Below are 72089 nucleotides of genomic sequence, written 5' to 3' on the forward strand. Positions count from 1 at the left end.
GACTCGAGATCATGAGAATACACGAAAGGACTCGGCGAGTCGGGCTAGATACCAGACTTAAATCGCGTAGCAACTCGGCGAGTCACATGGGTGGACTCGGCGAGTTGGATGAAGATAGGCAGGAACTCGACGAGTTGGAAGAACAACTCGGCGAGTCTGTTGAAGATTGCCTTGGACTCGACGAGCCTGTTCTTGGACTCGACGAGTCAAGTCGCAAAACCCCAAACCCTTCTAGTTAAGACTCGGATCAGTGAGTTGAGTGAAGACTCACTGAGTTGGACAAGTCCGAACTCGGAAATTAGTAGACTCGGCGAGTCATGGTCTGACTCGGCGAGTCGAGTCGTGAATGAAAGGGCTTTCTGAGCTTATAAACTCGGCGAGTCAGTAGGCTGACTCGGTGAGTAGGGTCAACCTGGAATGTTGACTGTGACCAGGACTTTGACTTTGACCAGAGTTGACTTAGTTGACTTTTGGAGGACTGTCAGACTAAGTGTCATATTGATATTGGTAGCTCGGAGAGCTAGAGGAGCAGCGACTCAGAGGGTTGTCGGTTAGCAGCCAGAGGGTTATCAGCAGAGCTTAGCAGTTCAGGTGAGTTTCCTTCCAGTAGGAACGAGTCTAAGGCCACAATGCCGGCCCGTCTAGCTAGCAGTAGTTTCCGGACTTCGGTCCGATGCAGTAGTTAGTACGTTTGATGCCTTCGTGGCTCAGACAGGATTTATGTGTTATGTGTTCCGGGCTACGGCCCGATGCAGTATGCAGTTTATGTGTTCATGATAGTGGATATGTTTATGCTATGCTATGTTCAGTCAGTTTCCAGATTTCGGTCCGATGCAGGGGGCAAGGTCCCAGTTAGTCCGAAATTCGGTTCGATGCAGGGGACAAGGTCCCAGTTAGTTTCCGGACTTCGGTCCGATGCAGGGGGCAAGGCCCCAGATAGTTCGGACTTCGGTTCGATGCATGGGACAAGGTCGCAGTCAGTTTCCGAACTTCAGTCCGATGCAGGGCGCAAGGCCCCAGTTAGTCCGGACCTCGGTCCGATGCAGTGGGAAAGACCCAGTATGTGCTTTATATGTTTGTATGGTATGTGGTAGTTTGGGGGAGCTCACTAAGCTTCGTGGTTACGGTTTTCGATTTTTGGTTTCAGGTACTCAGTTTTCAAAAGAGGAGCTCGGAGAGGTTGCAGTGCACACACCATAGTCAGTTAGCCTGGGAATGTTTTACTATATAATAAGATTATGTTTTGAATTGATACTCGGAAACTATGTTCTGACTTATGATACGGTTTTTATAAATATGGTTTTAGTAATGTTTTAAAAGAAATTTTTAGTCGTGATTTTGGGTCGTTACAAGTTGGTATCAGAGCCTTGGTTTGAGGGATTCGGACACACTTGAGAGTGTGTCTGGACTCAAACTAAGGGAGCGGTAAAATGGTTTTCAAAAGAAGAACATTTTTGAAAAGAATTTTGGTAAAAGGAGTTGAGAAAAGAAAAGAGTTTTAGAAACAGCGAAAGGAATATTTAGAAATAAAATAACTTGAAAAGAGAAAAAGGGTGTGGTGCATGCAATCTGCCGAGCTCAAGTAAGTACTCCCAAATTACCCATACAAGTTTATGATCATCAGTTTCAGTTTCAGTTTTAGTTCCAGTTTCAGTTTCAGTTTCAGTAGAACAACATGCTAGTATAGGACTAAGGATCTAGGAAGATGCCTTATGTGCTTTCTTTATGTGTTTCATCTTGATAAGAATTGCATACTAGTATTGAGTAGACAGTAGTAGGATAGCTTGTGTAGGTTATGCCTGATAGTATGAGCTTAACATTGTATGCTAGTACAGTTTCTTGTTATGAGAATAGTTTTGCATGAGTATGTTTCCTTTATCTGAATGCTGCTTGCTTTGTGCTTTGTGGGACTCTGAGTGATGGGAGTTAGCCATTAGGTGAATACGTCACATCACATGTGATCAGGGTTGAATAATCTCAGAGTGCTGGATTTGGCCCTACCGCACAGCTCTCGTTTGAGTCTAACCATTGTAGGGATGAGTCTTTTACTCGAAGGATTATCCGAGCCTCATTGCATGTGATGGTATTCAGGTGGTGGCTAATTGGCATTACAGGGAGGCCTTCAGCAGCTGAGGACTGGATTGGTGGAGTTAGAAGTTCCCTAGGGCAAGCCTAGGAAGATAGTAGCAGAGATCAGTAGTAGTAGAGTGACTTGGTGGAGTTGAGGTAACTCTTGAGGAAAGTACGGATAGATGTGGAAGGTAGTATGGGCCCGTACTACTGAAAGCAGATGATCCGTACTCGAATCAAGAGGGGCCGAGACAAGACCGGGGAACTTTTAGAGTGTGTGAGAGATCCCTCAGCAGCGGTGTGTATATTGATAAGGAAGTGTTATATTTTCAGCATGGTGACATTGCACGAGTTACCAGTTAGCAGTTCAGGTACCGGGGAGGGATCTGGTTTGGGCTCTGGAGCCGGGCAGCTTGATGATCAAATGAGGGATTTCATTTCCACAGAGATTATGTGCAACATTATTGATCATACTTCAGTAATTTTTGGCTCGTTTAGAGAGGCCATCGTGGAGCTTATGGACAGTCATCTTGAGGCCTTTAGGGCCGGGATAGTTTCAGGACAGATTGGGGCTCGTCTAGATCCCGATTCTTATGGAGTTCAGGGATCCATCAGGGAGGGAGATCCCATTTCTAGTTTTTGCCATCAGGGGACAAAAGTAAGTGGGGCACCCTGTCTCCAAGAGAGACCTCTGCATGATTGGATAGTTGAGGAGGTTTCGCGAGCCATTCGCGAGGATCTGCCCGACATGGTTGTGAGGATCACTGATAGGTTGACCGCGAAGCTCCAGGATCAGACAACTATTGTTCAGACGACGGATGGGTCGACGAGTTAACGCAAGAGCGAGAGACGGGCAGGGAGTCGGAAAGGAAGAGGAAAACAGATGAGACTCAGGTAGCCACAGGTTTGGGAAAGAGGCCCAAGGGGTTGGATTTGAGATCGAGGGACTATCAGAGCCGTAGTCGATGCGGGAAGTGTGGTAGGGCGCACAAGGGTGCGTGCAGGCGTAGAAGTGGTGGCGATGCTGGATGTTTCATGTGCGGCCGGATTGACCATTTTAGCAGAGATTGTACTGTTACCATCGCCCAGGAACTTGACCCGATATGTTTCCATTGCAGTTGGAGGGGCCACAAGAAGGCCCACTGTCTGAGTTTTTATACAGCAGAACAGGTGATAGCTCCTGCCCCTGTGACTTTGAGTACCACCAGCGGTTGCCGGGGCCGGGCAAGGGCGCCCACGGCTCGAAGCAGAGTATTCCAGATGATTTCAACAAGGATTCGTGCAACACTGGATGTTGGGGGTACGTATCTTTTACCTTCTTGTCAATTATTATTCATGATATTATTGTTATGTTGCTGCATTGATATCAATAAGCATATGTGTTGGGGTGTTATATTACCTACTTGTGACGGAGTTTTATGCCATCTGCATACCTTGGAATTAGAATGGCAAATTGGAGGTCGTCCCTTCTAGATCAGGTTACTTCAGATGTGGTGACTGTAACATGTATGTGCAAGAATCAGTAATGCCTCACTACTTTCGAAAGGTGTCATTCGGGATTGATCAGTTAAATCCTTAGTAGTAACAATTTAGAGCTTCTAGTGAGGTAGCCAGCGGACAGTAGGGAAGTGGGTTGGGGATGTGCACCCCAAACGCAGGTTCTCAGGATGTAGTCCCTAAAACAAATACAATTAAGGATTGAAGGGTGCTCAGTTAGATAGCAAGAATGGTTCGGATCTGGTAAAAGTTAGTTGGAGCGCCGACAGAGGTAAACATTGGCGGACAGCAGATCGCCCTTTTAATGGAAGGAAGGTTGGGGAAACCTTTTGACCAGTGAGCAGTAAGGAGTTAGCCGAATCCAAGTGGGGGAGAACCCTCCGAGTATACAAGGGTAAGAGCACGCAGACCCAGAATGAGTACACGACCTCAGAGAAGAAAAGATAGTAGTGCAGCGATTGATGGATTGAGGAGTTCAGGATTGGGAGTTTGAGGAACTTCCCAACAGTTAGTTCATGTAATTGAGATGGTTAGTAGCTGGTTGGGAATCCAGGATTGGAGGAACGCCTGTAGGACTCTAGTGAGTCGGAATGAGGATCTTGAGAACGGTTAGGAAGAGATGCTTTTGTGTTAGTAGTCAGTGGCAGAGACGGCATGTAGGGCTGTGTGGATTTAGGAGTTGGGGGTTTGGAAACTTCCCAATGATAGTTTCGTGTATCCGAATTAGTAGACGGTTGGTTTGGGAACCAAGCCGAAGAATTCCTCGACGAAACGCTAAGTGTATCAAGGATCTAAGATGTCGAGGTTGATGCAACATTCGATGACTGAGGGCTGGTTTTGAGAAATCAGGATGAGGAATCACTAGCAGGACTAGGGATAGTCAGGATGTCCTCGGAATAGTAGTTAGTAAAGCAGTCAGATAGTAGTAGAGTGTTGTAAGTCTGCGGGGGTAGCCGTAGCATTCACTAGTAGTCAGATAGTAGTAGTGTTGTAAGTATGTGGGGGTTGCCGTAGCATTCACTAGCAGTCAGATAGTAGTAGTGTTGTAAGTCTGTGGGGGTAGCCATAACATTCACTAGCAGTCAGATAGTAGTAGAGTGTTGTAAGTCTGAGGATGTAGCCGTAGCATTCGTCAGGTTAGTAGATAGCATGAGCGCGTTGTTTGGACGCGTGGGAAATAGTAGTACCCACCAGTTCGGGTGTAGCAGTGAAGATATGGGAACCCACGGGTTACATTTCGGATTTCCCAAATGGTTCAGTTATGGTTAAGCCGACGATTCGACAGTCGGATCGTCACCACAACTATGAGATTAGGGTAGCAGTGGACCGTTTGGGTTTGTGTATGTTAAGGGCTACCGTTAGTCTGGGAGCCATCATGTTTTAGTCGTGGAATTGATGATGTCAGGATGTGACGTTTGGAGCTGATCGGTGGATCGGGAGGTTGTTAGAGCCACAGTGACAGGATAACTAGTGGAAACTAGTTCCAGAGAAAGATTTCGTTCAGAAGTCGTGGGAGCGACTAAGTGAGGAGTCCTTGGACTCCACAGTTGAGTTGGAACTCGGTGTTGTAGATAACCGACGAATGATTGGAGACCAGGAAGGTCTTGAGATATTTTGGGAAACAGTCATATAGGCAGTTCAGTGCTTCAGTCAGTTCAGTGTTTCAGGCGGTTCAGTGTTTCAGGCAGTTCAGTGTTTCATGCAGTTCAGTGTTTCAGGCAGTTCAGTGTTTCATGCAATTCAGTGTTTCAGGCAGTTCAGTGTTGTAGGCAGTTTAGTGTTTTGGATAGTTCTAGAGTTATGGATAGTATTAGTACTTGTGTTGGAATGCAAGTGCTGACGGTATAGTTGGTTGATTTGGAAATGGCAAGTCCCTCTCAGCAGGATCAGTTGAGTCTTCTGTCAAGTATAAGTGATCTGCAAGGGTAATTAGGTAGGTAGCCTTTCTTTCAGGATGGAAGACTCAAGTTATTGGAAGTTGAGTAGTCAGATGAGAGATAAGCAGGCTGGTTCCAACAACATCGATTCAGTATGAGTGGCAGGATGGATAGAACAGTTATAGATAGTCGAAGTTGATGGGTTTTAGCCATAAGAACTTTCCTATGTGCGCATGCAAAACCCTAATGCTTGGATCTAGGCTTTCTAATTAAACATGCTTTGAATCCAAGACTTCTAATGACTAATTAGGTATAAGAACAATACTAAATCAGATCTAGAATCATACCTTTGAATCTCTTGTTTGATCTTGTTGTCTTGGAGCTCTAGAGTCACAATTGTCACTCCTCTAATGGCTTACAAACACCAAATAGCAAGGAGGATGATTTGAGAGAGAGGAGAGGGGAGGGAATTCGGCCAGGGTTTCTCTACTTTAGATCAAGTGTCGATTTCCCTTTGCCATAGGGTCTATTTATACTTGTAGACTCCTTAAGGGTTACAACTTAAACCCTAATTGGATAATCTTCTCTTAAAGCAATCCAAATCCATTCCTTAGATAACCTTGGACGATTTGAAGCTATCCATAGCTTCTAGAATCCGTCCACTATCTATCTAATATGGATTTACAGTCTAAAGTTTAACTATCAAACAATTGACAGTTTATACCCTCTTTAATTAATCTCTTTAAGCAACCCAAAAGGACCATGCACAACCGGGTCAAATACTTGCCTAATATAGTTGCAGCCTTAGACACTATTCCAACAGTCTCCCACTTGGATAAGTCTAGTAACTATATGCACAAGTAAAATTCGATTTGCAATCGTAGCTCTCAAAGACGCTGTCAAACTTTGATCTAATCAATCTTGTCCTTTAGATAAGAGATCGTAAAGTCCTCTGTTAGATATCATGCTGACAATCCTATGGAATGGTTAGTCAAGCATTTAGATTTCTCAATCTCTGATTTATTCGACATAGAACTTAATCGAACACATCAATTCAGTTCTGACCGGGCCCGACACATAAGTCAAATCAAATCATCGAGCGGCCGAGATATTGCTTTTACCTTCTTAGATAAAAGTTACAGATAAACTTCGACTTATATGCATTTACTTATTCATTAACCAATTATACACAACAATGCGTTTTATAACACCGAGTTACTGATGCGTTTTCACATTATCAATGTACAATCAATTAACAAATAACAAACCATATATCTAGGTTTTAAGACTATATGATATTATCGTCTTGCGATCACCCTTTTATATCATATTCCATAAGGTGATTCCAGCAAGTGCGGGTTTGTTCCAATCCTCAAAACTAGTTCATAAGCACTCATGAACGTTGCAACGACCTTTTGCTATGTCTAATATCAGTTAGACAATCTACACACCAATTCATGACAATCTTCTTTCATATCTACTCCCAACATATGAACGATTGTGGACAATTTGAATAATTCGATTATTCCTAATAAACTCAATTATTCTGGAAGTCAAAACATGCAAAGTGAAACAATAGTTAAATAATTAACATAAGACAGTAACATTACTCATAAATAAAACTCATTTATTTAATCATCAAATGTTAATTACATTTATCTATTACACGTTTCTAATACTACCTAATCTATGCTAATATCATCCTTCAGCCCAATACTCCTAGCATGCTGCAAGTGCTTAACGCTACTCAGTCCCTTCGTAAGCGGATCTGCTGGGTTATCCTCCGATGATATCCTCTTCACTACGAGTTGTCCTTCTTCTACACGATGTCTAATAAAGTGATATTTTTTGTCGATATGTCGTGATCTACCATGATCCCTCGGTTCCTTGGTCAAGGAAACCGCTCCTTCGTTATCACATAAAATCTCCATGGGCTCCTTTATGGCAGGTACAACTCCAAGATCACCGATGAAGTTTTTCATCCATATTGCCTCCTTCGACGCTTCGCTCGCTGCAATGTACTCTGATTCGCACGTTGAATCAGCTACGGTTTCTTGCTTGTAACTCTTCCATGTCACTGCTCCTCCATTCAGGGTAAAGACCCAGCCCGACTGCGAACGGTAGTTGTCCCTGTCGGTCTGAAAGCTGGCGTCACTATACCCTCGCACCTTTAAGTCATCACTCCTTCCGAGGACTAAGAACCATTCCTTCGTCCTCCGAAGGTACTTAAGGATATTCTCCACTGCAATCCAATGGGCTCTGCCAGGGTTCCCTTGATATCTACTAAGCATGCTCAAAGCGAAGGCTACATCAGGGCGAGTACAAGTCATAGCGTACATGATTGAGCCAACTGCGGAAGCGTATGGTACTCGGCTCATTTATGCTATTTCAGCTTCGGTACTCGTACTTTGAGTCTTACTCAATTTGGCATTACTTTGTATCGGTAATTATCCCTTCTTTGAGTTTTCCATACTAAAACATTTTAGTACCTTCTCTAAGTAAGTGTTCTGACTAAGTCCAATTAGTCTCTTACTTCTTTCTCTTACTATCCTTATTCCCAAAATGTAAGAAGCCTCTCCGAGGTCCTTCATAGCGAAGCACTTCCCGAGCCAGGACTTAACTTCCTGCAGAGTCGGGATGTCGTTTCCTATGAGTAATATGTCATCGACATATAGAATGAGGAAGCCTACTATACTCCCACTGGCTTTGACATATACACAAGATTCATCTTCGCTTCGTACAAATCCAAACTCTTTGACTTTCTCATCGAAGCAAAGATTCCATCTGCGAGACGCTTGCTTAAGTCCATAAATGGACTTCTCAAGCTTACACACTCTATTTGGATGCTTCGGATCCATAAACCCCTCTGGCTGAGCCATGTAAACATCCTCAGCCAACTTTCCGTTAAGAAAAGCGGTTTTGACATCCATTTTCCAAATCTCATAATCATGAAATGCGGCAATTGCTAGCATCACTCTAGTAGATTTTATCTTCGCAACTGGTGAGAAGGTCTCATCATAGTCAACTCCGGGAGTTTGAGTAAAGCCTTTCGCGACCAATCGCACTTTATATGTGTGTACGTTTCCATCCATGTCGGTCTTCTTCTTAAAGATCCATTTGCACCCAACGGTCTTACGTCCGGGCATATTATCAACCAAATTCCAAACTTGGTTATCATACATGGATTGGATCTCGCTATCCATTGCCTCTTTCCATTTCGCAGACTCCGGGCCTGCCATGGCTTCCTTATAGCTATTAGGTTCATCAAGATTTATTAGTGTACCATCACTAATATACGTGTCCCCTTTGGTAGTAATATGAAAACCATAAAACTGGGGATGAACTCTAACTCTATCGGAACGTCTAAGAGGTAAGGATTCGTCAGTCAGTTCAACCGGAGTTTCCTCCTCGGGTTGAGTGCCAGCGGTAGAGGTTCCTTCATCTATCGACTCTTGAATCTCTTCAAGTTCGATTTGCCTCCCACTGTCTCCTTGGCTTATGAGTTCTCGCTCTCGGAAAACTCCTCTCCTTGCAACGAAGACAACATTGTCCTTCGATCTTTAGAAGAGATATCCAAAGGATTTCTGCGGGTAGCCGATGAAAATACATCGCTCACTACGAGGTTCAAGCTTGTCGTGAGTATCTCGTCTTACGAAAGCCTCGCAACCCCAAACCTTGATATGTGCCAACGAGGGAGCTTTCCCTGTCCACATCTCGTGAGGTGTTTTGGCAACCTTCTTTGTAGGGACTCGGTTAAGGATTTGGGCGGCAGTCTCTAAGGCATACCCCCAAAAAGAGATTGATAGTGAAGCACGACTCATCATAGAGCGAACCATATCCAATAAGGTTCGATTACGCCTTTCTGCCACACCATTCAACTGTGGTGTCCTAGGAGGCATCAATTGTGAAACTATTCCACACTCCTTTAGATAATCGTGGAATTCAAGACTTAGGTACTCTCCTCCTCGATCAGATCGAAGCATCTTGATTTTCCTGACCAATTGATTCTCCACTTCATTCTTGAACTCTTTGAACTTTTCAAAGGTTTATGACTTTTGCTTGATTAAATAGATATACCCATATCTACTATAGTCATCGGTAAAAGTCACGTAGAAGCGGTTCCCATCCTTCGTGGTTGATCTAAATGGTCCACATACATCGGTATGTATTAGGTCCAATAGACCCTCACCCCTTTCACACGTACTCGTGAATGGTGATTTAGTCATCTTTCCAAGTAAACAAGACTCTCACGTGTCATCTTCCCTAAGGTCGAATGACTCCAACACTCCATCCTTTTGGAGTTGGGCTATGCGTTTCTTGTTGACATGTCCAAGACGACAATGCCACAAGGATGCTTTATCCATACTATTGGAAGAATCTATGTTCAAAACATCATTTCCTAAGTTATCAACAATCATAACAGTTTCATAAATTCCATTACATGGTATAACTTCAAAGTAAAAGACACCATTTAGATAAGCCAAAATAGAACCATTCTCATTATTAAAAGAAAATCTAAAACCTTGTCTATATAAACCATGAAATGAAATGATGTTTCTAGCCATTTCTGGCGAATAGCAACAATTGTTCAAATCTAAACATAAATTATTCCTAAGCACTAAAGAATACACTCCAATCTTGGTCACAGGCGACGATCTTCTGTTCCCCATGATTAGATTGATCCTTCCTTGCTCCACATCCCTACTTCTTCTTAGTCCCTGCACATTCGAACAAATGTGATAACCACAATCGGTATCAACAACCCAAGAAATAGCATGATTAGAATCGTTAGATTTAATAGTGTATATACCTGCGAAAGATGGCTTGATCTTTCCTTCCTTGATGGCTTGCATGTACTCTGGGCAGCTTCTCTTCCAATGTCCTATCTTGTGGCAGTGGTGACACTCTGCCTCCTTAGGGTTAGGGCATGGCTTAGCGGGATCAACTTTGGTCCCACTAGAAGAGGCACCATCTCGGGCTTTAACCTTGCGATAGTTCTTAGACGAAGCCTTCCTCTTCTTTCCCTTTCCTTGACCAATAGCCAAGACAGGAGCAGCGGGTGGATTGGGAGTTGGTGCAACAGACTTGTCTTTGAAGTTGCTCTCAGCGACTCTCAAGAGACCTTGGAGTTTGCTTAGGGTGACGTCTTCTTTGTTCATGTGGTAGGTCATCCTAAATTGATTGTACATCGGAGGCAAAGAGTGAAGCAACATGTCGATCGCCAAATCTTCCCCAAATTCAACATTTAACTTGCGAAGGCGGTTGACATACCTTTGCATCTTTTGCAGGTGCACGGTAAGAGACTCTACATGACCCATCTTAGCGGAAATAATGTTAGTGAAAATCTCATAACGCTCTTGTCTCGCGTTTTGGTGGTATCTCTCCAATAAGTCTTGATGCATCTCGTACGGGTACATGTCCTCGTAGGACTTTTGGAATTCGGAGTTCATGGTGGCTATCATGATGCAATGTACTTTCGTTGCATCGCGCTCATGATTTCAAAAGCGGTAATTTCGGCTGGAGTAGTGATTTCAGGGTTGATCTTCTCGAGCTTCTCATCAAGGACATACTCTTTATCCTCATAGCGAGCAATGGTGCGAATGTATCTTATCCATTCTCTAAAGTTCGTTCCATCGAAGGTGACCTTTTGGCAAAGGCTCATCAACGTGAAAGAACTAGCAGCAACGTTGTTTGCGTTCGACATCTACAATTAGGAAAAGGAAAAAGATATATTAGAATATGAATCCCTAATTATCACCCAATAAGAAAAATTAGGGCTAGGATCCAACAACAACATTTACATATTAGAAAAGGGATGTCGTAATCTAACATGCAAATAAATTGAAGGTAAGTGAATGACGATTCACTAATTCTCCACCATAAAACCTAACTATTAGTCCTAAATGTATTGAGAATTCCTAGGTTCGGATGAGATTCATTAAAACTATTCAATGACATGTTTAAATCTCGATATGCCCCTCTAGTTTGTGACTGGGATACCGAGGATCACAAAGCGAGTGTGAATTACCATGCAAATTCACATGGTGCCTTCATTGTAACAATCACCTATTCGATGTGCCGGTAAACCACACACGCTCCATCGAACTATGATAAACAATGAATCACCCTTTGCCACCTTTGCTTATAACCAATTAGTGTGCCGGTAAACCACACACGCTCCACTAACTTCTTAGCAAGGGTGCAAAGTGTAATTTCATGGGATTGCATCAATTCACTTTTCCTAAAGTAACTATGATTGGGAAATTTTAAAATATGTGTAGTTACTTTGTATTACTTATTATAATTTTAATGAGAGGATGAGGTTGCCCTATCCTACCCGTTCGGCTAACGACCCTCCACCGATCAAGCAAGCGGTGGGTGTGAGTGCACACCCATTAAGCGCCATTTTATAGGCCGCAACCTTATACCCACCTTATAGATCGGTTTCGTGAATGAGGCCTAGTAATGGTAAGACTATCATTTTAGTTATACATATATATACATATTATTCTTGTAATATTATATTAGTATAGGGTTGTATTTTAAACCTTTAAAAACTTAGGGTTTGAAATTTAAATTGTCTAAATTAAAACTTTTAATCACAAAATATAAATTTCAAAACTTGAGGACAAGTTTTAAACATTTAAAACATGGAGGATCAAATAACAAATAATTTCAATTAACAATTAATTTCCTAATTATCTATATTTGATTTATTCAAGATTTCTTTCAAGATAATTACCAAAATAATCAAAATAATTAATTAATTATCATATAAGGAAATTAAATATTTTATTAGTTGATAAATATCTTTAATTAGATCAAGATAATAGTCATATATATATAAAAAAATCGGATTAGGGTTGATCTAATATGATTAAGGTAAGTTTTCATAAGATAATCATGAAGAAATCCCGAATCTGGCCATTTCTGACGCTTGGACTCGCCGAGTCAGGCCAACTCGCCAAGTCCACTATGGAACTCGCCGAGTCCATGACTCAGAAACACAAAAAACGAATTTTGCAGTTAAGTTTCAAACAAATAAGCAGGAATTTAATGAAAACCAAGCTAGGCTCTGATACCTCTGATGGGTTTTAGCCATAAGAACTTTCCTATGTGCGCATGCAAAACCCTAATGCTTGGATCTAGGCTTTCTAATTAAACATGCTTTGAATCCAAGACTTCTAATGACTAATTAGGTATAAGAACAATACTAAATCAGATCTAGAATCATACCTTTGAATCTCTTGTTTGATCTTGTTGTCTTGGAGCTCTAGAGTCACAATTGTCACTCCTCTAATGGCTTACAAACACCAAATAGCAAGGAGGATGATTTGAGAGAGAGGAGAGGGGAGGGAATTCGGCCATGGTTTCTCTACTTTAGATCAAGTGCCGATTTCCCTTTGCCATAGGGTCTATTTATACTTGTAGACTCCTTAAGGGTTACAGCTTAAACCCTAATTAGATAATCTTCTCTTAAAGCAATCCAAATCCATTCCTTAGATAACCTTGGACGATTTGAAGCTATCCATAACTTCTAGAATCTGTCCACTATCTATCCAATATGGATTTACAGTCTAAAGTTTAACTATCAAACAATTGACAGTTTATACCCTCTTTAATTAATCTCTTTAAGTCACCAAATTAATACCAATTAATTTATGACTTATATTAATCAAATAACAATATTATTATTCTTTATATTATTCCCATAATATATTAATAATATTTATTCTCTCTTAATAAATCATCCTATCAATTTGCTATGGTGAAGGCAACCCACAAGGACCATGCACAACCGGGTCAAATACTTGCCTAATATAGTTGCAGCCTTAGACACTATTCCAACAGAAGTATCTTTAGAAGTCGCTGGAAGCGACTAGGAGATTGTGATGGGGTGTAGTGACTGGTGGGAGTCCGGTAACCCAAATATCGGCAAATTAGTTGGATCAGGGTGGTCTCAGTGCATCCGGTAGGCGGATGAGGGGCAACATAAATTTCAGTCAGAGGCAGTAAGGACAAGGGAAGTATGGTAAGAGGCAGCAATTAGGGCGCGAAAAACTTGATGTGTGTGAAACAAACTAGTTTTAATCCTACTAACTTAAATACAAATACAATCACACGAAAGGCAGTGTACCTATCGATTAGCAGTATAGTTCAAGCAAGTAGGGTATCGAGCACAGGGAACGATAAACAATTAAAATAAATGCTAATATTATCTAAATAAAACAAGTAATAAAAGAGGGGGTTTCTCTAGTTTTGCAAGACTAGAAACTTAAATAATCAATTTAACACTCAAACAAAGACAATTAACAACTAATAAGAACAAGAAAGGACAACTAGATTCAATGATAAAAGAGACTTCTGTTTAGATTCGATTCACTTATTCCTATGGTTGATTTCGTGGCAAGTGCAATGAATTAATATGTAAATGGTTACTGATTCCTAATGTGATTGGGTTCATGTTCATTATTACCAATCGTTTAGTAGACAAGTTAATTCAAACAGTGATCAAGTGATTAAATAAACAAGTTTCCTAGTGTTCAGTTCGTATCAAGCAAGACTTATAACAATAGTTAATTAAATTTGTTCAATTCAATCAACTCATGTATGGTTGTTCATCACACATGCTCACACATTGATTTACACATTTTACAGTCAACCCTAGTTTCATATTCACTCTTTCTAGGCATACAATCTTATATTCATAAAACTATATGAATCAAGTAATATGTAAGGATCTTTAATAAGCTTAACAAGATAAATAACCAAATTAATATCAATTCAACCACTCAATCAAACTATGTTCATAAGATTATCTCATCCAAACAGAAGTAAAAAGCTTTTAGCTCATATCTAAAGCAAGTAATAACCTAAAATCAAAATCTAATGATTCAAACATGGTTCAAAACAAAGATTAAGAAAAGAAGAATGATTATTTGCCTTTGATTCTCTTCTAAATTGTTTCTTAGGTTGCAATCTCGAAAACTGAAGCTTCAAGAACCCTTCTGGTCTTCAATAATCGCACCTAGCCTCCAGCAAAAGTTAGGGTTCGAATGAGAAGTGTTTATATATATAAATTCTGAAAATAGAGTCAACTCAACGAGATTTTAAGAATAACTCGTCGAGTTTTTTCGATAATCCGCGTATACAGCTTGTACGACAAGGCATCTTCGAACCGGGAACATTCTAACCAACTCGTCGAGTTTAGGCCCAACTCGTCAAGTTTTTTTGGACTCAACATTTTCTCAAAACACAAAAGTCGTCCGAAATTGTGTCTAGTTTTCATAACATTTTGAATCTCATCAATCGGAGTTACGGTTCATGAGATATGGCCAAAACACTGACAAGGGGTCAAGCTGTCCAGTAACATCCTTCTTTCTTCAAAATCCAAGATCCGAGCTTCCAATCGCCAATTCCGCTTCCTTTTCCTTCCGAGTATGTCTTTATTGCTGAAAATGAAATATTTAAGCTAATTAAGCACCTTTTGTTCATTAAATGAGATAAAATCAACATAAAGTATTAAGATAATGCATGCAATTTATAACTAAATATGCCCATATCAACAAGGGAAGTATGGTAATAGGCAGCAAGTTGACAGAGGGTGCTACGCCTCTCACGGCAGGGTTGAATAATCTCATAGGGGAGGGTTTGACCTTGTTTCGCAACTCTCGTATGAGTCTTAACCATTGCAGGGATGAATCTTTCACTCGAAGGATTATCTGATCCATTCGCTGGGACGGGTGCTCAGCACCAAGTTATGGAAATAAGAAGCATTCAGTATGTACCAGCAGTAGTGACTAGCACTGAGAGTGGTTGGGGTGATGGACAAAAGGATTAAATTCACCAGGCAGGGTGTTTGAGGCGGATTGCAGGTCAGTTGACCATAGAGAACTTCGAGGACGAAGTTTAGTTTAAGTGGGGGAGAGTTGTAACACCCGAAATCAGAAAGGTAAAGAAAGGAAAGGAAACCATAAATTAAAGAGGGTCGACTCGTCGAGTCCAAGGAGGAACTCGGCGAGTCGGAGCGGGATCCGGGTGTAAAGTAAGTGATCGAATCTGCGAGTCGGCAAGTGGACTCGGCGAGTCTGGTCTGGGGTGGGAAACCCTAATTCCGGGACTTGGTACCCTATTTAAGCATCTTATTCTCTTCCCTATGGCTCATTTGCGGCCCCTATAGTCCACAACCCCAAACCCTAGCCACCATAACCGTTTTTGGAGCAAGATCTACCCTTGGTGAAGTAATTTGGAGCTTGGAAGAGAAGATATTCATAGTGGTATAAGAGGAGGCCTTGGATCCAGAGTTGGTGGAACTTTTTAGAGAATTTGGAGGTAATGAATCGTTATCCTTGGATTTCTCCTTTCTAGATCCATCTTTCATGGAGTTTTAGGGTTTCTTTGAGAGTATGTGATGAGAAGTGGGTGCATAAGTTAGATCTGGAGTTGAAACTCCATATCTGAGCTCTATTTGGACCAAAGATGCAGAAAGCCATGTTAGTTGCTATGCAAAAGCTATTCCCCATGAGTTAAGTTCCTTTCTGGCTTGGTTTTGGTATTATGAGACAAGAAGCACGTAAAGGTAGCAACTTTATGTTGCTAATGTACTATAGGAACCCAGATCTATTGTTTGGAGCAAAGGAGTAGCTTTGTGACTCGAGATCATGAGAATACACGAAAGGACTCAACGAGTCTGGGAGATGACTCGGCGAGTCGGGCTAGATACCAGACTTAAATTGTGTAGCAACTCGGCGAGTCACATGGGTGGACTCGGGGAGTTGGATGAAGATAGGCAGGATCTCAACGAGTTGGAAGAACAACTCAGCGAGTCTGTTGAAGATTGCCTTGGACTCAGCGAGCCTGTTCTTGGACTCGACGAGTCAAGTCGCGAAACCCCAAACCCTTCTAGTTAAGACTCGGATCAGTGATTTGAGTGAAGACTCACTGAGTTGGACAAGACCGAACTCGGAAATCAGTAGACTCGGCGAGTCGAGTTGCGAATGAAATGGGTTTCTGAGCTTATGAACTCGGCGAGTCAGTAGGCTGACTCGACGAGTAGGGTCAACCTGGAAGGTTGACTGTGACCAGGACTTTTACTTTGACCAAAGTTGACTTAGTTGATTTTTGGAGGAATGTCAGACTAAGTGTCATATTGATATTGGTAGCTCAAAGAGCTAGAGGAGTAGCGACTCAGAGGGTTGTTGGTTAGCAGCCAGAGGGTTATCAGCAAAGCTTAGCAGTTCAGGTGAGTTTCCTTCCAGTAGGAACGGGTCTAAGGCCATAATGCCGGCCCGTTTAGCTAGCAGTAGTGTCCGGACTTCGGTGCGATGCAGTAGTTAGTATGTTTGATGCCTTCGTGGCTCAGACAAGATTTATGTGTTATGTGTTCCGGGCTACGGCCCGATGCAGTATGCAGTTTATGTGTTCATGATAGTGGATATGTTTATGCTATGCTATATTCAGTCAGTTTCCGGATTTCGGTCCGATGCAGGGGGCAAGGTCCCAGTTATTCCGGACTTCGGTCCGATGCAGGGGACTAGGTCCCAGTTAGTTTCTGGACTTCGGTCCGATGCAGGGGCAAGGCCCCAGTTAGTCCGAACTTCGGTCCGATGCATGGGACAAGGTCCCAGTCAGTTTCCGGACTTCGGTCTGATGCAGGGGGCAAGGCCCCAGTTAGTCCGGACCTTGGTCCGATGCAGTGGGTAAGGCCTAGTATGTGCTTTATATGTTTGTATGATATGTGGTAGTTTGGGGGAGCTCACTAAGCTTCGTGCTTACGGTTTTCAGTTTTTGGTTTCAGGTACTCAGTTTTCAAAAGAGGAGCTTGGAGAGGTTGCAGTGCACACACCATAGTCAGTTAGCCTGGGAATGTTTTACTCTGATAATAAGATTATGTTTTGAATTGATACTCGGAAACTATGTTATGACTTATGATACGGTTTTAGTAATGTTTTAAAAGGAATTTTTAGTCGTGATTTTTGGTTGTTACATTAGGACATCATTTTGGGCTTGGATCCGAGTTTTGGATGTAAGAACTTAATGGAATAAGCTCTTAATGGAGTTTTGGGGCTGGGCTACGTACACTTGGCGTACCTGGTGGTACGCCACACGTACACGGTTAGCGCCCCGCTTTTGGTCAACATCAAAGTACGCTGGGTGTACTCTATTGGTAAGCAGGACGTACTCTGTTGGGAAGATATATTGACATTTGGACCTTGATTGTTGACTTTAACTTTGACCAGGGTTGACCAAGTTTGACCTAAGGGCATTTTGGGTAATTTGATTTATAGTTTGAGATTTGGGTTCCTGTTAATTATATAGGTGACCGGTAGAGATAGCTTTTAGAGAAGTGATTGGTGCATCTCTTCTTTCGAATTGTGAGGTGAGTTTTCTCACCATATGCATGGGTCGAAGGCACCAATGCCGACCCATATCTTGTTATGTGGAATGCTTGTTGTCTTGTGATAATTGTATGAAAGACCATGAGGGTAGCCCCTGACACTTTTGTGTAAGACTAGGATTTGGCCCTCGACATCGCAAGGAAAGACCATGGGGTAGTCCATGGAACTTGTGTGTAAGACTGGGATTTGGCCCTCAACATCGCAAGGAAAGACCATGGGTGTAACCCATGATATTAATGTGTAAGACCGGGATCTGGCCTCGGCATTGCGATTAATGACCATGGGGGTAGCCCATGACACTTGTTTGTTTTGGTATGTGGTATTTTGAGGAACTCACTAAGATTTGTGCTTACGGTTTCATATTTATGGTTTCATGTACTTTCGATTCGAAAGGGAAAGGCTTAGCGTGACTACACAACACCCCCTCTAGAGTTTTCTGCGTTGGCAATTAACAATATTCCTTTGATGTTTAAATGATGTATTCACTTTGATCGGTTTTGTAACAAATCGTTTGTATGACTTATTGTTTTAAAAATATTAAAAAAAATTACATTGGATTTTTGGGAGGTTACAAGTTGGTATCAGATCCTTGGTTTGAGGGATTCGGGCACACTCTTGGGTATGTATGAACTCAAAACGAGGAATTGGTAATCTTTTGAGAGAAATAAGTTTCTAAAAATATTTTTGTAAAGAAAATAGGTTTCTAAAAAGATTTTTATAAAGAAAAATGGTATGTGATGTGTGCCATAAGCCGATCTCAAGTAAGTGATTCCCGGAGTACCCATACATGTTGATATGATATATGATATGAATGTTCACATGTTAGGATAAGGCTAGGGATACTTTCAGGAATTACATGATAGATCGGCTTGATATTTGATGCCTTGTAGCCTTGAAAACATTGGATGCTATAATTGGGAATATGTATTGACAATAATAATTGCTAAGTGTATGCTTTAAATATTGTATACAGTTAGGATCGTATAGCCCTAGAATGACTGATTTGGCCTTATTTCATGTTCCTTGTTTGGTTGTGGTCCTAGGGTAGAATCTTTATTCAATAGTCTATTTGATATTGGATTGTGTATAATTTTCATGCATAAGGCAACTGGAAGTGAGAGTATAAGATCCTAGCATGGTAGTAGCAAGTGACTGTGCGATGCCCTTTGTTTGTTTTATGGCTTGGAGTGTTACTGCACGAATGTTGCTTGATTTGTGCTTTGTGGAACTCTTAGTAATGCAAGGTAACTATTAAGTGAATATGTTAAGCCATATATTGCAAAGGTTAAATAATCTCAGAGTGATGGATTTCACTTTATTATGCAGCTCTTGTCTGAGTCCAACCATTGTAGGGTTGAGTCTTGTAGCATCCTGATGTTCAGGTATTTCTAAATTTATCCTTTTAAGTTTATTATATGTCATTTGGGTCCCTAAGTCCAAGAGAATGTGCCTGGAAGCCCTAGTGGCATTCTTGTAATTTGGACAGGAGGAGTATGCTAAGTGTACATGTGTGTACGTGGGGCGTACTACATAAAGATGGAAACCCTAATTTTTAGAGTTTGGGTGGTATTTAAGCATCTTTATGGCCTCATTTCTCTTCACCTAACCAGCCTATACCCTCTCTTCATGATTTGAAACCCTAGAAGCACCTTGTGAGGACATTTCAAGCATTAAAGAGTGTGTTTATGTGATTTTAAGAGGATGGAAGAAGATCAAGCTCAAATTGGAGAAAGAAGCACCTTAGATTTGGGATTTATCTTTCATTTGCAAGCCTTTCAAGGTATAAAGTGTAAGTCCCTAATTTGCCTGTGTATCAATTAGATCTGTTTGATGGTGCGGAATCCCAATCAAATGGATGATGTCAGATCAAATAGAAGAGAAGGAGAAGAAGAATAATATGAATCTTTGTATGAATTGATTAGAATTAAAGTTCCAGATACAAAAGATTCACACACATAAAATGCTCTCTAGTTTCTCACTTCTCTCGTTCATCAATCAGTTCCCCACACCCTAACACCTATATTTATACAAGGGGAAGATGGGCTTGGTGGACATGGGCCGTAAATGGGTTTACGGCCGTAAACCTGTTTATGGCCGTAAACTTAACCGTAAACCCCACCTGACCGTAAACTAGACTGAAAGCTCATAAAATATTATATAAAAATATAATTGCCCAAAAAAGCAAAGTATAAACCATATTTTGACCCAACAATCTCCCCCTTGGTTTATAGCTTTCTTTTCTTAATTGACCCAACAAGCTCCCCCTAAAAAGTAGCTGACTCTTCTTGTTAATCTTCATTGGGGGATTGGCTTCAACATTTATCTTCAAATTCTTCACAACTTCAAGATGAACTTGATGAATCTTCAATGAATGACTTCATCTTGAGCGCTTGAACTTTTCTTCAAGATTTGACTCTGAACGCACATTGGGTGAGGAAGCTTGACGTACTGATTCTTGAAAGATAGTGCTTTCAGCTTGAGAATCTTCAGAGAGAACATCAGAGAGAACAAATCTTCTGGATCACTTCAGCAGGTTTAAGATAGCAGCAGACTGATTGAGGAGGCTTCAATGCAATCCGTCGCATTATCTTCAATTTCAACTTCACCTTGCTTATGGGGTTGAAAGATTGAATTTGAAAGAATAATCTTCATTTCTTGCTCCTTCGAATGAGAATTTTTCGATGCTCACGGAAGAAGCCTTTGGCTCAGAAATCTTCGACACAAACTCCATGAATTTCATCTTCACCTGAAATCACTTTTCAAGACAAAACAAAACTAAGCGAAAACTTAGAACAAATTAAAACAGAAACAAAAATATTTTTTGGATTTTTTTTGATTTTTCTGAACAAGAAATAAAACCTTTTTTTTTTAATTTTCTGATTTTTGTTTGGTTTTTAAAATTTTTAATTCTCCCCTAATATTTAAATTAGAAGAACACTATGAACAAACTTAACAAAAATAAAATGACATCTAACTTTAAGAGTGATTTGGGATCAAAGTTGTTGGAGAGCCTTATTCCACTTGTTGGTACCCTTATCTTCACATCTTCGTCTGATCGATCGCCAGTATTGTGGTCCACTTAAACACGAAAAATTTGTGACAATTTTGGCCAATTTACCAATGACATGATACATGCATATATCTAATTGTAACTTTATTATCATGATTGGCCCTAATTATTAAATAAAATTTTCTTATGACCATTTAACTGACTACAACCAGGGATATTGTTGTCCACCTAAATCGAGCAGTGAGATCTTCAGACAATCTGCATGTGTTCAATTTTAAGTGTACTAGAACGTGTTTCCCGCTTCCTGATATGCTTCAGCCATCAAGAACTTCCAGAGTACTCCTTACATCGGGTGACCAGACAATCATTCAGAGAGAGCATATTCAGATTGCTATTACTTAACATTTTAGAGGGATTGAGAAGTAGAAGGTTGCATATGCTGTGTACCAGGTCGGATTGGAAGTCACGCAAAGGAGACACCATATGGCTAACAAATAAGAGGAATTTCATATATATAACATGCAAAGAAATAGAGTTGCATATGTTGTGTAGCAGGTCGGATTGGAAGTAACGCAAAGGAGACAACATATGACTAACAGACAGAAAGAAAGAAAACGATTTTCTACAGACCTAATTTATCGGAATTTACCAGTCGCCCCATCCAACCAGAATTAAGGACAAAATCTGCACATCGAGGAAAAGTGAATCCACAGTTCTAGATACGAGTTATTTAATGTGACCGGTAGATTCCCATGTATATCTCCCTGCTCAACCTATCCGAGCGTCATGAAATCAGGTTAAACGGATCTAACTAGGTCAAAGTTTGTCAAGTCCTTAAATTCATTAGATTCAATTCTCCATAGTCAAGTCCATTTAAAATCTTTCGTGCCTACCAGCGCATCGAACACAGAGCGTAGACGATTCAACTTAGGTACGTTACGCCGATTCAGATTGCCCATTATCACTTGCTAATTTCATTTCCCAAAACATCTCCTGCAAGAACATTCCATTAACACCGTATTATGATTTTCTGATTTTCTAATGTTTTTGGATTTTTTTTTAAATTAAATTTTCTAAATTTTGTTTTGTTTTTATTTCTCCCCCTAAATTTATGCATAGGAGAGAAACGAATGTAAATGTGCAAATTTAAACTATCCTAAAACAAAAATTAGTTTTAAAATGAATCAGCTTAAGAAAAACTCAGGAGTATAGAGAAGAAAACGCAAACCGTAATTCACTGATTGAATCTGCATTCAGAAGGTCTGAGAACAGCAAGCATAATCTCAGAACAGATCCGAAAATTCTTCATATCATTAAGCACTAACCCCATTTGTGATCTCTTCCTTTCTTTCTTTCTCGCAAAAGGACACATACTCTCAACAAAGGTCTGAATGTTGTACAGTTGAGAGATGTCCCCAATCATATGCCAGGAGCAGCCAATACCAACAAACCGAAGTCTGATGATATGCCTCCATAGCTGCTCCAACACAGAGCGGGATCAGTTGGTCTTTGGAACCCAATCCATTTTGAAACTGGGTCGACCTTTGTCATCAACGCAAGGTACTTTATCCCATGACATGTCCTGTTTATCACAAATAAAAGATATAGAAATATTAGAATCGTTAGAAGATTTAGGAGATTGAGCCTTCGGAACCCATTTGTAGTTGGTTTAACCCATTTCTTTTTTGATCTGATGGGTGGCTCAGTGCTTGCTTTTGATCTTGATGTTGGCCGTTGAGATGACTTTGACCTAACTGTTTTTTGTTTTACTGGATCATCTCTTGGATTGGGCTTGTTGGCTGACATTTCCTTCTTGCCCTTGGGATTCAGATCCTTGGCCTTGGGGGTTGAATTCTTGGCCTTCATGGCATTCCAGTCGGCGTTATCTGAACGTGACCTTGAGGGGTTTCTTTTGAAAAATCTCCCTCTTGGCGTGTTCTTCCATCCTTGTGCGCAGTAGGGAACGTATGCGCGATTAGGACAATTTCTGGCAATGTGTCCAGGTGTTCCACAGTGAAAGCATGTCTTTTTCTTCACTGTAAAGTTATTTCTTCCTGCCCTTGGTGGCGTATCCTTGCCTTGTATATTGTTGTTCCCACATGCACAATTGCAACAGGCACTCTGTTGCGCTGGAATTGGAGGCCTGTATTTCTCAACGATAGGTTTGTTAGGAGTAACAGAATTCGATGCAACAAATTCCGAGTTCAAGGAGTCATTGGTTTGTTCAGTAGTGTTCTCCTTGTTTGTATCTTCTGCTACTTTACCTGCACATGTAACAGAAACATCAGTATTTTCAACCTGAATACCTCCTGACACAAATCGAGGTTGTTTTCCATATTTAAGATGTGCCTCCCTATCAATTTCTTCCTGTGTCATAGGGATGCATGTGTAGTTATGATTGAAAGGTGGAGGAGCACTATCATACCCTAGACCTTTGTTTTGATTATCTTTGAATTTTAATTGGGTTTCAAACAAGGACTCGACTGTCTGACTTGACGCAGTATAATTTGTAAAACTAACATTTGTTTTTTGTTTTTCCACACTTAATTTTCAAAGTGTCAAGTTCTTCAGTTACATCAGCAATTTGTCTCTTAATATAGTCATAATTTTCACACTTGTTGCTATACTCTTCCTGAAGCTTCCTAAAGTCTTTGATTTTTGCTTCTAATTCAGCCTTCAGGGGTTTCTGTCATTTCCTGAGTTGATATCCTTCGTATCTCAGGTCCTCAACTTCTCTTTTTAATAAATCAAATTCTTCCCGAAGAAATTTAATCGTAGTTTCACAAGCTAGAGTACATGTAACTTCAGTGACTGAAATGTTTTTAGAACTCATTGTTTTTCTACACTTCAAAGCATTAAGTTCTACAATTACATCAGCAAGACTAAGATGATTGAGATCTTTTGTCTTCTTGATGATAGCCACGTTCATATCGGAAGTGAATTCAGTAGCTTTTTGTTTATCTCAAACTTAGACAAGAAGATCCCAACTATATTCATCTCAATAGTAAGTGTAGTAAATCGCTGCAAGTGAGTTTCGAGGGTTTCTCTAGGGATATAATCGAAAATGTTAAAATTTTGTCTTAACATATCCTGACGACTCTCTTTCATGTTTCAACTCCCTCGTAGACCTTAAAATCAATTAAAAAGCACAACTAGAAGCCAAAATCAAACTTAAAAGTCAAACCCTTTGATTATAAAAGTCAAACTTAAAAGTCAAATTTAAAAAGTTAAGCTTGAAAAGTCAAACTTAAAAGTCAAACCGAAAAGTTAAATTTGAAAATTTAAAAGTTAAACGAAAAAGTTAAAGTTCAAAGTCAAAGGTCAAACTTGGAAGTCAAAGTCAAAATTTAAGGTCAAAAGTTAAAAAATAAAAGTCAAAAATTAAAATATAATTTTATTTATTAATTTTAATTTAATTTAATTATTATTATTATTATTATTATTTTGATGAAAAAGGAATTTAAAATTAAAAAGGAATTGAATTTTGGGTTAAAAGTGTCAAAATAGGAAAACTTGTTGCGAGAAAGACGAGTTATAGTTTAAATTTCGAAAGAAAGGAACAAGGATTCAGCTAGTTGAGTTGGATAAGGCCCTGGTTTGATGACTTGGAGGTCGCGGGTTCGAAACCCCGCACCCTAAAAAATGCACCCCTATTTTTATTGAAGCGCTGTGAGGCTTGCTGCTGCTTAGCCGACTTCCCTAGCCGCGATCCGAGCCGAGGCCGTAACCCTCCGGCGACCGTGAACAATTTCCGGCCGTGAACTCCGAAACCCTAGCCGCCGGCCGCAAACTCCGCCACACCCTCGCAGATTTCGACCAAAAACACCGATTTTTCGACTTTGAAGCTCCAAAACTCGATCAAAAAAACTTTTTATGAAAAACACGAAGAACAAACCCCCCTTATTTTTCAGAGATCTATCCAAAAACGCAAAAATATTTTGAAAATAAGATCAAATAATGCCCCAAATGTGACAAATTGACTGATACAACCAAACTCTGATACCAATTGTAAGTCCCTAATTTGCCTGTGTATCAATCAGATCCGTTTGATGGTGCGGAATCCCAATCAAACGGATGGTGTCAGATCAAATAGAAGAGAAGGAGAAGAAGAATAATATGAATCTCTGTATGAATTGATTAGAATTAAAGTTCCAGATACAAAAGATTCACACACACAAAATGCTCTCTAGTTTCTCTCTTCTCTTGTTCATCAATCAGTTCCTCACACCCTAACACCTATATTTATACAAGGGGAACATGGGCTTGGTGCACATGGGCCGTAAATGGGTTTACGGCCGTAAACTCAACCGTAAAGCCCACCTGACCGTAAACTAGACTGAAAGCTCATAAAATATTACATAAAAATATAATTGCCCAGAAAAGCAAAGTATAAACCATATTTTGACCCAACATAAAGTTTGCACCTTTGTCTCTTAATCTTGTAGATCTAGTTATGGTGGTTTTATGTCATCTTTTTGGTCCCAAAAGTATCATCTTGAGCATGACATGTTCTGGATGTTTTGAGTTTTCCTTTCTGACCCTAGGAAGGGTCCTTAGCCATAAAAATGAAGTCCCTTTGGTTAGTTTTGCTCCTTGCATCTTGTAGGAGGTCTTAATGGATTAAGACCTTGTGTTAAGCTCGTACTAGGCATGTCAAGTCATAAAGTTGGAAACTTTATGACTATAGGGTGTGTTTTAGTCTTGGATCTAAAATATGGGCTTGAGTGCTTAAGCCATTAAGCACTTAATGAAGATTTGGGGTTACGAGGTTATGCCTCGCGTAAGTGGGAGTACGCCCCGTGTACTAGGTCAAGCATTCCGATGGTGGTCAATGTGAGGCTTCACGTATGCTAAGCGTACCTCCGGGGTACGCCCCGCATACTCACATGGGTTAGGTTTATGAATGACTCGGTTGAGTTGACTCAACTGGGTTGACTTATTTGGCTTAGTGGGTTTGACCAGTGGACTTTGAATTTAACTTTGACTTTGACCTTGATGGTATTTTTGGATTTTGATGGAATTAGGTATCGGTTAGAGAACTAAGAGTCGGACCTTATCATTTTTGTTCAACTTGCAAGGTGAGTTTTCCTCACTGTACTTATGGGTCGAAGGCACCAAGGTCGACCCTTTGGATTATTATCCTGGTTTATCGTATCATCGTATATTGTAGTGATATGTTAGATATGTACCCTGGTAGATAGGGTGTTAGCATATGGTTGTGATTCGTGAATATGCCTGTTTGTTTGATGTATGGTTAAATGTTTATTAGTTACGTGTATGTCGACATGCCATGGTTGGATGGGTTGAGGCGGTCCTACTTTGTGCTGAAGGCCCTGTGAGGCGGTCTAGTCAGGGCGAAGGCCCGGAGAGTGGCCCAGATTGGCTGAAGGCCTGTAACGCGGTCCAGTCATGCTGAAGGCTCTGTATGCGTGCTGCTTGTTACTATTATATGTTTTGTGTGTGTGTGTTGGTACTTTGGGGGAAATCTCACTAAACATTAGCTTACAATATTGGGTTATGTTTCAAGTACCTCAAATAATCGTGGGAAGGTGAATGCGTGATTGTGCACCTCCTCGTGTTTTGATTTATGATTTTGGGAAAACTATGATATTAAACATGTTTTGAAAACTAAATTGTAAACAATGATGATTTGTGGGTTGATTTTAAAAGTTTAATTTTTTCATGAATTTTATGGATGTTACAAGTTGGTATCAGAGCCTTGGTTTGAGGGTTGAAAACTATGATATTAAACATGTTTTGAAAACTAAATTGTAAACAATGATGATTTGTGGGTTGATTTTAAAAGTTTAATTTTTTCATGAATTTTATGGATGTTACAAGTTCGTATCAGAGCCTTGGTTTGAGGGAATTGGAGGAACACTCGTGTAAATCCAGTCTTAAACTAAGGAAAAATATTTTAAAACAATTTTCAAATGGTTTTCAAAATATTTTAGAAGGATGCAAGGTGTACGATCAGCCGGAGCTAGCAAGTAGACAACAAATTACCACACAATTTGTAACATCCAAAAATATGGTACCAAAAAAATTCATTTTAATAATAGATAAAGTATTATTTTCCAATATCATCCAAACATTCAAATAAAACCGATGTATCAATTTCCATAAAATCAGAGTAAAACATCATAAGCAAAATCACAATGGTGTGTGCGATGCAGTCATCTTGAGCTCTTCCCTTTACAACCGGAAGTACCTAAAACATAACATATATAACATATATCAAATAAACACATACATATGCAACATAGATATATAGCATCAGGCCCCGCCTGGTCATCGAGCTGAGCTTAGTAGTAAATTAGGCCATGCCCAACATGCATATAACATATATCAAATAAACACATACACATGCAACATAGATATATAGCATATAAATAGTTATTGGGCCCCGCCCGACATCGAACCTTGGCCCGGAAGGCATATAAACACATACACATGCCAGAGTCACGAAGACAGCTAGCATACTAACATAGCATAGACATGGGCCGACATTGGTGCCTTCGACCCGCTAAACCCAGTGAGGAAACTCACCTCGAAAAAAGTTGAATCTCTCAGAAAAAAATCTCTAGATGCTGCCAAGACGACTCCTGAGCTATTAATGTAAAATAAAAAATCAATCAAGATCTAATAATCCATCTCAAGGTAAAATTACCATTTTACCCCTGGCTTAACTTGGCTAATGACTAAGGCCTAAAATCGTAACATAAAGGTCCATTACTAGATAATCTTCCAAAGCCCACCAATGGCCCACTTATGCCTAATTTTCCAAATTGAGCCCAAATTTCTCTAATGGGCTTTACCCTAAGCCCAACATAAACATAGCCCAAAAATAGATTTCATATGGCCCACTAAAGCCCAAAGCAACAAGGTCCAAGTAAATGTCCCAAGGAAAGCGCATTATTGATCGAACGCTTGGCGTTTCCTTGTGGAATGTTGGACGTTTATCAACAGTCAACAGATCAAGAGCCCCAGCCCGAATGCTGGGTGTTCGCACACTGAAGCCCAAAAGTGCTTATTAAGCACTTAATGCCTAAAGCCACACGACCAGAAACTAGATCCAAAGCCTAAAGATCATCTAAAACCATAAAGTCACTAACTTGGTGACTTTGCATGCCCCAAAAGGTCTAAACTTCAAGGTATAACTTCCAACTTTCATAAAAAGGGCATAATCTCATGCATGGGAATTTTACAACTCTAAAGATGCAAACTTTCTGAATCTAAAACTACATAAACGCCAAGAGAAACAACTCAACGCTTCTGGAGTGATCAAAACTCCAAGATCTCAACCATGGGACCAAAAGGGACCAAAATCTATAAAAAATTAGATCTAAGCTTCTAATGAGCAAGGTTAAATCTTTATACCTCAAATGTGTTGGGAATGAAGCAGAGAACCAAGATCTAAAAGCTCCTTTTTGAACCATCACCTTGCATCAAGCTTCTCTTCCTTGAATGAGCTTCAAACACACACCAAAACACATACAATGAGCTCACAACACTCAAAAAGGCTCTATGGTTTCGAGATTAGGGTTAGGGGACTATTGATGATGGAAATGATGCCAACATCTGGGACTTAAGGTATTTAAATAGGTCTTAAACCCTAAAAATTAGGGTTTGTGCTCCACGTGTAAATGCCCTGCGTTCCCCAAGAGAACACCCCGTGTTCGAGCTTCGCCTCCAAAATCCAATCTTAGCAAGAATGGTCCCTCCTCTCCCACAATACTAGCAAAACAAGGCCAAAAAGCAATAACTTAATATATGAGGGACCAAAAATGAATAATACCTCGATCGAGCATTACACAGTTAATTGAGATTATGTTATGATATGTTAGAACAACATGCTAGTAATATGATAGGGATCTTCAAGAATTGCATGAGAGAATTGCTTGATTGATGATGCCTTATCTCTTGTAGAGTACTTTATTGATTGTTGTATGACTCTTTCGCGTGTGAACTACCTATTGAGTGAATACGCTAAGTCACATGCTACATAGTTTACATGATCTTAGGATAATGGATTTGGTCCTGCTGCACAGCTCTTGTCTGAGTCCAACCGTTGTAGGATTGAATCTTTTAGTCTAAGATTGTTTAAATTGTGTGACATGTGATTGTATTCATGTGATAATTATCTGGCACCAATGGAGGGTCGTGTGGTAGTTAGTAGTTGGATGAGTTGGCTGGGGTCAACCAGCCAGTCTTGAGATGTGTAGTCTTCCTTTAAGATGTGAGGATTTCGTTTGTGCAAATGCTAGTATGTATTGTTAGGGTTGTTGTGACGATCCTTGAGACAAATACGGGTAGATGTGGAAGGTAGTATGGGTATTACTACTGAAAGCACAGGACCTGTACGCGTAACAAGGAAGTTACAACCCCTAGGGCTTTGTTGGGAGTTGGTTCCCCTGTTGATATGTGTATGTTATCTAATATCTCCCTGGTATATTTTTTAGTATGGTGATGACGAGACGATTTGAGGTGGGATCCGGGTCTGGACCAGGAGCTGGCAGTCAGGGTGGTCCAGCTGTGTTAGAGGACATGATTAGGGAGATTCTTCATGAGGAGGTTGTGGCCATTGTCTGGGGGAGATACCAGAGCTGTTTGGGTCCATCAAGACCGCGATGATGGAGTTCTTTGATGACATATATGTTGCTTTGTCTAAGGCTACTGCTACTGTAGCCACCGCGGCCGTTGTGGCTGCATGGATTGGTACTGGGTGGGTTTTTTAGTATCGGGACCTCGACAATATGAAGCCCCTAACTTTGATGGAGTTCAGGACCTGATCATAGCCATGAGGTGGCTATCTGATGTTAAGGGAAGCTTTTTCACATGCTCTTGCCCAGTTGACTAGAAGGTCAGGTGCTCTATGAACCTTCTGAGGTCCGGAGTAAAGGATTGCTGGAGACTTGTTATGGGATCATATTCTCCTGAGCAGTGAGCTAAAATTCCTTGGGAGCAGTTCTCGGAGATGTTCCGTGCTAGATATGTCCCACTGGTGGAGCACGAGAGGTTGGCCCAGGAGCTTTTGGATCTGAGGCAGGGGATAGAGTCGGTGGCGGAGATCACCAGGATGTTCACAATGAGAGCCATGTTTTATCCTGAGTTAAATTTTGAGCAGGCTCAGATGACCCATTACTTGAGCATGCTCAAGACAGATATCATGCAGTTTGTTTCCACCCAAAGTTATGCTACATTGTTGGAGTTGAAGGAGGCTGCTAGGCAGCATGAGATTGAGGTAGAGCTTCAGTTGAAGGAGTATATAATGGCTTCAGCGCAATCACAGCCAGCGCCGAAGTGGTTAAAGGCCGCTGATTCTAGATTGGGAGGGCAGAGAGGCCACACTTGTAGCAAGTGCGGCAAGGTTCATGAGGGGGGTTGTCGCCCAACCAGTGGATGCCATAAATGTTGCAAGGAAGGACACTATGCGAGGGGGTGCCGCCATACGGCCCTAGCTTCGATTTCCAGGATTTTTTATCATTATGATTAGGTTAGCTATAAGAAGTTCAACTATACATTGCTCGTCGCAAATTCGGCATAGGCCCCAACGCCGGCTACTTTGAGGATCACCGTTGAGCGCCGGGGAGGGCAAAGCCCCTAAGGGCTCGAGGTTGCGCTTTTCAGCTCACTGTCGAGGAGGCCAGAGCAGCTCCAGAGTTGTGATTGGTATGTATATATTTATTATGTTGTTGATTATGTTTTATGTTATGCTTATATATGTGCATCTGTTAGGTACATTCCTAGTGAACTCTTTGCCTGCTCTTGTGTTGTTTGACTCGGGTACGAGTCGGTCCTTTGTATCTCGTTCGTTCAATAGAGAGTTGATATGCCTATTGGGGATTTAGAGTGTCCGTTGTGGGTTTCTATCGCCAACGAGCACGGGGTTTCTACGTCATCAGTATATCAGGGTTGTGTATTGGAGATCTTCGGGGTGAATTATCCGATCGATCTGATCCCTATTCCCATGGGGGATGTTTGTGTGAGTATGGTCATGGATTGGTTGAGCCGCTTTGGTGCCATGATTGATTGTGAGGGCCATCATATAGTAGTTCGAACTCCAAGTGGGGCAGAACTAGTTATCTTTGGAGAGGACACCATGATGGGTTTAGGGTTTTGTTCAGTAGCCAGGGCTCGGCAGTATATTCAGCATGGGTGTGCAAGCTACTTGGCTTATGTGGTGCATACGTATGTGGGGCATCAAATTTCTGTTTCAGAGGTCCTGGTTGTCAGGGAATTTGCAGATGTGTTTCCGGGGGAGTTACTCAGTGTACCTCCCGAGAGATAAGTCGAGTTTAGGATTAACCTTGTGCCAGGTGCGGCTTCGATTGCCAAGGCGCCGTACCACTTGGAACTGCCTGAGATGTAGGAGTTATCATCTCAGCTGCAAGAGCTGCTAGGCAAGCACTTCATCAGGCCGAGCAGTTCTCTATGGATTGCGCTGATACTATTCGTCAAGAAGAAGGATGGTTCGCACCGGATGTGCATTGATTACCCGGAGTTGAACAAATTAAACGGTGAAGAACTGTTATCCTTTTCCGCGGATTGATGACCTCTTCGATCAGTTTCAGGGTGCATCTTGGTTCTCCAAGATAGATCTGAGGTCTGGGTATCATCATGTTAGAGTGAGAGAGGAGGATGTGGAGAAGACTGCGTTCCAGACTTGTTACGGGCATTACGAGTTTGTGGTGATGCCATTTGGGCTCACCAATGCTCCTGCGGTGTTTATGGATTTGATGAATCGAGTGTTCAAGTTGATGCTCGATCGTTCCGTTACTATGTTTATTGATGATATCTTGGTGTATTCCAAGACCAGAGAGCAGCATAAGGAGCATCTTCGCGAGCTTCTGGGGGTTTTGAGGCGAGGGGCCATAACTGGATAGATTTTTTCAAGTACAATGCTTTAAGAAGAAAAAAATTAAAAGTACAATGCTATAATAGAAATGAACAAAAGTAGGATGCTATAATACTGAAATAACCGAAAGTACATAGCCATTTCTTGTAATTAGCTGAACAAATTCCTAATGCTCCAATTTAGACTTTTCGAGAAGAACCTTTCAGGCCTGTTTGACATGACATGTTTGGAGAATATTGTGTTTGGCGTGGATTAAGACTATTGTTATCCGACCTTCTGTCAAGAGGTTCTATCGTTAGATCACCAGGATACGTGGCCTTAATCTTTGCTGTTAAACTCCTAAAAGAAAATTAAACTATCGATTTACTGTTAAATTCTACAATGAGAAAGATGATGACTTTTTTGTAACTTGTAAACCAACCTTAGCTTTTGAAATATATAATCAAGTTCCAAATTCATGGACTTTAAGAGATGTGTATTTTTATAAAGATTACTTGACACCTCAGCATAAAAATGATCTGAATAGTCGTTAAAATGGGAAAGCACTGCATTTGTATCTTCCAAACACCCCAACTTGCAATTATGTAAAAAAAAGATGGATTTAAATTTTGACAAATGCATATGCAACTTAATAAAATGTAAATTAATGATATAAATTATGAAAATCTACAATCATGTTGTTTATCAACCATTTACATGTAATTTGTCAACATTTTCCCTCTTATTAATCAAGAGACTGATGACCACAAGAGACTATAAATACTAAGAGGATGCTAAAGTTGGCACAAAAAACGAATTCCAATCCATATTAATTCATGAACTAGCATAAGTAAACACAAACATAAAGATAAAAATATAAACACACAAACATACACATAGTACATGCTTGAGTGAGAGGGGGCATGTAAAAAGCATACATTTTGGGAAAACGAATTCAAATTGGGAAAAGGGAGAGGAGGGTACATAATATGCTGCAATTGCATATTCCGATATTTTTCCAATATTCATGTAAAGAAGTAGATAGTCTTAAATGAAGCCATAAAGATAGCATAATCCAATCTTTTCCAATATTCAATCCCATGATCAGAAAAAATAATTCAGTTGCCTTGTTTTTTTTGTTTCAAAAGATTCAACAAATGTAGTTCCTAGTATTGATGGGGAAAAGCTTACTAATTTGCTTAATCACCATTTTCTCCTCATCTTGAATGCAACTTTTGATTCAAAATTGATCACATCTAAAAATTATAATAGATGTATCAGTCATCATCATCAGGCATAGGTAAAAAAAAAAAACAACACAATTCTAATTCATTCATCTATTGTAATACAAAAGACAACACATAATTTAGCCTATACAAAACCTTTCACTCATCAACAAACACCAAATACCTTGACAATTTTGATCCACCATGTTCAGTAGGCAACCCTAATTCGCAAAATAAATTCATTATATTGAAATGATTACCTGTAGAACACTTTGCCACTATTTTGCATCTACAAATTTAAACATTAACGTTTGGTTTACTATTGACCGTCTTGTTAATGTTATAAATAGGAGATTTTTGTTGAATCACCACAAGTCGTTATATTTTGGGGAAGAAGCTAATCGTCTTCACAACATTTACAAAATCCCTGAGATTGCAAAAGAGGTGCATGCCAGGGATTGATTGGAAGAGTTATTTGGTCTGCATTTCTGTGGTGTAAATAAGGTTCGCATAAAAAATCATGTTTATACGAAAAAAATATGCCAAGATTTCATACATTCTGTTCAAATGGGTGACAGATTTAACATACATACCTTCCAATGGTTCACAATAACTCCATAGAGCACCGTTGATGTCGATTTTCATAGTGAAGTGATAGAGGTCCAAACCTATAATTAACAAAGGTCACTGCTTGCTTCCAGACTCGGTGGAGCGATCGACAAGAGCAAGACACCCATTCAAAGTATTGTTAGCAGGAGATAGCACTCAAACGAGATTTGGATGGAACTTAGAGTTATATTAAGATCCCGCTTAGGGTTCATCAAAAGCGACATTTGTTTGTCACAAACAATCAGAGTCGCCAAGTCAGAGTCGAACTGAATCAATGATGAAACATATGATCATGATGATTGAATGAAGAACCGATTTAAAGAGAGTCGATTTGAAGAAAATCATTGAAATCATGACGGTGGGGGATCTAAGCATAGAATAAGAAGTGAAAATGAGGTGGATCGTAAGATGTGAGAGTTGTCGAGGTAGTGGAAGCGTAGATGGGAAAAGAGAGAGAAGTGATATTTGGTCGATGATGAAGGGGTGGATTATTGTTGTCTCCATCTGACTGGGAAGAAGTTGGAGGTGGTATACACATATCCAAGACATTTATCTAGTATTGATGACCATGGACTAAAGTTAGAAATTAAATGAGCTTAGGGTGTAAAAGTGTCAAAATGGATAAAGAAATGTGACCAAACTCTGAATACCAAAAATATATTGTTCCTAAGGTTTCTATCCATTAATATATACTAAACGTGTGTCCGTGCAAAGCAGCGATGATAAATAGTTTTTTTTGGAGAATAGTTTTTTAGAAAAAATAATTATTAAATTTTATTATTAGTTGTTATGTAATAAAAAAATTAACATTTTTGTAAAAAATATTTATGTTTATACCTTATATGTATATTGCTTCTTTATATTATTAATGTAAATTAATTAATATTGATGTCTAATTTAAGAAATATAAACTAATCTATATGTATAAATTTAATATTTTAAAATTTTCCAATTTGTTTCAAATTGAATGTTTTAATTATTTTTCTTAATTCAAGTTTTTTAAACTTTTGACAAGTATTAATAAATTATTTATATTGATTTGTACAAATTTTTTTATAACTTATACCTCTCTTAAAATTTAAGATATAATTAGTGTGATTTATATAAGATATAAGATATATAATAATAATAATAGTAATTAATAACATCTGCAATCAATGACAATAAATATTATATAAAATTGTTATACGAATTATGAAATATAAAGCAAAAGGGTCAAAAATAATTCAATAGTCAACGCTGACTTTTGAAATCTCAATATCGCATTAATGACAGGCATTTCATACGACATCAACCGAGTCTTTTTAGTTCCTATTCTTTAAACTGGAGAGCTTCTTCTATATATAATTTCACCATTGTTAAAGTAACGCTAACCAATACAAACCTTCAATCGCTTCTTCTCCCTCAATCTCCTTCGAAAATGGTTATCAGATTGTTGTTTTTCGTGTTATTTTGGGTGACGGCGTTTGGCGTTGCTCCTGAAGTAAGCGAACCACGACCATTTTTCGTGTTCGGCGATTCTCTGGTTGACAACGGCAACAACAACTACTTGTTTACCGGTGCACGCGCCGACAGCCCTCCATATGGCATCGACACTCCCTTGCATCTTCCAACTGGCCGTTTCTCCAATGGCCGAACCATCCCCGACATTCTTAGTTTAGTTTTTCATCTCATCGATCTGCTTTTCTTTTCCATGCCATGTTTCGAATCGTCTCTCTTGGAATCGGATACTTTTATGCTATGTTTTTAATCCCCGATTCCTTTTGCTTTGTGTTTGCTAAAAATATATATAGTCCAATAAACGTGCGTTATAATGAACAGGTGAAGTTATCGGATCGGAGCCTGCTCTTCCATATCTGAGTCCGGAATTGACAGACAAAAAGCTTCCTTTGGGTGCAAACTTTGCTTCTGCCGGAATCGGAATACTCAACGATACTGGAATGCAGTTTGTAAGTTACCGACGTATAATTAACGAGAAACCGATACTAACTGCATAAATGTGTGTGTCGTTCTGATTGGTATAATTAAGTGGTAATAGTGTAAACATCAACGCAGGGAAACATACTTCGAATGCCTGTACAACTAGAGTACTTCAGGGAGTACCAAAGAAGACTGACTTCTTTAGTAGGCCAAAAACAAGCAAAGGATATCGTAAACAGAGCTTTAGTACTTGTTTCATTAGGTGGTAATGATTTCGTGAACAACTATTACTTGTACCCGTTCTCGGCTCGGTCTCTACAGTTTACTGTTCCTGAGTATGTCATCTACCTCATGTCTGAGTATCGCAAGATATTGATGGTAATCTTTAGTCTAGAGTTCTTGACGTACGTTTTTAGTTATATATGTGCATTTGAAAATGATTATGATTAGGTTGTAGATGACTAAACTAATGAGTTAAGCTTATGATGCAGACAATGTATAATTTAGGAGTTAGGCGGGCGATACTGATGGGGTCTGGACCACTGGGATGTGCACCAGGGGAGATAGTACAACATAGCCTAGATGGTGAATGTGCACCCGAACTTCAAGCTGCAGCCCAGATATTTGAACCACAACTTGCTCAAATGGTTCAAAATCTTAATCATGAATTGGGTGCTGATGTTTTTGTTGCAGCCAATACAAAACTCATGCACAATGATATAATCACAAATCCTCAAGCTTTTGGTAAGAATCCGTTTTCGACAAAATATAAAAGTTTGAATTTGACGTTTTCAAATGATATATTATGCAGGTTTTGAAACCTCAAAAACGGCTTGTTGTGGTCTAGGACCATACAATGGGATACCTGGTTCATGCAACCCGTCTTCAAACTTGTGCAATAACAGAGACAAATTTGTGTTTTGGGATTCCTTTCACCCGACTGAACGAGCAAGCAGATTAATCGTGGAGCAGATGATGAATGGTACAGACGAATACATGAAACCCATGAATCTCACAACCATCATGTACTTGGATTCCCATATGTGATATGTTGATTTTGTAGCGTAATATACATTTCATAACCTTTTAATGATCATATATATAGTGGTTCCAGTGATTTATCACCACAAATTCTTGGATTGCATAATACTTTCCATGTTATTTATCTTGCTATCAAGGTGGCCGGGTTGTTTTTTGCAGTGAATTTCTATACGAGCGAAAAGTGTAACAGAGCCCCTTTTATTTATATACTAGTTTATAGGTTATAAAATTAATTAAATTTTTATAATAAAAATTTGTAATTATTAAAAAGTTATTTTAAATAAATTATTAATTAAGTAAATTAAAATATTTTTAAAATGAATTGCCTAATATATCTATATATATGACACATTACATAATATTTATGAATAGTTATATTAGAGTCATCCTTGACAAAAAGAGATTAAAGCTATTCATTTATTAGAATAAGATTCATTAGATATAAGATTCATATATTAAATGAGTTTATTTAAAAGAAAAAAACTAAATATAAAATTCTAGACATTTGAGAAGTTTTTATTTATAAGAAAAATAAAAAAAAAATATTGAATTAAAAAAATTAAAATATTTTTTTTCTCTAAATTTGAACAAATAATTTAGATAAATAAATAAACAAAATTAATAAAGCTTTAATTTATTAATTTTGAAATTAAAAGGAAAGTTCATTAAGAAAATTAATATGCATTTATTATTGAATAATATTTATTTATTATTGAATTTAAATATTATGTGAAATTAATACAATAGATAAACCATAAAATGACATGTGAAATAAAAATTATTTCAAAATAATCACAAAATAATATTTGACAAATTAAATGAAAATTTGATTAGTGACAAAAAAAAAACTTTCATTTATTAGAATAGATTATAGGCTTATAGCCATTTTTAAACCAACTATAAGCCTTCCATTCTTCCAATAAAAAAAAATACAAAGCCCTTAAACCTTTTTAATTTTTTAATTTTTTTAATTTTTTTATTAGAATAGCCTAATCCCATGGAAAAAACCACTACTTTAAATTAAAATGAAGATTATTTTCTCAACCTTCGTCTCCAGAAGGTAAGATTGTTAAGATTTTAATTTTGGTAGTATCACACCTTCGTCTCCAGAAGGTAAGATTGTTAAGATTCTAATTTTGGTAGTATCATATTACGACCTTACTTTTGAAAAACGATTCACATCATCATGTAAGGATTGAGTTTGGCATTCGGTTCCGGTCCTACTATTCTACTACTAGACGAATTCTCGCGCATTGCGTAACGCAGATTAAAAATATATTGTTAAAATGTTGAAAAATATATCTTTAAAATAGTTATATTATTGACATTAACTTTGACATAATATTTTTAACAATATTATTTATTACCATCAACCCATCTTCTTCATTAATAAAATTAAATATAATTATCTATTTAATATTATTTTTAATAGTTGTTATGATTGATTAATTTATATTTTTTTACTTATGTGATTATTTTTTAATTTCAATAATGATATTCATTTAAAATACAATTTATCTGTTGTTAACGTTATGTAATTTATAAATTGATGTTATTATCATTTAAAATTATTGTTCTTTAGTTTTAAACAATTTATTATTATTAATAAGTTAAAGAAGACTTTTAAAAAAACACTTAATATTACTATTAAAATTTGAAACATACACTAAATAATAAACTGATAAGATAGACAATTTGCATTTCAAAAGAGACTTACATGGATAATATGACATATCCATGGTTTTTATAATTTGATTTTATTATTTATAATTATGGTTCATTAGTTTTAAAACCACTTATTATTATTAATAAATGAAAGAAAACTTTTAAAAGACACTTATTATTATAATAAAAAATGTTAAACATATTCTAAAATATAAAGTGATAAGATAAACAATTTGCATTTTAAAGAGACTTACATGAGTAATATGGATAATATTGCATATCCATGATTTTTTTATTAATTATTAATTTGAAGCAACACAAACATACAAATATATATACAATATTGAATTAAATATTATATTACTTTCCATAACATATGATCGATAATATGAATCTAATCTAATTTACATTAAAGTTTCAACCACAACATACAATAATTGTCTTAAAAGAATACGTAAACCAAGAAAAATATAAAAAAAAAGAATTAATATATAACATACTTACAAATTAAACACTTTAACATAATAACATGACTTGAAAAATGGTCCAAATCTCTCAAACCAACACAAAACCTTTAAACTTGTTTTTTTTTGTGAATTTTATATGTGATTTGTATTTGTGTGTCTACTCAAAGAGAATGACATTTTTATAATATACTATCCATTAATTGTTTATTAAACATATTATCATCATTATCATTATATACTTATAATATACTTATAAAGGAAGCATTTTTTCTTTCACCACATTCATTTGAAACTCCTATGAAACATTTTACTCAAACTAGGGGTGCAAACGAGCCGAGCCGAGCCTGAGCCTAGCCAGGCTCGGCTCGGGCTCGTTTTAAGTTATATGAGGCTCGAGCTCGAGCTCGGCTCAATTCGAGCATTGTTTTATTGACACACAAATACAAATCAGGCTCGAGCTCGTAAAGAGTTACACAAGCTCAGCTCGGGCTCGGGCTCGACTCGTTTTTATCTGACGTGCCTAAATAAGCTTAAGCTCGGCTCGAGCTCGTTAAAAAGATCGTTTACTAATACCCTAAATTCATAATTCCCCTAATATGTTTTTATTTTAATATATATATATATATATATATATATATATATATATATATATATATATATATAACAATAAATTATATTATATAAAGGCTCGTTTAGGCTCGCGAGCCTAATCGAGCTTAGTAACATAGGCTTGAGCTCGAGCTCGTTTAATAAACAAGCTTAATATTAAGCTCGAGCTCGGCTCGGGCTCGTTTAAAGTCAGTTTCGAGTCGAGCTTTTAACGATCCGATCTCGAGTAGCTCGCGAGTAGCTTGGCTCGTTTGCACCCCTAACTCAAACCATATTCATTTGAAACCTCTTATTTGAATGAATACCACTCAAAAGTCTCTTAATAATGATTAACCATTCAAAAGTTTTATAACTTATATAATATGTTTACTAAGCAATTAATTGATAGTTTACTATAAAAGACCAATTTCTTTGAGTAGAAACACAAATACCAATCATATACAAAATTTACAAAGAAAACAAGTCTAAAGGATTTTGTGTTGGTTTGAGGGTTTTTGACCATTTTTCAAGCCATGTTATTATGTTAAAGTTTTTAATTTGTAAGTTTGTTATATACTAATTCTTTTGTTTTTATTGGTTTGAGTTTTATTTTAAGACAATCATTGTATGTTGTGGTTAAAATTTAAATTTAAATTAGATTAGATTCATGTTATTGATCATATGTTATGGAAGGTGATATATATAGAATATTTAATTAATTATTGTATATTTGTCTGTATGTTTGTGTTGCTTCAAATCAATAACTAATTAATAATCATGGATATGTCATATTATCCATATTATTCATGTAAGTTTCTTTTAAAATGCAAATTGTGTATCTTATCACTTTATATTTTAGTATATCTTTAACATTTTAAGTGTAATAATAAGTGCTTTTTAAAAGTTTTATTTCACTTATTAATAATAATAAATGGTTTTAAAATTAACGAACAATAGTTATAAATAATAAAATGAAATTACAAAAACAATGGATATGCCATATTATCCATACAAGTCTCTTTAGAAATGCAAATTGTCAATCTTATCACTTTATTATTTAGTATATGTTTAATATTTGATTAATAATATTAAGTGTTTTTAAAAGTATTCTTTAACTTATTATTAATAACAAGTAGTTTAAAATTAATGAACATTAATTTTAAATCATAATAACATCAAATTATAAATTACATAACGTTAGCTACAAATAAATTGTATTTTAAATGAATATCATTAATGAAATTAGAAAATAATTGCATAAGTAAAAAGTTAAATTAATAAATCATAACAATTATTAAAAATAATACTAAATAGATAATTATATTTAATTTATTAATGAGGAAGATGGGTTGATGTTAATGAATATTATGTGAATGTTAATGTCAATAACATAACCATTATAAACATATATTTTTCAATATTCTAATAATGTATTTTCAACCTGCCTCGCGCAACGCGCGAGAATTCATCTAGTATACTTATAAAGCTAGCATTTTTCCTTTCACCACATTCATTTGAAACTCTCATTTATTTTTCCTTTCACCACATTCATTTGAAACTCACATGACTTTTCAATTTCTTTCTAATAATGATTATAATTTGGTTAATAAGGTTAAATAAATATGAAACCTAAAGTGTAATCATATATAAACTAAATTTCAATATTAAAATAATATACTTTCTTCTACTTATAAAGTTGTGTTTTTAACTTTTAACATATTATACTTAATTTATTAGGTCTAATATGTTGTTGTATGTAAACCATTATCATTTTAAAGCTACAACTTTTGAACAATTTGTATAAAATACTTAAATTGTTAATTTAAATATAACCTTACAGGATCAACTTAAATATAAATTTTAGTTCAACTTAAACAACCTAAAGAATATTTTGTAAATAATATCTTTTTAATAATGATTATAAGTTGGTTAATAAGGTTAAATAAGTATCAAACCTAAAGTGCAATCATAAATAAACTAAATTTAAATATTAAAATAATATTTTTACTTCTACTTATAGATTTATGTCTTTAACTTTTAACATATTATACTTAATTTATTAGATTTAGTATGTTGTTGTATGTAAACTATTATCAATTTAAAGCTACAAGTTTTGAACAGTTTGGACAAGATACTTAAATTGTTAATTTAAATATAACATTACAGGGTTAACTTCAATATAAATTTCAGTTCCACTTAAACAACCCAAAGAATATTTTGTGAATAGTTAAAAATGATAAATTGTAGTGCTAAATGCAAAAACTAAATTGTAATATCAATTTAACTAAAATATTTCATAAAGATATTTTTATAATCGTTAAAAGTTTTCAAAATAATTAGCTTAAAATAACTTACAATAACAATAGTTAAGAATAACTCTATATAAATGATTATATTGTTAGCTTTAAAATAAAAAAAATTATTTGATGTTTTAAATAATTACAATGACAACAATTAAAAAGTTAAGCAAATAAATTTTAAAAAATTAATTAATAATAACTACAACTATAAATAACATTAAACTATATATTATATTTTAGTTTGTTCATGAGTAACGCGCTGGTAAAGGTTATTCAAAAGATTGAGATTATGCAGTTTTAATAGATGTATATATTATCATATAATTCAATATAAAGTAAATTACATGAATGGTCCCTATGGTTTAGAGTAATTTGTGTGTTTGGTCCCTGACTTATTTTTTTTAACCTGAAAGGTTCCTAATATTTGTTTTTGGTACGCACTTGGTCCCTATTTTACCTAAAACGACTATTTTTTTCCATTGGTTTTCTAATTTATTTAAATAAACACACCCCCAACTGCACCCACCTTACCTTACCTACCCCATAATTTTTCCCTATTTAAATAATAGTGTCTTAGGTAAAACAGGAACCAAACGCGTAACAAAAACAAGCAGTAGGGACAAAGCACGTAACAAAAACAAATAGTAAGGACCTTTCGAGTTAAAAAATAAGTTGTGGACCAAACGCGCAAATCACCCCAAACCACAGGGACCATTTGTGTAATTTACTCTTCAAAATAATCAATATATTATATCTCCTTAGTATACGAATTATTATATCAAATTTAACAATAACATTATTGTTATATTTAAAAAAAAACATGTAAAGATTTCAATTATATAGATGCTTCTGCGCAATGCGCGGACATTCGCCTAGTATAAGTTATAAAACCTTTCATGATGTGTGATAATTACTTTGAATGTGAAAAGGCGTGTGAGTTTCAAATGCATGGGGTGATATGAAAAATGCATCTTTTATAAGTATAGTATGATATGATAACATGAAACTAATCTAATTTAAATTAAAGTTTCAACGACAACATACAATGATTGTCTTAAAATAATACTTAAACCAAGAAAAATATAAAAAAAAGAATTAGTATATAACAAACTTACAAATTAAAAACTTTAATATAATAATATAGCTCGAAAAATGTTCCAAATCCCTCAAATCAGCACAAAACCTTTAAACTTTTTTTTTTTGAATTTTGTACGTGATTTGTATTTGTGTGTCTACTTAAAGAGAATGACATTTTACAGTAGAGTATCAATTAATTGTTTATTAAACATATTATATAAGTTATAAAACATTTCATAATGTGTGATTAATTACTTTGAATGTGAAAATGTGTGGGGTTTCAAATGCATGTGGTGCTTGGAAATTTGGGTGACGATTTTAAATGCATGAGGTGATATGAAAAATGTCTCCTTTATAAGTATAGTATGATTCTCTAAATTTATTCATTACCTAACTAGTTTATGACATGTGGGAACCACAGTTACAAAATTAATCAAATTTTTATAATAAAAACTCAAAATTATTAATAAATTATTTTAATTAATTTATTAATTAAGAGATATTTTGTCAATTATATAAAATTATAATCATTGATTTATATAAATATATGAAACTATATCACCTTATAATTTGTATTAATTTTATTTTAATTTTTATTATAATGTTATTAATTTAATGTAATTAGAATGAAAAATTTGAAAGATGAAATTTGAAATAAAGAATCAATAAGTTGAAAAGTGATATGATATTATATATGATGTCTAATAGGGTGACACATAACAAAAGAAGAATAAAACTATTTTTTTTATTAGAATAGAAAAATATTTTTGTATCTATTATCTTTTTTTTATTCATTTTTGAAAAATAAAGAACTAAAAGGGTAGCTTTATGATATTCTTTTGGTCCCAAAAGTCCCATTTTTATGCATGTTAGATTTTAGACATTTTGGGTTAACCTTTCAGACGCTACGAAGGGTTTTAAGATATAAAAATGAGGTCCCTTTAACTAGTTTGACTCCATGCTTCTTGTAGAAGGTCTTAATGGATTAAGACCTAGCATTAAGGACTTTTTTAGACGTGGAAAGTCATAAAGTTGGGAACTTTATGACTTTAGTATGCCTCTGGACCTTGGATCTGAAGTGTGAGCTCAAATGCTAAAGCCATTAAGCACTTAAGGAAGAAAATGGATCTGCAAGGGTACGCCCCACATAGATTGGCGTACGCCCCATGTACCCGGTCAGCCACTCCGATGGTGGTTTCTACGAAGCCTTGCTACACGTATGTTCGGAGTACGCCCCGCGTACTCACATGGTTCAACCATTTTCGAGTCAACTCGGCTGGCTTGACTTAGTTGGGTTGAATCAGTGGGTTTATGGACTTTGACCAGTTGAGTTTGAGTTGACTATGTGTGACCAATTTTTACTTTTAAGGGTATTTTTGGGTTTTTTATGGAATTGGTCACTTGGTGGTTGTAGGCATTTGAGTTGAGAGCTGAGATTCAGATTCGGGCCTTATCAGTTCTGTGCTGCTTGTGAGGTGAGTTTTCCTCACTATACTTTCGGGTCGAAGGCACCAAGGCTGGCCAATTGGTTTGATAAATTGATATTGTTGATATGCTGAGTATGGGATAGATATGCATGCTAGTGGTGATATGCTAGTCTGGTAGATCTGTAGGACTACATGTGATACTGTCTATCTGTATGTATATGATATTATATGTTATATATCGACATGTTGTGGGGGTTGGGTTGAGGTTGTACTCCTCTGTGATGTAGCAAACAAACCCTAGAGCATACCAGATATGAGCTGAGGGCCAATGAGGGCATGCCAGACTCATACTAAGGGCTCATGAGCATTCCGGATACGAGTTGAGGGCTGGGAATGGCATGCTAGATTTGTACTGAGGGCTTAGTGGTATTTAGTCCGAGGACCGATCAGTCTGGGGAGCAAGCCAAACATAAGCTTTGGGCCTAGGGGACAAGCCAGACTTATGCTGTGGGCTCAGGGGGTAATCCAGTCTGTTAGTTGTGGACTCATTGCATGCCGTCATTATGTTTGTGCTATTTGATTGTGTATTGGTATTTTGGGGGAACTCACTAAGCTTTAGGCTTATAGTTTTGGATTATATTTCATGCACCTCAAAGGAAGACGAAGGCGTGATCGTGCACCTCCTCATGTTTTGTTTCATGATTTTGGGATTACTCTGATATTGAACATGTTTTGGAAAACTATTTGTAAAGAATGATGATTTATGGGTTGTTTTAAAAGTTTAAAATTTTCATGAATTGTATGGATGTTACAAGTTGGTATCAGAGCCTTGGTTTGAGTGAATTGGAGGAACACTCATGTGAATCCAGTCTCAAACTAAGGAAAAAGAATGTTAAATTGATTTTTCAAATGGTTTTCAAAATTGTTACAACCGTTAATTTCTTGTCAAGTCAAAGTCAACGAGTCAAGCCGGTAAACTCAACTAGTGCTTGTATGTTAGGGCTTAATCTATGTTTACTAATGTACAACTCTCTATCTTAATACAAAGTATCGCTCTGAAGTTTCATATGTTTAACAATTCTAAACCCTAACCAGGGTGAGTGATGTAACAACTCTATAAAGCACTATTGTGTACCCTTCGGGGGCGTAAAACACTCATAACGAGGCATAGTGGGGTTTACAAACCTTGCATTATGGGGCCAAACACTAACAAAGGCTACAAACAAAGTCTCTCTCAATCTCTCCCACTCTATCTCTATCTCTCCCAAATCTCTCCCAAACCTCTTGGTAATAAAAAAAATCACATTTTTCAACGTTTATATGAACATCCATACCATCCTGAACCTTCCCGTGGTCGAAAACAGCTTGAAACAGAAGAAGAAAATGAAAAAGGGCTTGGAAGTTCGCATGTTACTGTTCATACTGCGAACCTTTGCAGATATTCGCATGGGGCAGAAGCATTTCAAGCTACGAACCTCACCCTCGCAGTGAACCAGCAAGGCTCACATACAACCTCTCGCTCCGAAGCTCGGTGTGCGAACCCTCCTACTGCGAGCCTCCATATTCGCAGTCACTACCCTTCTCAGACTACGGACCTTCTCGCATACAGCCTTCCCTTCGCAGGATTCACACCTTTTTCCCAGTTTTTGACCACTTTCGCATTTTAAGCCCGTTTTTTATGATTTTAACATTGGAATTTCACCCAATTCATATTTTTATCATTATAAACCCTCCAAACTCATATTTTATCTACATCTTGGAGATTTATTAGATATAAATCATATTTTTGTTCAAAATACTATCTAAAGGTACTTGTTGACTTTTCCATAAAGTTATGACACCAAGCCATTCACACCCACTTTATGCCACTATTCACACTCTACCTAGTTAAATCATTATCCTCTTTCAACTACTCCCAACACTCGATCAGATTTTCCTTAACCATATCCACTTAAGAAATCTTTATTCTTCACATTCAAAATCTCATTTGCCTTCACCAAAAGCACATTTTTCTCCCTTCCTCTTTCTCAGTCACGATCTTCTTAACAAGAAGTGTTCTTGAGTTTTCGTCTATTCTTGGTAAATTTCTTCATTAAACTCCTAAATATTCTACATTTCTTCATACAAATCATGGATCATTTACACAAATATCGAGATATTCGTTCATAGGATTTTCAAATCTTCAAGCATCCTTCAAGTGTTCTTGACTTGAAACTCCCCTTCTTCAATCTTCCACCTCAAGAAATCACTCAAGGTGAGTTCATACCCCTATATTTTCATGTCTTCTTCAATTTTTAAGGGGGAGAATACAAGTTAGAACACAAACACATTCTATCTCAAAACAACAACTTTCAACCAACGTTATGGTCTATTCACGAATTGTTTTGACCATCTTAAACTTAATATTTTTCAAAACTTTTCAATATGCAAATAGTCCAGGTTTATACCTTTCTAATGACTACTTGCACACGTTCATACAATTTTTATACAATTTATGGCGATTTTTACAAAACATCCTATCATTTCAGAAATGATTTCGGACCAGTCTGTGATGATGGACATTTTCACACTACTTAGAGACCACTAAAAATCATAATAAAAGTTATGAACAAACTAGACACATTTTCTGAACTCTCAGAGTTTACGGATTCAGTTTTCAACTTATAATGATTTTTTCTAAAAAAAATGACAGAAAAGTTAAAACTAGTAAAATAGTTTATATGTTCATTAACACTTTGTAACATGTTGAGCAAAGTGTATAGCAATAAATGGCTACATGTTGATTGTATTTCATGTTAGGTTACTTCCATGAAAACAGAAATGGTCATTAACATAAGAGTGTTTCATCATTACAAACACATATCATAAACTTTAATAGGTATAGTTTATGGTACATTAACACTACAAACATACTACAGAAGTTTTCATTCATACTACAAAAAGACTTTTCATTCACACTACACGTAAACTCTTTGAATTAAATTTGTGAGACATTACTTCATTGTACTCTTTAGATTACTGGTTAAAGTCCTGTATTATAACCATAGTCTCTTGTAGGGGCGTGACACTTGTTTATCAATCTATATTGGGACTGACAATCCCGCACCTAAGCTGCTTGCAACAATTAGACCGGCAGGTCTGGGGTGACAAATGTCAAAACAGTCCGACGCCCGAAGTACGTCGTAACAGGCTTACTATGTTAATTGCACGATTATAATAACTCACATAAGGAAACAACGACACATATAGTTTACGGGAATTCTTACATTCATAAGGGTTTTATTTATTTAAAACTGCACTTACTATCATAAGTATGGAAAATAGTTTTACATCTTGGTCTTAGAGTCTTAAGACTACAAATCATTTTATAAGGAAAATATTGGATTTTTCTTGAACATATACTACATTTACAAAGAAAGGATTTCAACTCTACATACAAAAGTTTATGCACTCACCAACTTAATTGTTGACACTCTTTCAAAATTACTTGTATTCTCAGGTAATCAATAGAAACAGGCAACTACCAAATTTTGAGGATTGAACGCTACAATGTCAGACAAACCATTTTATCATTATATTGTAATCGATTTTGAAACATGTAACTCATGAAACCATGTAACTTTCTTGATTATATTTATGATGTTGTATTTACTTTGATCACTATTATACTCGTTGTTATGATACTATAGATGAAGTTCTCCACCCCCGGATGTTTCTGCCATCCATGGTTTGGGGTTGTGACAAAAATAATCAAGGAGGATCTGATGTGTAAAATCAGCCGGAGCCAGTAAGTAGACCCCAAAATACAATAGTATTATTTTATATTGTGATATGTTAGAACAACATGCTAGAGATAGGTTAGGGATCTTTAGGATTTTGCATGATAGAATTGCTTGATTATATGATGCTTGATAGCCAAGGGTTCTTCTCTAATGGAATTGTCATCATTACTGTAGTTGCTTAGTGTATGCATCATGGTCATTCATAACTAAGATTCTATAGCATGAGAATGTTTGGTCTGGAATTATTTCCTGTTTTTGTTTGCTGAAGGACTTAGGGTAGGATCAGATATTCGACTATCTATATAGTCCAATGTTATGTATGGCTAGCATACACGAGTGCTGCAGGGTTGGTGGGAGTTTCATGGATGAGTGGTGTGGGGTCAGCCGACCAGTTTTGAGATATATAGCCTTACTCTAGGGTGTGAGGATTGAGCGTATGAGTATGCTACAAAGTATTGTTAGGGTGTTGTGATGATCCTTTGAGATAAATACAGGTAAGTGTTGAAGGTAGTATGGGCCCATACTACTGAACACATAGGAACCGTACGCATAGAAAGGAAATCACAACCCCTAGGGCTCTGTTGGGAGTTGGTTCTTTGTAATGAGATGTGTGTTATCGGATATCCTCCTGGTTTATTTTCAGTATAGTGACTATGCATTGAGTTAAGGTAGGATCTAGTACGGGATTAGGACCTGGCTGTCAGGGTGAGTTGGTTCCCCTTTATGATATGTGTGTTATATGATATCCTCCTGGTTTATTTTCAGTATAGTGACTACGCGTCGAGTTAAGGCAGGGTCTGGTATGGGATCAGGACCTGGCCGTTAGGGTGAGTAAGTTGCGTTCGATGACAGGATCAGGGAGATCCTACAGGAGGAGGTTGTTGCTTGTTTCCAAGCTTAGTTGCCAGAGATGTTTGGGTCTATCAAGACTGCCTTGATTGATTACTTTGATGAGTGCTATACTGCTTTGTCTGAGGTTGCTGCTGTTGCAGCCAGTGCAGCCGTTGCGGCTACAGGGGTTGGATCGGGTCGTGTTTTTTTAGTATCGGGGCTTTGACAATACGAAGCCCCTGACTTTCGATGGGGTACAGGATCCGATCATTTCCATGAGGTAGCTATCTGATGTGGAGGGATGTTTCTGTTGGAATAGTGTCTAAGGCTGTAACTATATCCGGTTGTGCATGGTCCTTTTGGGTTGCCTTCACCATAGCAACTTGATAGGATGATTTATTAAGAGAGAGTAAATATTATTAATATATTATGTGAATAATATAATGTATAATATATTGTTATTTGATTAATATAAGTCATAGAATTAATTAGAATTAATTTGGTGACTTAAAGAGATTAATTAAATAAAGGGGTATAAACTGTCAATTGTTTGATAGTTAAGCTTTGAACTGTAAATCCATTTGGATATGGTTTGGACGGATTCTAAGAGCTTTAGGAAAGCTTAAATCGTCCATATACTTATCTAGGAATGGATTTGGATAGCCTTAAGAGAAGATTATCTGATAGGGACTTATCTGTAATCATTAAGGAATCTACAAGTATAAATAGACCCCATGGCTGATGGAATTCGACACTTGACCTAAAGTAAGGAACCTCTGGTCGAAATTCCTCCCCTCTCCTCTCTCCTAAATCATCCTCCTTGCTTTGGTGTTTGTAAGCCATTAGAGGAGTGACACTTGTGACTCTAGAAGCTCCAAGACCTCAAGATCAACAAGGAACTCAAAGGTATGATTCTAGATCTGTTTTAATGTTCTTATTTGACCTAATTAGTAATTAGAAGTCTTGGATTCAAAGCATGTTTATTAGAAAGCCTAGATCCAAGCATTAGGGTTTTGCATGCGCACATAGGAAAGTTCTTATGGCTAAAACCCATCAGTGGTATCAGAGCCTTGCTTGGTTTTCTGTAAATTGTTGCTTGATTAACTGAAACAAACCTGCAAAATTCGAATTTTTGGTTTCTGAGTCATGGACTCGGCGAGTCTCAAAGTGGACTCGGCGAGTAGGCCTGACTCGGCGAGTCCATTTGTGCACTCGGCGAGTCCAGGCGTCAGGAATGGCCAGATTCGGGATTTTTTTGTGTTTATCTTATCTTAACTTACCATAAACTAATTAGATCAACATTAATTCGTTTTTCTGATAAATATAACTATTATCTTGATCTAGTTAAGGGTAATTATCAACTAATTAAATATTTAATTTCCTTATATGATAATTAATTAATTATTTTAATTATTTTGGTAATTATCTTAAAAGAAATCTTGGATAAATCAAATATAGATAATTAGGATATTAATTGTTAATTGGAATTATTTGTTATTTGATCCTCCATGTTTTAAATGTTTAAAACCTACCCTCATGTTTTGAAATTTACCTTTTGTGATTAAAAGTTTTAATTTAGACAACTTAAATTTCAAACCCTAGATTTTAAAAGTTTTAAAATACAACCCTATACTAATATGATATTACTAGAATAATATATATGTATAACTAAATGCTAGTCTTACCGTTAGTAGGCCTCATTCACGAAGCCGATCTATAAGGTGGGTATAAGGTTGCGGCCTATAAAATGGCGCTTAATGGGTGTACACTCACACCCACCGCTTGCTTGATTGGTGGAGGGTCGTTAGCCGAACGGGTAGGATAGGGCAACCTCATTCTCTCATTAAAAGTATAATAAGAAATATAAAGTAACTACATATATATTTTAAAATTTCCCAATCCTAGTTACTTTAGGAAAAGTGAATTGATGCAATCCCATGAAATTACACTTTGCACCTTGCTAAGATGTTAGTGGAGCGTGTGTGGTTTACCGGCACACTAATTGGTTCTAAGCGAAGGTGGCAAAGGGTGATTCGTTGTTTATCATAGTTCGATGGAGCGTGCGTGGTTTACCGGCACATCGAATAGGTGATTGTTACAATGAAGGCACCATGTGAATTTGCATGGTAATTCACACCCGCTTTGTGATCCTCGGCATCCCAGTCACAAACAAGAGGGGCATATCGAGATTTAAACATGCCATTGAATAGTTTCAATGAATCTCATCCGAACCTAGGAATTCTCAAAAACACTTAGGGCTAATAGTTTAGGTTTTCGTGATGGAGAATTAGTGAATCGTCATTCACTTACCTTCAATTTATTTGCATATTAGATTACGGCATCCCTTTTCTAGTATGTAAATGTTATTGTTGGATCCTAGCCCTAATTTTCTTATTGGGTGATAATTAGGGATTCTTATTCTAATCTATCATTGTCCTTTTCTAATTGTAGATGTCGAACGCAAACAACGCTGCTGCTAGTTCTTTCACATTGATGAGCCTTTGCCAAAAGGTCACCTTCGATGGAACGAACTTTAGCGAATGGATAAGATACATTCGCACCATTGCTCGCTATGAGGATAAGGAGTATGTCCTCGATGAGAAGCTCGAGAAAATCAACCCCGAAATTGCTACTCCCGCCGAAATCACCGCCTTTGAAACTCATGAGCGAGACGCAACGAAGGTACATTGCATCATGATCGCCACCATGAACTCCGAATTCCAAAAGTCCTACGAGGACATGTACCCGTACGAGATGCACCAAGACTTATTGGAGAGGTATCACCAAAACGCGAGACAAGAGAGGTACGAGATTTTCACTAACATGATTTCCGCGAAGATGGGTCATGGAGAATCTCTTACCGTGCACTTGCAAAAGATGCAAAGGTATGTTGACCGCCTCCGCAAGTTAAATGTTGACTTCGGTGAAGACTTGGCGATCGACATGGTGCTTCACTCTTTGCCTCCGATGTACAACCAATTTAGGATGACCTACCACATGAACAAAGAAGAGGTCACCCTAAGCAAGCTCCAAGGTCTCTTGAGGGTTGCTGAGAGCAACTTTAAAGACAAGTCTGTTGCACCTACTCCCAATCCGCCCGCTGCTCCTGTCTTGGCTATTGGACAAGGGAAGGGAAAGAAGAGGAAAGCTTCATCAAAGAACTATCGCAAGGTGAAAGCCCGAGATGGTGCCTCTTCTAGTGGGACCAAAGTTGATCCCGCAAAGCCCTGCTCTAACCCGAAGGAGGCAGAGTGCCACCACTGCCACAAGATAGGACATTGGAAGAGAAGCTGCCCGGATTACCTGCAAGCAATCAAAGAAGGAAAGATCAAGCCATCTTTCGCAGGTATATATACGATCAAATCTAACGATTCTAATCATGCTATTTCTTGGGTTCTTGATACCGGTTGTGGTTATCACATTTGTTCTAATGTGCAGGGACTAAGAAGAAGTAGGGATGTGGAGCAAGGAAGGATCAATCTAATCATGGGGAACAGAAGATCGTCACCTGTGACCAAGATTGGAGTGTATTCCTTAGTGCTTAGGAATAGTTTAGTTTTAGATTTGAACAATTGTTGCTATTCGCCAGAAATGGCGAGAAACATCATTTCATTTCATGGTTTATTTAGACAAGGATTTAGATTTTCTTTTAATAATGAGAATGGTTCTATTTTGGCTTATCTAAATGGTGTCTTTTACTTTGAAGCTATACCATGTAATGGAATATATGAAACTGTTATGATTGTTGATGACTTTGGAAATGATGTTTTGAATATTGATTCTTCCACTAGTATGGATAAAGCTTCCTTGTGGCATTGTCGTCTTGGACATGTCAACAAGAAACGCATAGCCCAACTCCAAAAGGATGGAGTGTTGGAGTCATTCGACCTTAGGGAAGATGACACATGCGAGTCTTGTTTGCTTGGAAAGATGACTAAGTCGCCCTTCACGAGTACATGTGAAAGGGGCGAGGGTCTATTGGACCTAATACATACCGATGTATGTGGACCATTTAGATCAACCACAAAGAATGGGAACCGCTTCTATGTGACTTTTACCGATGACTATAGTAGATATGGGTATATCTACTTAATCAAGCAAAAGTCAGACACCTTTGAAAAGTTCAAAGAGTTCAAGAATGAAGTGGAGAATCAATTGGGCAGGAAAATCAAGATGCTTCGATCCGATCGAGGAGGAGAGTACCTAAGTCTTGAATTCCACGATTATCTCAAGGAGTGTGGAATAGTTTCGCAATTGACGCCTCCTAGGACACCGCAGTTGAATGGTGTGGCAGAAAGGCGTAATCGAACCTTATTGGATATGGTTCGCTCTATGATGAGTCGTGCTTCACTACCAATCTCTTTTTGGGGGTATGCCTTAGAGACTGCCGCCCATATCCTTAACCGAGTCCCTACTAAGAAGGTTGCCAAAACACCTCACGAGATGTGGACAGGGAAAGCTCCCTCGTTGGCACATATCAAGGTTTGGGGTTGCGAGGCTTTCGTAAGACGAGATACTCACGACAAGCTTGAACCTCGAAGTGAGCGATGTATTTTCATCGGCTACCCGCAGACATCCTTTGGATATCTCTTCTATAGACCGAAGGACAATGTTGTCTTCGTTGCGAGGAGAGGAGTTTTCCGAGAGCGAGAACTCATAAGCCAAGGAGACAGTGGGAGGCAAATCGAACTTGAAGAGATTCAAGAGTCGATAGATGAAGGAACTTCTACCGCTGGCACTCAACCCGAGGAGGAAACTCCGGTTGAACCAATTGACGAATCCTTACCTCTTAGACGTTCCGATAGAGTTAGAGTTCTACCCCAGTTTTATGGTTTTCATATTACTACCGAAGGGGACACGTATATTAGTGATGGTACACTAGTAAATCTTGATGAACCTAATAGCTACAAGGAAGCCATGGCAGGCCCGGAGTCTGTAAAGTGGAAAGAGGCAATGGATAGCGAGATCCAATCCATGTATGATAACCAAGTTTGGAATTTGGTTGATTACGTGCCCGGACGCAAGACCGTTGGGTGCAAATGGATCTTCAAGAAGAAGACCGACGTGGATGGGAACGTACACACATATAAAGCGCGATTGGTCGCGAAGGGCTTTACTCAAACTCCCGGAGTTGACTATGATGAGACCTTCTCACCAGTTGCTAAGATTAAATCTATTAGAGTGATGCTAGCTATTGCCACATTTCATGATTATGAGATTTGGCAAATGGATGTCAAGACCGCTTTCCTTAATGGGAAGCTGGCTGAGGATGTGTACATGGCTCAGCCCGAAGGGTTTGTGGATCCGAAGCATCCAAATAGAGTGTGTAAGCTTGAGAAGTCCATTTATGGACTTAAGCAAGCGTCTCGCAGATGGAATCTTTGCTTCGATGAGAAAGTCAAAGAGTTTGGATTTGTACGAAGCGAAGACGAGTCTTGTGTATATGTCAAAGCCAGTGGGAGTGTAGTAAGCTTTCTCGTTCTATATGTCGATGACATATTGCTCATAGGAAATGACATCCCGACTCTGCAGGAAGTTAAGTCCTGGCTCGGGAAGTGCTTCGCTATGAAGGACCTCGGAGAAGCTTCTTACATTTTGGGAATAAGGATAGTGAGAGAAAGAAGTAAGAGACTAATTGGACTTAGTCAGAACACTTACTCGGAGAAGGTACTGAAACGTTTTAGTATGGAAAACTCAAAGAAGGGAGAATTACCAATACAAAGTAATGCCAAATTGAGTAAGACTCAAAGTCCGAGTACCGAAGCTGAGATAGCAGAAATGAGCCGAGTACCATACGCTTCCGCAGTTGGCTCAATCATGTACGCTATGACTTGTACTCGCCCTGATGTAGCCTTCGCTTTGAGCATGGTTAGCAGATATCAAGGGAATCCTGGCAAAGCCCATTGGATAGCAGTGAAGAATATCCTTAAGTACCTTCGGAGGACGAAGGAATGGTTCTTAGTCCTCGGAGGGAGTGATGACTTGAAGGTGCGAGGGTATAGTGACGCCAGTTTTCAGACCGACAGGGACAACTACTGTTCGCAGTCGGGCTGGGTCTTTACCCTAAATGGAGGAGCAGTGACATGGAAGAGTTCCAAACAAGAGACCGTAGCTGATTCAACGTGCGAATCAGAGTACATTGCAGCGAGCGAAGCGTCGAAGGAGGCAATATGGCTAAAGAACTTCATCGGTGATCTTGGAGTCGTACCTGCCATAAAGGAGCCAATGGAGATTTTCTGTGATAACGAAGGTGCGGTTGCCTTAACCAAGGAACCGAGGGATCATGGTAGATCAAGACATATCGACAGGAAGTATCACTTCATTAAACATCGTGTGGAAGAAGGACAACTCGTAGTGAAGAGGATATCATCAGAAGATAACCCAGCAGATCCGCTTACGAAGGGACTGAGTAAGGTTAAGCACTTACAGCATGCTAGGAGTATTGGGCTGAAGGATGATATTAGCATAGATTAGATAGTATTAGAAACGTGTAATAGATAAATGTAAATTGACATTTGATGATTAAATAAAGGAGTTTTATTTATGAGTAATGTTACTATCTTATGTTAATTGTTTAAGCTATTGTTTCACTTTGCATGTTTTGACTTCTAGAATAATTGAGGTTATTAGGAATAATCGAATTATTCAAATGGTCCACAATCGTTCATATGTTGGGAGTAGATATGAAAGAAGATTGTCATGAATTGGTGTGTAGAGTGTCTAAATGGTGTTAGACATAGCAAAGGATTGCTGCAACGTTCATGAGTGCTTATGAACTAGTTTTGAGCATTGGAATAAACCCACGCTTGCTGGAATGACCTTATGGAATACGATATAAAAGGTGATCGCAAGACGATAATATCATATAGTCTTAAAACCTAGATATATGGTTTATTATTTGTTAATTGATTGTACATTGATAATGCGAAAACGCATCAGTAACTTGGTGTTATAAAACGTATTGTTGTGTATAGTTGGTAAATAAATAAGTAAATGCATATAAGTCGAAGTTTATCTGTAACTTTTATCTAAGAAGGTAAAAGTGATATCTCGGCCGCTCGATGATTTGATTTGACTTATGTGCCGGGCCCGGTCAGAACTGAATTGATGTGTTCGATTAAGTTCTATGTCGAATAAATCAGAGATCGAGAAACCTAAATGCTTGACTAACCATTCCATAGGATTGTCAGCATGATATCTAACAGAGGACTGTACGTTCCCTTATCTAAAGGACAAGATTGATTAGATCAGAGTTGACAACGTCTTTGAGAGCTACGATTGCAAACCGAATTGTACTTGTATAGTTACTAGACTTATCCAAGTGGGAGACTGTTGGAATAGTGTCTAAGGCTGTAACTATATCCGGTTGTGCATGGTCCTTTTGGGTTGCCTTCACCATAGCAACTTGATAGGATGATTTATTAAGAGAGAGTAAATATTATTAATATATTATGTGAATAATATAATGTATAATATATTGTTATTTGATTAATATAAGTCATAGAATTAATTAGAATTAATTTGGTGACTTAAAGAGATTAATTAAATAAAGGGGTATAAATTGTCAATTGTTTGATAGTTAAGCTTTGAACTGTAAATCCATTTGGATATGGTTTGGACGGATTCTAAGAGCTTTAGGAAAGCTTAAATCGTCCATATACTTATCTAGGAATGGATTTGGATAGCCTTAAGAGAAGATTATCTGATAGGGACTTATCTGTAATCATTAAGGAATCTACAAGTATAAATAGACCCCATGGCTGATGGAATTCGACACTTGACCTAAAGTAAGGAACCTCTGGTCGAAATTCCTCCCCTCTCCTCTCTCCTAAATCATCCTCCTTGCTTTGGTGTTTGTAAGCCATTAGAGGAGTGACACTTGTGACTCTAGAAGCTCCAAGACCTCAAGATCAACAAGGAACTCAAAGGTATGATTCTAGATCTGTTTTAATGTTCTTATTTGACCTAATTAGTAATTAGAAGTCTTGGATTCAAAGCATGTTTATTAGAAAGCCTAGATCCAAGCATTAGGGTTTTGCATGCGCACATAGGAAAGTTCTTATGGCTAAAACCCATCAGTTTCTTCACTTGTTCTTGTCCAGCTGACCAAAAGGTCAAGTGCGCCCTGAACCTTCTTAGGACCGGAGCGAAGGATTGGTGGAGGCTTGTTACTAGTTCATATTCTTTTGAGTAGAGAACTTTTGTATCTTGGGAGCTGTTCTCTAAGATTTTACGCTCCCGATATGTGCCGCTGGTGGAGCAAGATAAGTTGGCCCTGGAGTGCATGGATTTGATGCAGGGTTTTGAGATGGTGATGAAAATAACCAAGATGTTCATGGAGAGGGCTATATTCTGTCCTGAGTTTGCTGCATCTGAGTAGGCTCAGATAACCCGTTACTTGAGCATGCTCCAGACGGAGATCAGACAGTTTGTTTCTACTCAGCGCTATGGTACATTGTTGGAGATGCAGGAGGCCTCCATGCGGCGTGGGATTGATATTGATTTACAAACGAGGTAGCAGAGGTTGTCCTGACGCAGTCACAACCTATGCCAAAGTGGTTTAAGGCCGCTGATTTCAGATCTAGGGGGCCAAAAGGGCCTCACTTATGGGAAGTGCGGCAATGTGCACGAGGGTGCTTGCCGATCATCATCTGGGTGCCACAATTATGGCCGACAGGGCCATATGGAGAGGGATTATCGTCATTAGGCTCTAGCACTCAGTTCTAGGATTTGTTATCATTGCGACCAGGTTGGAAATGCGAAGGTCAACTGCCCATCGCTTGCTACTAGGATGGCGCAGGCTCCAGCGCCGCTTACTTTGAGGATTACGGATGGGAGTCAGGGTAGGGTGGAGCCCCCAAAGGTTCGAGGTTGCGCTTTTCAGCTTACTGTAGAGGAGGCATATGTTGTGACTGGTATGTTTGTATCCCTTATTTTGTTGATTATGTTTTGTGTTATGCTTATGTTTGTACCTCCGTTAGGTACGTTCTTAGTGAACTCTTTTGCCTGCTATAGTGTTGTTTGACATGGGTGCGAGTCGGTCTTTTTTTGTCTCGATCGTTCAGTATGGAGTTTGATATGCCCATTGGGGTGTTACAAAGTTCCTAAGTAACTATAAACATCCTACGGATACACATTCTCCCACAAAGACAGACTACTGATCTCCCTCAACTCTCCCTCTAGGATTCTTCTCACATGCATGCATGCACTAGAACACCTTAACACTTTGCTTAGGTCACTAGGAACTCCACCACTGCTGGGTGTATTGGCACACCCATATGCTTTAGAATAACCACCACAAACTTCTAAGATTCCCACCTTATATTTCCTCATACGTAAGTGCTCACACTAGCACACTCTAGCACTCTTCCAAGGTCATTGGGAATACTCAACCCACCCTTTTATCGGCTGCAGAAGAAGCTTCTGTAGTTATGATTTAATCGAGAAGTGAAACGAGATTAGAGAAACCAACATAATCAGAACACTCAGAGTAAATAAAATCTTGTTTCAGCTCATATTATGATTCCTTCATACAATGAGAGTTAGACAGAAAATGATGCGAAAGTTCTTATCCATCTATTGTACCTTCCCCTATTTATAGGAGAAAAGAAAGCACACAAAAAATACAAAGGACTCAACCATAAAGTTTCGAAACAACTATGCCTTTGTAAATAACATTACATCACATAACGAACTCTACTACAATTTTGACACCTTACAACTAACTTCGAAACCTACAATCTCCCCCTTTGTAAGCAGTGTTGAAATCAAGTTATCAAAACTTGAGCAGCCATATGTAACGTTCTTAGAATCTCCGCATACCAGTTCATGACCTTCTTTAATTCAGCCTTATCCCCTTTAGTTGTGTTCTTACAACTGTTCATACACACAATCAAGTCTGTATATTGAGCAGTTGTGTATCTTTTGACATCACTTGACTGGAATAAGAACTTCGTTTGTTTTCCCTTCTTGCTCTTTCCCACGAAAACAACTCCAAAAGGCTTCAAGCAAATTTCACCATCAACATAAATCTTCAAATCAACTTGACTCTTCAACACTGATTGGGGAATTATGATTTCCTTTCCCATTGACAATGCTAATTCAACATCAGTCAATGCTAGACAATCATAGTAATTGTCTATGAAAAGCTTGATATAACCCAATCCCAGATGTAATACTTCCTTACTTGTTCCTTGGAGTTTCAAGGCATCTATGTCTTTGAGTATAGATGCAATTTCAATCAGATCATTCAAGTTAATCAGAGGAAAATCAACAATTGAGAAGTCAAGAGCAACATTTTTTGCCCTCACAACATGGTATCAAAAATTTTGTAGCATGTTTTCGAACAATACATCCTTTGTTATACTTAGCACTTGGATTATCTTCACGAGTGACCATACTTCTTCTTGATCCTTTCCCAACACAACATGAAACCTCAGCTTCATATGGATAAAATCATCTTTATCCTTGAATTGATCAACAATCTTGTACTGGGCTGTGAGAAACATCATCTCATTGACCGGAAAATCAAGTTGACTCATATCAGAATTCTCGATAGAGTAACTTTTCCTTGGCTTCTTCTCGAACTCGTAGATTTCATTGTAAGCAACTCTCGCTTCGATATTTTCATAACTATGTAGCTTTCTTGGATCTCCTTTGTTCAAAGAAGGAGGATCATTTTGTCGAAGCCTCAATATACTCTGTATTTAACATTGCTTTTTCTATCTTAGCATCTATCTCCGCCTTTTTTCTTCCTTTGATTTTTCAACCACAACCCCTTTCCTCTATCTTGATTTGTCGTCATTTTCTAGGGTTTTGAAAAACTTCCTTCACCAGTAAATCCAATTACAATGCCTTTGGCAATTGGCCTTGTACTTGTAACAGTTGCAATCATTGGTTAATCCCTCGAAATTGTTGGTTTCAAAATTGTTAATCTTGGTGTAGGAGTATGAGTTGTAAACACCTTTCCAACAACCTTAACTTCTTCATTTGTTTTCCCAGAAACACCATCACCTTTACCAACTGGTCTTCTTTCTCCCCCTTGCACCCCTGTGATAATAGGTGGGGCATTTGTTGGTAAAAGACTAATCAGTTGAGACAGTGGGGCTAACTCCTTCTGAAGTGTAGTTTCAAACAAACGAAACTTCTATATTAAGAACTCAGGAGTGATGAGAGAAGATGAAACTGGCTTCGAAACCAACTCTTTTAATTCACCTAACAATTCAATGATGTTCGAAAAAATTTTAATATCATGCACATACATTTGCTCAACCTTTGGACCAAGCACTTCGTACAATTTAACAAACTTTGTAACTGCATCAGCTATGATATCAACCTTCTGATTTAGAGAAACATAATCCTGTTGTGCAACTGCAATCTCTTTATTCATATCCTCCCGGAGTTCTTGAAGTTTGAGATTTACATCTTCACGAACTTTCTTGACATCTTGAACAAACAAGATGTGTATTTCCTTCGCAACAACCTTCAAGTCCTTTAGATCAGAAGCAAAAGTTGATAACTGAGCCTTCACCTTTTTCTCATTGTTACGATCAACATCTTGAATGGAATCATAAAGACGATTTTCTTGACGTTTGAGCAACATATCAACGTCCAGACTAGATACCGAATGTTTACCGCCATCAGCTTGAATTTGTAAGAGTGAATTAAGCTTTCGATTGAGAATTTTGAGCTGTTTCCCTGTAAGAAGCATATTATCTGGATTTGGGTTTTGAACTCCTCCTCCAAATCAAATTGAAAGTCAGCAAATGTGCCATCGAATACATTCTCGTCATCATCATTTGGGTTTTGAACTTCTTCATGAGTAAGAGTGGATCAGTGGATTGAGAGGAAAATAATGAGGTTATAGGTTGATTAAGAATATTATTGAATGTGGGCGAATGGGTAACAATGGAAGTAGAAAAAAATGGAGGTGATGAATTTGAAGTATCCATTGTGGAAGTATCGAAGGTAGAAGTAACAACAAAAGAAGTACCTTGAGCATGGGAAGTTTCAATAATTGACATCGGAGGTAAAGTAACAACAATCTATTCTAGTGTAGAAATTGTCGTTGAAACAAAAGATGTAGAGACATGAACACAAGTCTCGACATTCGAAGTTATGGGATAATGTATCACCGGGGATTCTGGGACTACTTCTTCTTCGGTAGAGTTATCATTAATCACTAACTTGCGAAGTTTCTTTTGTTTCTTCTTTGAAAGATGTTCGACCATCTCATAACTAGGAAATCTAATGCTTTTGTAAACATTAACAATGATGACATTGGTGGCTAAAACTTGAAAGCATGCATGATGTTTATTCAATGACAACAAAACTTCCATCAAACACTCTATGCAAACACTTCAAATAGTCAACAAAGGATTGGAAACCCTAAAAATCCTGGTTTAAGTCCAATATGGACTAGGACTTTCTTATTGGGCCTAATGGACCAATAAGCCCCCAATTTGACTATTTTGGGCTTAGGACCCTTAAACGGGCCCTAATTAGACCTCTTTCATGAAACTTAACATTTTGGGCCATAATGGATCTAAAATGAATTAGTATACCTTTATTGGGCCTTGTTGGGCCATAACAAATCTAATAAGCCCAAATGGGCCATGTAATTTGTTCTTTTATGCAATTTGGGCCGTGAACCACCCTAAGGGCTGAGTGGGCCAAAAACCTCTTATCGGACCTTGTGTTTTTGGGCAAAGCCAAGAATGGTCCAAAGTGATTTTTCCTTCCCCCTCTCCTTAGCACATTTCGGCCCAAATGATAAAAAAAAGAGAAATTAATGGGGATTATTAAGCCTTGACACATCATTTTTATTCAAAGGATAACTAGGCATAATGTCTCATGCATCTAGGTGAACATCACATCCTCTTTCCCCTCTCTCTTCTTATGTTCGACCGAGAGGAAACACACACACGCACACACACACACACATTTCACTTGAATTTTCTCTCAAACACTCACAACAACAACTCATCTTTTCTCTAAAAAATTTCGAGATCTTGGGCATTTTCAAGAAGATTCTTCCATCAAAATCATCATCTTTGGTAAGTTGTTGCTTAAATCCATGGCTTAGCTTCTTGATAACTTCAAAAATCTCCTCCTAACTCATACAAAATTCGTGATCTTGCTTCTTAGAACCCATCTAAGCCAAAGACCTCTCAAGAAGCTTGTTAGGGCCAAAAACAACACCATCTTCTTCCATTTATTCTTGAACACCGTGAGCAACCAAACAAGGTGAGTTCATACCCCCTTGTTTTTGGTTTTTACTTGTTTTTGGGGGAGAATACAAGTACTATGTGTTGATCTATGTGTGTATGTTTGTCATATGTGATTTTTTTGGTTTATGTTGTGAAAATATGATGTTATTTGCTAAATCTTGAAATCTATGGCTAAAGTGTGAAGAATACATAAAAAATGAACATATTAAACAACATACTTCAAAGATCTATGGATCTTTAGGCTTAAGAAGTGAAAACAAAGTCAAAATCCTTATAAGTGTCATTTTTGCCAAAATAATCAAAGTTTGTGTAAGATATGGTATTTTCGGTGTTATAAGGACTAAATAGTATTATTTACATAGAAATCTAACTTTTATGAAAATAACATTTGTCTAGGGGTCAAAAACATAAATTTTAGCTTAATGGGCTTTAAATTTGGGCCTCACGAGTTTTGCTCCCAAAGTTGCGAAAAATTAAGTACTTGAGGGGCTGAAATGGAAAAGTTAACAAACTATGAGTTTAAAACATAAATAAAACTGTTTTGAGGGCTGAAAATGACTTTGATGCAAAAATTGGACTAAAAATACAAAGTTTTTGATTTTGGGGTAAAAATTGTAAAACTTACGGAAATTGAGCCAAAAGTGTAAAATTTTTACAACTAAGGGCTGGAAATGATAAATACAATAGTTTTGGGCTGAAATTATTATTTAAATAAAGTTTGGGTTTAAAATGTCAAGAAAAACGGTTTAAGGACCAAAATTGTCAATTTTCATAAAAAGGGACTAAAAGTGCCATTTTTATAGATAAAGGGGCTGAAACGGTCAAACTAAATATTTTCGGGACAACTAGACATACACTAAATTATTGAGTTAAAAACATTAAGTTTATAACACATGGTTTTAATATATATATATATATATATATATATATATATATATATATATATATATATATATATATATATATATATATATACACACACGTATCACCAAAGCTTTGTTATTAACCAAACGTCAAAGTATTTTAACACTGCGAATAAACATCGAACTCACAACAAATACCTACATTATGAACTTAAGATCTATAAATTATAAATGATTCAATGGTTGGGCTCAAATATCTCCTATTCGTGCTATTGGGCCTTTGTGGCCCAATATCATGATTATTGGGCCCAATATATTCAAACATGTTTATTGGGCTTCCGGTGACCCAATTACATACCTAGTGGGCCTTTATTAGCTTTAATCTGCTATTGGGCCTTAATGGTCCATTTGCATTGCTAATAAGACCCTGAACCTTTTTAATATGCTTAATGGACTATAACGTGTCCGTAGCATACTCGAAAACCTGTAATAACATACAAAGTTAGTGGGCCTCTGTAGTCCTCCTCTGTTCGTTTGTTAGGCTTACCTTTTATTCAAGTAAACATAAATCAGGTTGTTAAACCAGGTTATTAAATTTTAGTTGGATTTAGTGGGAAATAACGGGTGACACCAATACGTGTCGGTCATAGTCTGTAGTTATGACCAGAGTCTCCTGGAGGGAGAGTGAGAGTTTGTGTATAGATCTATACGGGGGTGACTCTCCCACACCTGAGCTGTTCGCTATAGTTAGACTCGGACAGTATAGGGTGACAAAATCTTGATCAAAACCGGCATCCGATAAAATGCCAAGACAGGCGAATTAGTCATTATTATGCATGGTTATGACGACTCACATAGAGATCCATTACCAGCTAAGTAATCATGGGAAATCATATTCATTTCGTTAAGATGATAAAATAATACAAAACTATCATATTAGTTATATCGGAAAACATCGAGTTTTCCGGGGAAACAACATTATTCACTTCTACATACAATATCTATAATTCAAGAATAAAATTTGAACAACAATCACTTTTACATGTCTCGAAATCACATTCATATGCACTTATGAGATCATCACATCTTTTGTTGCAAAGATATTTTTTCAAAAAATATCGGATTTTCTGGGTTTTACAAACTGGTTTATATTAAACATGCTTATGAACTCACCAACATTATATATGTTGATGTTTTCAAAATAACTTGTATTCTCAGGAAATCGTTAGACGGAAGAACCTCCAAGTTTGTTTCAGGAAACTTCTTTTGTGTAATGTTAAACATCAGACAATTTATGTTTTGAAATATGTCATGTAAACAATGTACTTGATGTGAACAAGGTCAGTTGTATTGTATTAATGCATGGTGATGTTTATGTTATGTTTCATGTATATTCATTGTGATGATATTTCAATTTAATTCATGTGAGCCCTCGGACGTTTCTGCCGTCTGGTTTGGGGGTGTGACAGGCCATATCTTCTACCCTTCGTTTCTTTGATGTTGGAGAAACATGTACAGTAACCTCATGAATTATGAGACCTTTTCGTGTAACATGTGGCTTATGAACAATAGAAGGAGAAAAGCTAGCAGATCCTTCAGGAGAAATTCGTGATCTATGAGCTTTCGTTTTAAGTCTCTTGAATACACCAATTTTCGAAGGAACAGTTTCCTTTGTATGTGCAATAGGTTTAGGCTCAACAATCTTGTGTGACTTATTCGAAAACTTAATCACCATTCCAGCCTTCTTCGTGGGTGACTGATCAACTTTTTCTTCAGGAACATGTTTCTTAGGAGTACAATCATCAGCTTTCTTTTGTTGTCGAGATTTCTTCGAAGAACCTTCATCAGGTTTTACCAATAAAACACCATTCTGTCATTTGTTCTTAGAGTGAGTAAATAAGCCTCCAACACTGGATTCGAAGGATCAACCTTCTTGAGCATCCCATCAAGAATTCTAGCAATTGTAGGAAAGATACTCACATCATCTTCAATCGTCTTTGGGTAATGATACTTCACGAATTTTGCCTTAGGCTCAATAACAGGCACCAAAACACCTTCCTTTTCATAGGCATATCGAAGAATTAAACTCCAATACCTTACACATGAAACCCCATCCATTGCATTCGCGTTTTCAACAATCTTCAAAAATTCTTTCCACATTTGTGTTGCATAGTCGACTGGTAGATCATAGTAAATTCTTGTGACCATAGCATACACCTCCATTCGTCCTTTGTCTAAACCAACACTTCGACCTGTGACGCATCGAGGTAAATCCCAAAAAGAAAATTCCATATACTGGGAAGACCAGACTTCTTGAACTCACTGATCTTCATGAGAGTAGGTTGATAACCCATCTCATTGAACATGTGTAGCACTTGTTCATTGGTGACTTTGTAGAATGGTTGAGAATTAGGGATTTCGAGGATCTTGGCAAACAACTTCTTGGTAAGATGAAACTTCTTATCAGTAATAAGATTGAAGGTCACAGTATCCATTGTCTTGCTGTATAAAGCAGTTGATCTAGCAATCGAAAGCCAAGACATGGGAACATCAAAAGAACTAAACATTGCAGTCGATAAAACTGAATGTTGCAAAGCAACAATGAGCATCTTGAGTTCTTCGGGGTACATAGTAACATCACCATCTTCTTGATAGTTGGTACTCTGAATCTTCATGATAGGTTGAGAAAAGATATCATCAGTAGTGTTGGATTGAGGAGCAGCCATAACTAGGGTTTTTCTTGAAAGCGTGAAGAACAGAGAGAAAAGATAGCTCATATTGTTTTGAGAATTTTTAGTACGCGTAAAATTGGAATGCAGACCCAATTGCCCCTTTTATATGTATCCCAAACTTGAATCTCAAATGGTTACCATAAATGTAGTGGACACATGGCCCTTGAGAGTTGCACCACTAGCCATTAAAGACGCCATGTCAGATAAAGTGTATGACACGATATCCAATAAACACACACAGTTTCCAAACAGTCACATAAAAAGTCTCTTCGTGAGTACTTGTGGATAAGGACCAAACCTTTGGAATGAAGGTTGGGCTCTTTCGCTTTTGGGTTTTGAAAACGAAGTCATATTCCAGACTTTTGAAATCATCTGCTTGAGTCGGTAATACTCAGAACCTCAAGGATTTCATGAGTGCTGTGTGTCAATTAAAAAGATAAGAAGCAAAATAAAAAAAAAAATTAGATCTGCGATGTCGAAAAATATAATTTTGACATGAAAGCAGATAAACCCCGGGCAAAGATTACTTCGTTAATCATCAAGAGAGATGATCAACTACTTATGTGGTTTCCTATGAATTACAATCGAATACATGATGATAAGTATCGAAGGGCTTCTTTTAGTATGGCTTCGAAGGTGGCTTAAAATTTCGATACAATGCATACTCAACATAAATATGTCAAGTTGTAAACGAAACTACTTGTTTGACCAGTGTAGTCAGTGACAAGTAAGCTTTGAAAAATTTATGAAGTAACGTAGTTGAGAATGATACTCAGAAAGAAATCATATTCTTGAACCAAAAGTAATTTTTTAATCTTGTTGGGTAACAAATGTTATGGGTTTCGAACATTTGATCAAGATTACAACAAAGAAAGAATATGATTGTGAGTATCGAAATTAGGTACTGAAACAAATGTTTCGTGAATTCTGGAACAAAGTCCCCTGTTAATTCCTTAAGGTGGTTTGACATTTAGGATTTCACTTTCATCACGGTCTCATGATGTTAGTTCATTAACACATAATTTTGATATGTCTAGATCCTGATTGGTTTTTATCAGAAATCTCTTGGACATATGTCTTTGTGTGTGAGTGGATAAGAAGTTTGGGATGAAAAAGATTGGGTAAAAGAAACAAATGTACCTATTCTTTTATTTGACCATGCAGTAAACTCTTAACTCATATGAGAAGAGTAAGGTAGCTTTTTAATGAATGAGAATATAGCCTAATTGGGTAGGAATTCTCAAAATGAGAAAACCATTAAGGCTTCAAAACTCATAGCATTATCAAGGCTTTGGTCAGCATACTGCAACATGCTTCTAGGGACATCTTAACTAGTACAAAGTTTTAGAAAATATACCTTCCCTCAAAGCAGCAAGCATGAACCAAGAAAAGTTTTCCTTTTGTGAGGATGTGCGGAAAATTCACACAAATTTCGAAATTTCGGTACATCTCTTCAGACTTTTGAAATTGAAAGGGTTTCTTCCCAAAAGCCTTTGTTCCAGTTTCGTGAACATGATTTCCAACCTTTGCTAAAAATTACACCAAATTATCTCTGCAACTAACCATCAAGCGGGGAGAAAATATACAAAAAGAAACTATTTTTGGATTTTTGTTCTCTAAAAAGAAAGTAACAAAAATAATAAAATCTTTTTGATATTTTTGAATTTTTCAAAATGGAAAAACAAAATGAAAGTATTTTTGGTATTTTGGATTTTTCGCCATAAAAAAAAATAAAACACAGATATTTTTGTTGTTTTTGATTTTTTGACATAAAAGTAACGAATTTTTTTTGTACTAAACTAACGAAAATTTATGATTAAGCGATTTGTACACAATGTTGAAATCGAAGCATCTCGAAGCGCTGAACGTGAACAATAACCTCTTAATGACAAGCTGTCTCCTCTGAATGAACACTCAACACCTCTGAATCGACACTTTTGCACCTTTTCCTCTTGTTATTCTTTCGAAATAAAACCTGGCACAAAATTAGCTTCGATCAATCCTAGTCCATTTAGTGAACTTCGATATTTCCATCTTCCACATGATTCTTGATAAAATGATAACGAAGTGCAATATGTTTTGTTTTCGAATGTTGTATTGGATTGTGACAAATACGTATAACACTTTGTGAATCACAATACAATGGAATCTTCTTCATGTTTATTGCATAATCTCGTAATTTACTTTGAATCCAAATTATTTGTGAAGTGCAAGCTGCAACAACAACTTATTCTGCTTCTGCTGTGGAAATCGAAACACATGTTTGTTTCTTCGACTGCCATCTTACAAGCTTTCCATCTAAAAGTTGACATCCACCACTTGTACTTTTACGATCAAGACTACAACCTCCCAGATCAACATCAGAAAAAGCTTGGATGAAGAAACCATTTTTCGAAGGATACCATAATCCTAACGAAATTGTTCCTTTGAGATATCGAAAAATATTTTTCACTGCAGTTAAGTGTGGTTCTCTTGGATTCGATTGATACCTAGCACAATTACAAATAGAAAACATAATATCTGGTCAACTTGCCGTAAGGTAAAGTAACGAACCTATCATGCTTCTATATAAAGTAATATCAACGATAGGTTTATCTAACGAAGTATTGAGCCTTGTTCCAACCGCCATTGGTACTCGTAACTTTGTGCTATTCGTCATTCCAAATTTCTCAAGCAGATTCTTTGTGTATTTTTCTTGATTTATAAAAATTCCTTTTCTGCTTTGACAAATATTCAATCCCAAAAAGTTGTTTATTTTTCCCATCATGCTCATCTCAAGTTGACTGTTCATCAAATTTTCGAATTCACTAGAAAAAGTTCGGTCAGTATAGCCCAAAATAATATCATCAACATAAATTTGAACAAGCATAAGATGATTCCCAACGAAATAACGTGGGATCAACTGACCCTTGTTTAAATTTCGATTGTTTTAAGAAATTGGTAAGTGTTTCATATCAAGCTCTTGGTGCTTGTTTTAACCCATAAACCGCTTTATCTAACAGATAACAATGATTATGAAATTGAGAATTGATAAAACCTGGTGGTTGTTCAACATAAACAGTTTCTTTAAGAACTCCATTAAGAAATGAACACTTCACATCCATTTGATAGACATCAAAATCCTTGTGTGCTGCATAGGCTAAAAATATTCGAATAGCCTCGAGTCTTTGAACAGGGGAAAATGTTTTTTCATAGTCGATTCCTTCTTGTTGCGGATAACCTTTAACTACAAGCCTAGCCTTATTTCAAATAATATTTCCTTCTTTGTCAGTTTTATTTTTGAAAATCCATTTTAATCCAATCAAAGATACAACATATTGTTTCAGAACTAATCTCCAAACTTTATTTCTTTCAAATTAAGCCAACTCAGATTGCATAGAAATAATCCAATTTGGATCTTCCATAGCAATCTTGACTGTTTTTGGTTCAATTTTCGAAATAAAGACATTAAACATACAAAATTCTTAAGGAATGTTGAGTACCTCATTTTTAGCATGAAGTTGAGCTCTTATAAGAAATCCATCTTAAGGATCACCAAGAACTTGTTCCTTTGGATGATTTCTCGTCCATTTTTCTAATGGTGGATATGCTGGATCAAAATCCAATGGAGCATCTTCGAACATATCATCATTTTCCGAACCTGCAATAGAAAAATTATCATTAACATTATGAAAAGTTTCATTTGAATTATTATTTGACGCATTAAGCTCCCCCTCGAAAATTTCATTTTCTTGTTGCTCCCCCTCAACATTATCATTCATTCTCCTATTCCCCCCTCTAAAGAATGCTCCCCTCCACTTGAGCATTTGGCATGCTTTTGAGAATTTCAGGAGAATGAGATGTCGAATTTACATTAATAACTTCATGAGTAAGTGTCAAAAAGTCAGAATGCTTGGTTGATTCATCAATTCTATTATCCTCAACATTGATTTCTGCATCAGTAGCCCTATCTGGAACACCAAAAATTAAATCAAAATCAAAGACGGGCGAATTAACACTTTCAGATTCATCTTTTGACTCGTTAATAATTAGTTTTTGTATGAAACATTTTTCAATAGGTTTGATATAATAATCATTGAAAGTTAAGTTGAGTGTCTCTTCAGTTTTTCGTGTTCGTCTATTCAATACTCGATAAGCAACCGCATTATGAGAATTTCCTAAGAAAATTCCTTCATCAGCTTTGGACTAAAATTTCGAAAGATTATCCTTGAGATTCATGATAAAACAACTGCAGCCAAAAACATAAAAGAATTTGACATTATGTTTTCGATTATTGATAATTTCATACGGAGTAATATTGAATCTTTGATGAATAAATGAGCAATTATGTGTAAAACATGCAGTAGAGACTGCTTCAGCCCAGAGGTATTGAGGAAGATTCGCATATGTAAGAATCGTTCTTGCTTCTTCACAAAGAGAACGATTTTGCCTTTCAACAACACCATTTTTTGAGGTGTGTAAAGTGAAGAAAAATTATGCGAAATGCCATTGTTAGTCAAAAATGAATCATTAACATTGTTCTTAAATTCTGAACCATTATCACTCTTTTATTTTTTGAACTTTCTTCTTCAAACTTGTTTCGATTTTCTTGATAAAACCAATCATGACTTGAGCAACTTCAGATTTTAACCTGAGAAAAATATACCTAAGTAAAGCGAGAAAAATCATCCACAATAACCAAAATGTACCGTTTCTTGTTGAGAGTTTCAACAATCGATGGTCCACAAAGATCAATATGAAGAAGTTCCAATGGTTCAACAATTTTCGAATCAATTACAATTGGATGTCCTTATCAATGTTGTTTCCCTTGTTTGCAAGCTGCACATAAAGTATCATTGTCAAATTTTAAAACAGTTAAACCTGGAACAAGATCATTTACCACTAATTTATTAAGATTTCGAAAGTTCAAGTGTGAAAGACGTCAATGCCAAAGCCAGCTAACATCTGAAGAAGCTTTCGAAAGTAAGCACACCGAGGGAATTCCAACAATGGGTTTGATACCGATAGTGAGCATATCTCCATGTAGTTTGGATTTAAGTAGAACTTCCTTTGTGTTGACATTCGAAATTATACTTCCTTCTTCATTGAACACCACTTGATTTCCAATGCCCACAACAAGTTGTGAAACACCTATCAAGTTATGTTGAAGACCTTCGACATAAGAAACAAGATTGGCAGTGAATTTCCCATTTGTTACTTTGCCATATCCTTTAACTTTACATTTTTTATTGTTGCCAAACTTTACAACTCCTGCATTCTCCAATCTTCGAAAATCACGTAAAATTTCTTTCCTTCCTGTCATGTGACGAGAGCAACCACTATCGATATACCATTTTTCATCATATTGCTCGTCACATAAAACCAGCAATCGGTGAAAGAATTTAGGTACCCAAGGTTGTTTGGGACCTTTATGATTAGTTTGAAACACATTATGAAATGAAGAACCTATGATCTAATTACGAACTTTAGATTTGACACTATCAATTATGTCCACTTCATTTGGTAAAGGCTCAGAAATATAACATTTCGAAAGTTTAGGACTTTCACTGACTTTCTCCTTTTTCTTCTCAGTTTGTGGCCTTGTTGTCTTTTCTTTCGAAACAGGATGCCAGGCCTTGATTGAAGATGTCGAATCTTTTGACAATGAACTGGCATTAGACATTTCGTTCAAATACTTCTCATATGCATTTTTGATTTGTTTTTGAGAGAATTTTCTTGTTTGATAAGATTTCCCTTTTCCTTCAAGCCAATGAGCTATGTTTTTCACATTTGATCGACCCTTGGTATATGAGATTTTGAAATATTGTTTGGCAGAAGGATTAGGAAAATTCGGTTGTTGAGGTGTGTATTTAGCATTCCATTTTGTTTGTAATTGTTCAAACTTTTTATTTTTACCTTTTGGTACAAAACCTTGTTGTGTGTGATTTCGAAGTTGATAAGACGTTGAGTTGTTTTGAGATTGAATTGACTTTGATAACCCACCATTATAAACCCTTTGACTTCTAGTTTGATTAGAAAATTGAAACTTCTTGATGATTAAAATTTTGAAAACTCCTTTTCTTTCAATTCTTATTATGATTTTGTGACAAAAACTTTGTTTCGTTATTTTTGATTTTCGAAAAATCATTTTGTGATGTTGATAGTGATACATTCTTTTTAGACAGAACATGATTCTTCTTGTTAACTGAATTTGATGAAGATTTTGTCTTAACTTTTTCAGACACTGTCTTTTCAGTTGTTTTCTTTGTCAAATTGTTTAGTTTCTTTCGAGACTCAACATTTTGCCAAAAAAATTATTTCGTGCTTGTCTCTTCGAAATCCCATTTTCTTTTGAAAACTCGTCAATTTTGTCTTCAAACTCCTGCGAATTTATTTTATCATTTGAAATCACAATTTCAACATCAACTTGTTTCTTTGAATTTTCTATTTTGCAACCCATTTTCTTTGTGGTTTTTGTCTTTGAAATGTGTATGAATTATTGGTAATAGTGTTTTCAACAGTGCTTTGATTAGAGAGGAAACCTTCATTTGATGTTTTCTTATTATCTTCTTCTACCATTTTGTTAAACTCAGGTTTGATCAGATCAACATTCCTAGTTGTAACAAACACCTGATTTGGAAAGATAACAACATCTGATCATTTG

General features: G+C 37.3%; 1 protein-coding gene across 1 annotated transcript; it reads left to right on the forward strand.

Annotated features, from left to right (window-relative positions):
- The first annotated feature begins 34944 nt into the window (after window positions 1-34944).
- On the forward strand, window positions 34945-36491 carry LOC111910981 (GDSL esterase/lipase At5g33370). The gene is made up of 5 exons (XM_023906750.2): window positions 34945-35179; window positions 35346-35473; window positions 35580-35822; window positions 35936-36188; window positions 36256-36491. The coding sequence occupies exons 1-5, from the start codon at window positions 34945-34947 to the stop codon at window positions 36489-36491; spliced, it is 1095 nt and encodes a 364-aa protein (XP_023762518.1).
- The last annotated feature ends 35598 nt before the right edge of the window (window positions 36492-72089 follow it).

This window comes from Lactuca sativa, chromosome 8 (assembly GCF_002870075.4).
Source record: "Lactuca sativa cultivar Salinas chromosome 8, Lsat_Salinas_v11, whole genome shotgun sequence".
NCBI classification, from domain to species: Eukaryota; Viridiplantae; Streptophyta; class Magnoliopsida; order Asterales; family Asteraceae; genus Lactuca; species Lactuca sativa.

Bases quoted from the DNA above. Each gene is read 5' to 3' on its own strand.
- LOC111910981 (XM_023906750.2), top strand. From the start codon at position 34,945: ATGGTTATCAGATTGTTGTTTTTCGTGTTATTTTGGGTGACGGCGTTT. The intron at 35,474-35,579 runs GTAAGTTACCGA...ACATCAACGCAG, and splicing joins ACGATACTGGAATGCAGTTT to GGAAACATACTTCGAATGCC. The intron at 35,823-35,935 runs GTAATCTTTAGT...CTTATGATGCAG, and splicing joins AGTATCGCAAGATATTGATG to ACAATGTATAATTTAGGAGT.